This window comes from Mercenaria mercenaria, chromosome 4, assembly GCF_021730395.1.
Source record: "Mercenaria mercenaria strain notata chromosome 4, MADL_Memer_1, whole genome shotgun sequence".
Classification (NCBI taxonomy): domain Eukaryota; kingdom Metazoa; phylum Mollusca; class Bivalvia; order Venerida; family Veneridae; genus Mercenaria; species Mercenaria mercenaria.
The window spans coordinates 46,031,737-46,103,825 of record NC_069364.1 but is presented as its reverse complement, the minus strand read 5'-3'; the positions used below and the strand labels follow the sequence as shown (position 1 = coordinate 46,103,825).

Sequence of the window (72,089 nt, the reverse complement as noted above, 5' to 3'; positions counted from 1 at the left end):
TTCCAATCATGACCTTGGGGTCAATATATGCCACGCCCAGTGGGTCCCTTGTTTTACATTGACTTATATAGGAAAACCCTTAAAAATCTTCTTTTCAAGAACCATAAGGCCCAGACCTTAGATATTTGTTATCTAGTATTGTCTAGTGGTCAACTATCATGTTCAAATAATTACCCTGGGGTTAAAATTGACTGTACCCCGGGGTCAAAAGTTTTTACATTAACTTATCTTATTTTAAAAAGATTTTTTCTGAAACCAGAGCCTACATATTTGGTATGTGGCATGCTCTAGCGGTTCTCTACAAAGATTGTTCAATGCATGACCTGGGGGTCAATATAGGCCACAACCGGGTGTGCCATTGTTTTTCATAGACGTTTTTGTTTTTAAAGCAATAATAAAGACATTTGGACCACAAGTATAATGTTTGATACAGATTTCAATACTCATCTTGAATAGTCTTAATCGTGACCTACTGACATACTTTTTTTTGTTTTTGAAGTTACAGCATAGAAATTTAAACCACACGTATAATTTGTGATACAGATTTCAATACTCATCTTGAATAGCTTTAATTTTAACCTACTGATCTGCTTTCTTGTTTCTGAAGGCACAGCATAAAAATTTTGACCACGTGTATAACTTTTGATAAAGATTTAAATACTCACCTTTAATGTTCTTAGCCCTGACCTACTGACCTACTTTCTTGTTTTTGAAGCTACAGCAAAGAAATTTGGACCACCTGTATAATGTTTGATTCAGATTTCAGTACTCATCTTGAATAGTAGTGTATTCAGAACGGGAATCCTGTGCGATCGGGAAAAAATAATTGCGACATATACTGTTAGACAATGAGTGTAGGTCACAAAAAGACATGTCGCCAGTCCGAGTTCCGCGACTGGACTGGTCAATGACGTCATCAAAATGGCGGCCACATTTGAAACTGTAATTTTGCGCTTTTAGATAACATGTATGACGTATGTGAAATATACATGATACATAGATAACATGTATGACGTATGTGAAATATATGAATCAATAATGAAAACAAATGAGAAAAATATTTCCAATACCATGCAAATTGAATTTCGTCTCCAGCTGTCATGGGGGCCGCAATTTTGAAAGTTTTGATTATTTAAGCGCTTATTGGTGAAAGTTAGATGCAATCGCTCATTGAGTAAGACCGGAAATGTTGACTTTTGGAAAATTTAATTACGACAATATTTACGAAAAACTAAATGTGTGTATATTTATCTTTCAGGGCAACTTCATCAATCTGTCACCGGTCTGATTTTATATGGTGAAATTCTACTTGAAAAATGAGCAAACTACGACTTGAATGCTACAAAAAATGCCGCTATATGATGTCATCGGCGTCAGTGAAAACATTTCTGCGATCCACTATTTATACGACATAATAGACTCGAAGGGTACTGAATTTATTTTGAGTGTTGAACATTCACCTGCTTACTTATCTGCATTCTTTTCACTGACAAACAGTTAGGAAATGCAGATCATACAAATGTCTAAGCAGTACCAAAATGCCAAAAGTTTTATTCTTGATATGCTATTATAAATGTCATAAGAGAATGGCAGTGGTAAAGGGCAATGTTATCTTTATTAAACCTTTAATATCAACAATAAATAATTCAATGTCTACATATCTTGTTTGTATCAAGAAAGGAGCCTTATTTTATTCCATTGATTTTCTGATAGCTGATTTTTGTTTAAATTAATGAAAGTGATACAAATATAATAATCACTTATTCTGAAAAAAATACTTTGTGAGTTAACCCTATTGTATTTCAATTATTTTGCAAAATTACATATGCATGAAAGTTATTTTAATTACAAATTTACTGAATCACAGATTGCACGTTCGGATTTTCTATTTGCACCCAGTTGGTGAAAAAGCATTTGTATGAGGGCTCTTCAAGTTTACTAGTTAAAAAATGAAAAATAAAACGCAAGCGGTAAGAGCAAGTCAGACCTGTAAGGCACACAGACATAATTTATCATATCTAAAAGAAAAGTATTTAAGAAACAAATACTTTACTTTTATAACATTACGTCTGTGTGACTTACAGGTTTGAGTTAGTGTTCTTACAGCTTGCACTTTATTTTTCATCTTTAATTAATAGGAACCCGTACGCCCTAACTGGAAGCTTTTATCAAATTCTTGTTTTTCTCGGGACTGCTGAATTACAATACAGCGTTTTTTCTCTATATCGACGGGTCCCGTAAAGGTCACATTCCCTATCGCCAAACATGGTATTTAATCCAAATTTCAGCAGTTAAATTTTCCAATTTTGAGAAAAAAGACATAAATTTTATGTCAATCCTTGAGTCACAGTTACATGTATAAAATACTTTTCCAATGAGTAAACGGAAGCTGACAAAATGTGTGTTTACAATACGGTACATTTTCCACAAATTTTGAGAATTTGTGAGTCATTTATTCCCAATTTCCAGAATGTCTATTCTATTTGAATTTATTTTTCCCCATTTGAACGGTACCGGACCCATTCCCAAAATAGCGGGGAAAAAATCGCCGAAATAATAAACTTAATATTTTCTTTAGTATTTAAGAGATGGCATGTGCTCATGAATTGATGAACTTGTGTAAATAAATAACGATTACTACCAGAAATTTTATATTCAAGAGTGAGAGCTAATTATAAATAAGATATTTAAAAAAACATAATGACGGCATCTTTATGACAATTAATCATATCTTTTTACCAGCGATTATCTTGTACACTGGTAATACAGTTCATAATAGCATATATATTACCATAGTAACGTCACGTTACATTGTATGTACAGTGATGAGCCGATAGGCGAAACTAGTTTGTATTTCTATAATTAAATACAGTTGGAAAGGCATGTGAAGTCATATTATTTATTTGATTTATAGACTTCCATCTTGTGCCGAGTCTTTTCATTGTCAAGTATATATATATATATATATATATATATGCATATATATGCATAAAAGCCTCATCATGTATATATATAACACCGGACACTTTAACTCCGGGTCTAGAGGTAACATTTGATGAGGCTTTTATGCAGTTGAAGTCAATAGGCCTAGAAAGATGGCCATTGGATATCTTTAAGTATTTCGATTTCCTTGAAAGCTTGAAGTGAATAGCCTCCTGGAAAAACACACTGGTAGCATGAGGAGTGTTGCACGGTCACATTTCATTACCTTCCATGAACGACTATATCAAACTGAGTCTGCTGTCACTGTGGTTGCACCTCATAGTCCAGACTCATTCAATTTATTTTACTATTTTATCCACCAAATATATAGCACGGTTTTTCATGAATTGCATCTTTACTGTAAAGACTTTATTAAGCTTAATTTAACTTGTGACGGGCTTTCCGCGTCATAGGTAGCACCTAATTTCATATTTACTTAAGTTACACAGCAATATTTAATATTATTATCTTTAATTTACAATCCTTGAATATTTGTTGTCACTTTAATAACAATACTGAAATATAAAAACAATTAAATGATGTGAATTAATCAAAATATTTCTTACCCCACCCACTTTACTTGAACAGATTAATTTCTTGTTGAATATATTTGTTTCGTATAAGCTATACCATTAAAATATACGAATATCATCATATTCCAATAGTGTTGTAGCTTTATATGTGTTTTTAGACTATCTGCAAGTAGTTTCGATATATCGATATGTAGCCTGTAACTGAACATATCCCATTCTCTTCTGCACGTGAACAAAGTCCTATACCTATTTGCTGGCCCAGCTTTCGTATAGCGTTGAACTTCACACTGATTTCTAGTACTAATGGGAAGGGTTGTATGCTGATGTTGAAATAACTCGTAGCCCAACCCTTTTGTTTTTTGTTGTGTGTTAAAAATGTATGTAATATTGTGTGTAACATTGAAACAGAGAGCAATAAAATATGATTAAACTAATTTCTAGTACTTAATGAAATGTAATGATTAGCGTTCCTGCAAATAAGTCCCTACCTTTCTTCTACTGTTTCGGACCAGGAAGATATATTTTATCTTGATAGAAGTCTTTCAAAAGTTAGGATTAATAGTTTCTATAGGATCTCAGAACTACATTTAACAATAATGGAGTCTTTGAGCAATATACTTTCCATGGTCCATAGTTTCCATTTTACCATCATTTTAAAAAATGCCGACCATTTTAACCCAGTCTGTGGCAAGCAATATGCCAACAGAATACTTTTCATGATGGGTAACACGGCCGAGTGATGAAACGTTTGCCACCGTCTGGCATTCTGATTTAACTCTGGGAAGTTCTGGGATAATTTTATCAGTGGTCAAGGGATGTCAAAACAACATTTTAAAACATTTTTGGAGAATTTTCATAACACTTCTACAACAGAATTATTGCTATGACAAGTGTCTTCCTTGAAATAAATTTGTCAACCGCAAAGAACGTATGGCGACCGTTCTTAGACAACCTAATTGGAGAATGGTTATTATATATAATTATTAGCTATCTGCTTCTCAGGGCCTAAAGGTAGTCTACTTAAATATATTATCCGTGTAAGAAGTCTTTTAGCTCTATGCTTCTTATTTTTTAATGTTCAATACACCGACTGCAACATGTAAATGCTATTAGTTATTAGCTATGACCACTAATAGCTGCAGTAGAATTGTAGATGTTTGTCCACATGTAAAGGTTGAGCACATATAATTTTATGACGACTTGAGAAAGCGGCTGTCCATGACAAGTTCAAGTTGTCACTCTCGCTTTCTAGGAAAGGACCCAGAATCAACTGACGTAGAAAACATGCAAAGAAATATGTAAGAATTTCACAAGAAGATCTTGATAATCAGCAGTAGCTGTTACTTTAAATGTAAGGGTAGCATTCTGTCGAAAAGAATATACATGTAGCTGTAGAAAATATTATTTGCATTGGCATATTTTGTAATTATTGCCGAATTCAGACATATTTGAAATACTTTCTGGTGCGCATCTTAGTGCACATCGTGTGTTTTTTGGTGAATGTTTTATAAAAGAAATTTTCGGTTGCTGTGCATTTAAAAGGTGTTAAATTAACGATAATGCCGCATAAGTATTTGAAGTTGATGCGTTAGATTCTTTCCTTCAATGTTCTACGCAGCGATCTCCATTACCTATTGGTAGAGATTTCTGAAGTTGAAGGGAAGCAACTCCTGCGTGCAGTTTGACTTTTCTTAAAAAGACTGCCCCGGTCAAAATAAGAAATTTGATATTTGAAAACTTATACAGGGGCATGTTTCTGTTTTACATACTTCTATTTACACTGTCCCGTGACTTTGGAACATGGTGAGGGGTAAGAGTGAGTTAAGGTGGGCACAATAAACCTGTTTAAGCTCCCAGTGGTGTTTTTGCCACAGATCGTTCCAAGGTGGTATCCCACGATGTTCCTTTATTTGTTCGTTTTGTCCTTGTGTGTTTGCTTTGTATGTGAGTGTGTATGTTGGGTGCTGTGAGTTTCATTTTGGGTAGGCTACGTTTTGGGAATGTGGCATTCCCTGTGTGATATTTATCTTTTTTTTTTATAAACATGAATGTGAGAAAAAAGTAGGGTTGATGACAATTTGTTGATTATTTTTCATTCAGCAAGCACTTTGTAGGTAATACTTGATAATTTTCATTCATTTTTTGTAGAACATGATGGTTTTGAAACTCACTGTCCCCAAACAATTCATTAAATATGTCTAAGAGCATACACCTAAAATTATTGTTATAAATATTTTCTGGTCATAAAACACTATACCATGTATTACCCATCTTACTTAAATTTCGCTACACATTTGAATCAAAGGTTGAAATGTTTTCTGACTGATATTTCTCAACAATTTTCTAAAGTTATTTCGTTGAAATAGGAAGTATTTTCTACCATATAAAGTAGGTCACCACCATAAAAAGAAAGTTTAAAGATTCAATCCTTATGTTAAATTTTTGCCTCATTATTTTGAAAACCACCCATCTATAATTTTGATTTGTACGTAAAACTCCTGGTGTCATTTGTCGCAGTATGAGCCTTTCGCACAACAAATTCAATGTGTATTTTAATCTTTGATTCCTACCCAGTCTCTAAACTTCTGACATGTCCTAATAAACTTCTAACATCGCCTTTTAGAAAGAGAATGTAAGATATGAGTTAGAGCTTTTTACGGTGCTCTATATCTCACTATGATGGTCGCTATTATTGTGACAGGAAAGGCCGTACCGGCGACAGTAACCATCAGAACAAATCAACACCCTTTACAATATTTACAAATTTATTTACAAAAGATGATTATTAACAATGAATAGATATGAAAAGAAAAAAAAAACTGATTATAAGAAAGAAAAAAAAAAGAAAGTTCAGTATCTCTAGATACAAAAGTTCTTAAATTCCATTCTAATCTGACGTGACACAGTTCTTTAATTCAATTGTGAACTTTAAGTAGCACAAACAAAACGCAGCTTCTAAATTCAAAATACAGTCCCTTTAAACCGTGAATACGTTGATTCCGTGTTGGCTCCCTATGGTGGTAGGTGATTGCATCCCTGAGCTGACTTCAGAGGATAACAAAAATCATCGTCTTTGCGGCTTACGGCACAACCATGGGACGAAAGCTCTGCGCTGGGAATATCACATCCAGGCGAGTGAAGACAAGTGAACCTCGGGCATTGTACTTCCGGGTTATGACATCACCAGGAAAATCGTCTGGCGGAAGAAGTTAAAATATATAACATATGGTAAGCACCATAGCAAAACAAAAAAGTCAGGGCATAAAACTGCTCCTTTGGGTACACCATACCTCCGTAGGCTCCCATAAATAATACGTGCTACTTATACAAAACATATGTGCTACTAAGTTCATACGTCACATGATTAAAATACGTCACTTATTACTTCCATTATTACAAAGATTACTTACTTAAAAGACTAAAGTTAAAGTATGAAAAAGATATGAAAAGTTTATGATGAAACATTATAGATACGGACATGATAAACTGCAGCTATTATTTACAACTACAAATTAACAAAATTCAATATAAATCAAACGTTATATCATAGTTGGCATCCATATAATATCTAATGCATACATTACAACGGACATTAATTAGATGTGCTATAGACTGGCACACAATTACAAATTACAATAATATATTACATACATGGTGCTAGACTTGCCATATAGATTTATACATAACAATACAATGCAGTAATGGCGTTCCATAATTAACAAAATGTTTGACATAAGTTTTTGAAACAGTGCTTTACAATTATCACGATACAAATTTCAGTATAAATCTAACATCTTATATAAATGAAACATTTTAGATTCCTCTTTCGAAATAATTTACAAAAGTCTGAAAAATTTAATAAATCATCCTGACATACCGAAACTAGCTAAAATCATATGCCGAAAAGTAAATGTTACAGAATTCTGTAGAATGAACAAAAATTTACCAAATAAAAATCGTAATGCAAAAATCATACAAAAATCTAACAAATAAATTTCTTACCTCGATCGAGCATAAATTTCTAGCAAGAAAATAATTCAGACATAGATTCGTCTATAAAGTCGTAAGGTGGTGTGCGCAAGGCATATCTAGTCCAGTCTATTTAAAGGATAATGTCCCGCCAAATACTAAATTTCATGGGATTCACGGCTAAGCCGTGGACTCCGACTATTTGTGTTTCCACGGGATTCACGATATAGCCGGGGAATCTAACTACTTTGGCGCGGATTTAAATTGACAATTTGAGGCCCATTATAGTGGTTTTGGGGATAAAAACATAAATTACTGAAGTTTATAAAATATCAACTTTCTTATTACTGAACAGAATTTAATGAAATTTACATGGAAATTTAAGTTATGAAATACAGAAAAACATGAGAGGTATTTCATGCGTGAAATCTGACATTTACCTCAATAACTCAAAAATTTACAAAAAGATGATGCAATACCTGCATTTACACTACAGATAAAATAAGGCCCGTATGTCAATTTGTGACAATTATGCCTTCAAAAGAGAGGAAATGTGACAGGCGGTCCTAGTTATACCACCAGCTGTTCAAGGTATGTTGTAGCTTCTTAAATATTATGTTAGTAACATTACTGAACACAACAAATCCGTGCTTAGATAACGTCTAATTTGACATCTTCTTTGTAGTTGTATGTATCTAGCACTGCTTGTAAGAGTCTAGCACTGCCCCAGAATTATGTTTTCAGCATGTTGTGTTGCATCAACGGCAGAAAACTAAATACGGCACAATGTCTCATCATTTAATTCTGCAGTCTTAAGGGGCAGTTACAATATGAGTCATCAGTGTTAAAATGTTGAAGCAGTTCAAAACACTGCATATTTCACCTCTGTTTGAGGCTCCTATTTGTAGCTCTAGGAAAATCCTAAGTTCCAATTCCTCATGTACACAGTATTTAATAAGCACAGGCTGCGATAAACTGCAAACAATGCAGGTCTTTTGATAGCGTCACATAGATATGGTGACATCCAGTAATGTTTTTGTTTGTGACTCTAACTTTGTATTAAAGACTGTTACGGTGTAAATGTGTCTGGTATTAAAAGCTTTAGACAGATCAGGTAGCACGAAACCCAAAACAGAGTTTTTGCCAAAAGACCTACATTGGGGTGATAGTTCTATATGCAGACTGAGGTCCTTTTAACCTCGATGACACTTTAACCAGGAATCAACTACCTTTTTTCCTAAATGTCTTGAATGAACAGTACACAACTGCATGTAGTTCTCGGAACAAAGCTTTGTTTTATTAGAAAGGTCTTTTCTGCGAATTTTAAACTCCTTAACGTCCGCACACTTATTCCTGGTATACATTTATCATTCTGGTAATAAATTGAAACAATTACTTTCGACCACTTTTGAATGCAATTTGTAAGACGATTTTTGTAACTGCAGAATTTGTTCATGAGAGGTAACAAAAAGGAACAACACTGCTTATGCCTCTAGCGCCGGCTTAAGTTGAATTCTATTACACCGATATTGAATGGACTCCATGATCACAAATGACAAAAGAAAATATAACAACATCGAATCCAAATACGACGAGAAATTTGACATATACACATCATACTCTTGCTGAAATAAAGACTGCAATGTACAAATAAACATCTGCTTCCTCTGTGAATTTTTTAACAGAATATCAAGGTACGAGTCGCATATAAGAAAAGGAAATCCGTGTATGTTTTCAGAAACAAGTAATTTTGGAACGGTGTATTTTGCGTATTTTTAAAAAATAATATTATTTCAAGATCTAATTGCAGGTACGTATAGCAAGTGATGATTAATCATGCTAGCCAGCCACTGCTGCCAAATGAACTGTTCGCAGAAAAATTGCATCTGTCGCACATATGGATAGGAACATTTTAGCCAAAACACTGCAAAATATTTTTAAAAACTGACACCGGCTATACACTACAACCAATAGAACAGTTATGGTTTCATAAAGTGCACCGTCCAAAAAATTCTTTTCTTTGACATTGCTGCAGTCTATCAGATTTTGAATTTAACATACCCATCTATTTTATAAATTTATTTTCAGGACAGTTGTCAAATGTACTGAAAAAAAAGCCTTACGCAACGGCAAATACAAATCGTTAGCCACTTTTATACCAACATGCGGGGTCCGCTGAAATGAAATTCTTTTTATGGAATAAAGCATCCCAGCAAAAAGATGGAAAGTAAGATATGTATAGCTGTTCAGTAATGTTAAACGCAGACATGACAGGCAATTTCAGATTTAGTTACTTGAGCAACCCCAATTTGTTCTATATACTATTTTTAGAAATCTTCATTTTTATCAAATCAACTTTTTTGATTGATTCTTACTCCAAGACTTTATGTTAGATAATTGAGAATTGTATGTACAATACAAAAATCGAACGGTAAGAGTAAATTTCCAGGAAGCAAGAGAACAGCAAACATTGCCAGAGCCATTTATCGTAAAGTAGGCCCTCAGCAACTATGAACTTTGGAGGAAACTATATCAGCCGGGATACTTTAAAAGCATACAACAACTAATTTTTCCTTATATGCAATTTATAAACGAAGCAAAACAAGACAAGTAGGACAACACAAACAAAAAAGGCGCCGTTCATGGACGGCCTTTTGCAAATGTATTGGTTAAGATCTTCAGACAGCTTATGGTATGTACTTATCCTTACTCAATTGTGTACTTATCCTTACTCAGTAGTAAACAGGAGAGTTGGGTTGGGATGGCAAAAGTTGGGCGGAGTAAGGAAATAAGTAACAGCGCCTGCATACAATAAAATTTACATGACATAACATATCAGTTTATATGGACATAAAGCATGTTTAAAGTAAGGACACAATCTTGGAAAGGTCAGTATCCTATATATAGAAAAAAAAAAAACATATTATTTGAATGAGATTCAAATACATTGTCATGCTGAGTCTGCAAGTGGTCTACCCTCCATAAAAAGTGAACATGTAAGTTTCTACAAATTGGTATGTAACAAGGCAAACTTTCATTGAAAGTCAACTTAAAAGTCGAAGTTAATCTTAAATAATATACCTGTTTGCTTAACTTGAAATAACTTTCTTTGAATCATCTAATAAGTATCTGAAACATTTTATCTTCTGAAACATTTTATCTCAGACAAGTTAACATGTTTGAACACACCAAATTGTACCGTAAAGGTAAATAAACATCAATGCAGATGTGATATTTATCACATTACTCAGTTGTTTAGGTATATTTTACTCTTACTCGACAAACTGATGCTTGTTTTCCATTGCTTGCAAATTTAGTTTTAAGCTCTTTGAATAAGGTTTAATATTTGCAAGAAAATTAATTGTTTTCGATAAATATTGTCTAAAATATTTGCGCCCAACGAATAGCATTTGCATTCAAATAGTGGATACGTAACATCAACGCGACGGCAATTGCAATACTCTTGTAATCAAATTTTAAGTTACTAATATATAATATATATAAACTAATGTAACTCAGATAGGTAGAGAAATTTATACTAACAAATCACCACCACGTTATATCAGACCAATTACGGTAAGGCATCCCAAACACCATTTTTCACAGTAAGTCTACTAACCCAATAGAATTAGTTTCGATGCTGCTTTATCTACACTCCCGAACTTGCACTACACATTCGTACATTTAGTTTATACTAATTTGTTTTAGCTCGATTGTAATGAAAGCTTCAAGATTATTGGAACTACACTCGAGTCCGCTTCCTGAAAATAACTAGTGCTGGTGTGATATGAGAAGTCATCGTCGTGACCCCAGCAGGGCTCGAACCCATGACCCATGGATTGAGCGGCCGTCACCATATCCACTAGACTACCGCTCCCCATTTGCATATATACTCAATGGAATCCCGGTGCGACATACTTTTTGCTAATTGCCTTTTTCTGCTTGCATTTGATGTTTTGCTATTTGTGTTTTGCTTTTCGCGTTTTACTTTTTTTTCGACGGTTGTGTTGATCTGCTCGATTTTTATTTTTAGAAACTGATTTACATAAACGTTATTGTAAACATAGTAATTATAATTGTATTTATTATTATATCTTTTTAGATAAAAAGCAAAATTAATCAGACTGACGTACACAATCTTACTAATGTTCAGTCAGACTGAAGCACAATAAGAAAAGCCATAAACACAAAATACAAATAACAAAGAGCAAAACGCAAGAAACAAATAACAAAACGCAAGAAACAAAGAGCAAAACGCAAGAAAACGCAAGAAACAAAGAACAAAACGCAAGAAACAAAAAGCAAAAAGCAAGAAACAAAGAACAAAACGCAAGAAACAAAGAGCAAAACAAAAGAAGCAAATAGCGAAAACGCAAATAGCAAAGAAACATGTCGCACCAAGATTCCTAAAAAAACCAAACAACAAGAATGGCAAACTGTCACAAAATAGGCCCGGCACCAGCAGGAGTGACAAAGACTCCCTGGCTGTCTATCACACTTGGCAAAGATAATATGCCAATAAACATTCTGACTAAATTTGACAAACATTATAAAAAACTGCTTAAGTTATTAAGCGGACAATGTCAATTTTTCCAATTCTAAGTTATTCAATGGCCATAACTGAAAAGTGAGTATCCGCCTGGCTATCGAACTAGTCTAATATTATGTCCATAAATATTGTCCATAAATATCATGACCATATTTTGAGAACAATGGATAGAAACTGCTCAAGTTAGAGAGCAGACACTGTCAATTTGCACAAAATTTAGGTTAATCAAGGACATTAACTTTCAAAAGACTTGGAGGATACAGCTGATTATCAAACTAGGCCGGGAAATACTGTTAATATTGTGACAAAGTTTGGTGAATTTGGATAAGAACTGCTCATCTTTGAGGGCGGACACTGTCCAGTTTTGCAATTTTGAGTAATTCAGAGCCTCCAGAGTTACTAAGACAAACCATCTGGTTATCGAACTTTGCCGAGACATTATGCCTGTAAACATTGTGACCATGTTAGTGGATATTGGATAAGAACTCCTAAAGTTGTTGAGCAGACAACGATAGTGGACGCTGCCCGCCGCCGTATGTGTTCCAATGGAATAAATACGTCCCGTTTCATTGGCCTATAAAAAGTAGATCGCTAAAGACGCACATGAATTCCATAAAATACAATTGTGTTCACTGCCAAGTTTAAGATCTCATTGATTTCATATTTTGAAAACCCGTGTAGATATCTTTATAGCTTTATTGATGGGTGTGTCATTGCTTTTAAAGAAACAAAAAACAATTTAGCAAAGGCATACAGCAAATGGCAATAAAGAAAGCGCAAAACGCAAAAAGAAAAAAAAGCGAAACGCAATATAGCAAGGGCATATAGAAATGGCAAAAAGGAAGGCGCAAAACGCAAAAAGAAAAAAAAAAAAAAGGGAAACGCAAATAGTAAAAAACATGTCACACCGGGATTCAATAATACTCAAATCTGTGTTATCATGTCTCACAAAAAAATCAGCAGATGATATCAGATGTAAGTATCTGGTAATCGTCTCATATAAGAATTACTTTAAATGCCTATGTATAAGACATCGACTTTAAACGTCAAATAGATAAATAAGAATAATTACACGTTCCGTATCTGCAATGTTTGACCTATATTTTGTAACACTTATTCTACGTTTATGCGTGTTGTTTTCGTATCTGATTGTGCAAATGATAACATTTTATGTTGAAAACACTAAACTATTATTTTCATATTCAACATGGAAACCGTTTTACTTTTCCTACATTCAAGAGAAATTACCGAAATCATATTCCTCAAAGGGACATGCCTCAAGATCTAAATGAAATTTCAATGAATTTAAAACAAGTAGCAATTGAAATTTGATATCAAAAATGTTTGAGAAATTTCTACAAAATGTATTGACTAAAACGATAATGTTGGATATAACAAGTTTATAAAACGTAGATCTACGTAGGGTATTTTAAAGAGAAACTCTCGGGTTTTTCTGTCACACTTCTGTCGTAAAAAGTCGTGAATTACGGACGAAACCGCGACTTTTTCTTTTAAACATCTAAGCCTCAAGTTTTTATGCCGGGAAACGTCTCATATAAAAAGTCGCGGCTTCATTAAAAAAAAAAAAAGTCGCGGATTTCTTACCCGCGCCACTTTATAAAAATGCGAATGCAAAGCGTGATTCACCAGGAAGTAAAACGGGCTTTAAAAGACGTGTGCAAAGTTAGCAGTTGCAGTAGCGGTAGCAAACTTAGAAAATAAGATAGTGGCAGTAGCAGTTATTGATGCGGTTAGCTTTGTAATTTGTAAACAATATCTGCCATTTACAAACTTTTTAGTCCAATCAATTTTCCAGAACATAACTATTGTTAATCAACAATGTACAATGCCCTTGTACATAAGCCTCTCCCCTACCTAAGGTGTCAGAGACAAGTTTACCTAAACCCTAAGATTATGACACAAGACGATTACATCTATGGCTGGACTCTGGCAACTACTAGGTAAGTATTTCTAAGTGTGTTTTGTATCTGTTACTGTTTCTGTTTCTGCGTCAATCTGATCATATTTGTTGCATCCCAGTTTCAAATGCTAATGCCTGTGAGAGAAGCTAGCTGATGTTTTTTTCTTAATCTTTTTTGTGTTTCTTTTTTCTCTCTAAAATGATTTATGTCTCAATTGTAGGCTATTCAGCGGCGTACATTGCTAGGCACTGTAGGCACATGCCTACATTTATTTATTAGATATAGATTTAAAAATGCTCAATTCAGCTTACAAACATGTACAAAACTACATCTTCCAAACTTTACATGATAAAAATAAGAAATGAAGTTTATAAGTAAGGCATGATGTAGATGTGATAGTCTGACTGAAATTTTGTAATGAATCTTTAATTGGAACTGCAAAATTAAGAAATAAAATAGCACTTTTTGCATGTGACGGGTTTGCATCCAAATCCTTATCATTTGTACTAATACATGTCCTTGGTTATTAAAATTCGTTCAAGAAAATTACCTTTAAGTTAGCTTTTATTTTATTTTTAACATCAAACTTACTTCTTTATTTCCTTTTCAAATTTACAGCTTGAGCCAAAGTTGTACAGATGTAACACTATAATAATTTGAAAAAGCTACATGTAAAATGGCCTGGAAAGGTTTGAAAAATATTCAAGTTATAAAGATTAAAGTAACGTTTCTGTATCAAGTCCAACAATAATAAAAGTTCAATTTCTTTTCAAAATTTTGTTTCTAACAAGGGTTATAAAACTAAAAATAAAAGTCACCATGACTTTATCACATTTCCAAAACACTGAATAATCTATGGCATAGTGTTTATAATATTGACCGAATTGTAAACTTCATTTTGTAATATCCGTCCCATTGTTTGTTGATTTTGAATGTTGTATATATTTCAACATTTTATACGTAATCAATTTTCTTTCGTATCTGTCTTACCAACAGTTTTAACTTAAAATACATATAATTCAGTAAATTACCTATCTTTACATATGAACATATACTGTGTAAAATATGTGTCAAAATTTGTGGAGAGCCAGTTTCGCTTTCATACAAAAAATTAATGTGCAAAAATCTAAAATGACACATGAGTATTAGGAAAAACTTGCGAAACATTATCAATAATCATATAAAAATTCAAGTGGACGGAAGTTTTATTATTTTGACTGAAGCTATCAGTTTATTTGTTTTTACTTTACTTTTTAACTTAGATGCTAACCTATTTGGACCATTGACTCTACATCAGGTCAAAACTGCAATAAAAAGTGATGGAGATGTATGATAAAAACTGTTACATTATATGCCAAGTATAGCAAATTTCATTTAGATTTTAGAATGCTCTCGATCAACCGCCAAACTGAATTGAATTAATAAGCTAGTCACTAAAATAATACAAAAATGAAAAAGCAAGGGTACCCCTATCAAAATGTAGGCAGTGTATTTACTGAAAAGTACCTGTAGCCAGGCCAAAGTGCAGGTGTCCTGAATTTTGCTAAGCTACATCCCTGCTACCCCACGGATTTTAGCCCTGAGGCTTGAAACTTATCAAAAATATTAGGCGTTAACATACTAACCTTATCCTCATCATTCATTTATTTTAATGCGCATTGTCTTAAACCAACGGTACATATACATACACTGGGTACATCTCCCAATCAAGGTAAATTACCTAGTTCGGGAGAATGTACCAAGATCGGGATAAAACAAGAACATTAGAAAAATAGACAATATTTGTAAATCTTTGTATGATAGAGTAAGTTAAAGATATGAGGATTTCTGAGAATAATTTCTGTTGTAAAAGTTTCAAATTTTCAACATCTTTAACAACTTCACAACTAAAATAATCATTGTAGATCTATGTAGACATGCATGTTATGAACTTCCCAAATTAAAACTGCTTTTGTAGAAAAACACATGTCACTCCGAAAGCATAGTAGAAATAGGCAACAAGTCATTAGCGGACAGGAGCAAAAGTTAGACACTGATATTTGGTTTAGTGACAGAAAATCAATAGGGATCATTTACTCGGCGTGTCCAGTCATACTATAAAGTTTCAATGGTTTAAGTCAAGTGGTTCTTAAGTTGATTGGAAATGGTTTTCATTGTTCTGGCCCATATGACCTTCACCTCTGAAAGAAAGACCCCAAGATCAATAGCGGTTATCCACGAGGTATGTCCAATCATCCCGTGAAGTTTCAACGTTCAAGTGGGTCTAAAGTTAATGATTGGACATGGTTTTCCATGTTCAGGCCCCTGAGGCCTTGACCTTTGTCGGAGTGACTCCAAATCAACCACGCACGGTCATCTACACTGCGGAAAATGGTTCCGTATATGGGAGTGTACGCATTCCGTATACTCCTAATATACGGGCGTATACGGAAACATTTTTCCCGTATATGGAACATTCCATATACGGGAATCCCGTATTCTTTAATTGGACATTCATGTTTTTCTCACATGGATCCCTTCATTCATACTTAGCATAAATACGTTTCAACAGTTTATGTTAGTATACAAAGTTAGGGATTGTCAAGGTCCAAAAGTATGTTTAAGGCGTAGGTTTTGATCATACTTTCAGGAAAGATACCTTTTATATGACATTCGTATATTAGACATATACGGGACCGTATACTCCCGTATATGCACATATTTTTCACAGTGCTATTTTGCACGTTAAATCATTCTACAATGTATTAAGTGACAATATTTTGGGTCATGTGGTTCTCAAGTTAATGGTCGGAAAAACGTTTCCGATGTTCAGGCCCCAGCGGCCTTGACCTTTGATCGAGTGATCCAAAAAAACGGTAAGAGTCATTAACTCAGTGAGATTAATCTCCCTTTGAGGCTTGTAGGCTCAAAATTACATGATTCTCCCGTTCTTGATCGCTAATTGTTCCTCATGTTCATACCCCCGTGGTCTTTGATTGAGTGACCCCAAGTTCAATAAAGATCTTATTAAAGAAAAACTGGTAGCTTTATTTGAGAAAACATTTGCAAGAGAAAACGTTAATTATCTGGCTTGAAAATGAAACTAGAGCATTCTTTTCTAACAGCGCATTTTAGTAATACAACCTATGGAGTTGTGATCAGGTTTGTGAAGCTCTAAGGTTTCTACTAAATAATATATTTATCAAATTTGGCAATATATCTTACAGAAAAGTAATTGGTATCCCGATGGGTACCAACTCCGCGCCACTCATTGCTGATTTATTCTTATACTATTTTTACCGAGAGTTCATGCTTCGTTTATTTACTGAGACACAACTTGAAGTTATAGAAGCTTTTAATGGAACCTCAAGGTATCTTGATGATATTTTAAATATGAACAACCAATATTTTTCAGAAATGGTAAAACATATTGACCCAAAAGAGTTACAGCTTAACAAGCTTATACTTCAGATTTAGAAGCGTCATTTTTGTATTTAAATTTAAGAATTGTGAATAACAATCTAGAAACGAAAATATATGATAAAAGGGGTGATTTCAATTTGAAAATTGTCAGCTTCCCACACCTTGATGAAGATATCTCTCGAACAACATCATACGGTGTCTATATTTCACAACGTATTTGTTTTGCAAGAGCTTTCTCAAAGATAATGGATTTTAATGACAGAAATCTTCATATCACCAAGAAATTATTACAACAGGGTTACCGTTATCATTAGCTACAGAAAGCTTTCAGTAAATTTTATTACAGATCGTCGGAACTGTTAGAAAAATACAATACTAACCTAAAAACACTTTTAAAACTTGGACTTACACACCCGGAATACTATGGAGATGTGGTTTATAAAATTCGGAAAATTAAACATAGTCCTTATATTGATCAAATATTTGTAAAATGGGTTAAAAGTTTATCGAAAGAGGATACGATGCGAAAATCGTGAAGCACAGTGCATGTTTAGTGATTGACCCCTCTGCAGTTAACCGCTTCGCTTTCTTAATTGATGGTGCGATGACAAATAAAGTATAAGTCTCCATGATGCTTTTTCTCCTAAATCTTTGTAAAATGGGTTAAAAAGTTTATCGAAAGAGGATACGATGCGAAAATCGTGAAGCACAGTGCATGTTTAGTGATTGACCCCTCTGCAGTTAATCGCTTCGCTTTCTTATTTGATGGTGCGATGACAAATAAAGTATAAGTCTCCATGATGCTTTTTCTCCTAAATCCTACATACAATGCACGGAGGAAATTGAATTTTGTCTTGCAGCTTTCTTAGTCGTGCCCTTAAAAGTTAGGCTCTTGGTGCTCAGACTTCAGACAAGTTGTTGAGTACATTGGCGTAATTATTCCTTAGATATACCTTAATTTTATGTTTTTCTAAATTAATCTGGTATTCTGCGCTAATGTTAGAGCCTTTCTCAGCAGGGATTTTATTTGCATTGTGTTATCTAACTTGCTGACAATAGGGTAAATGCAAAGCTGGCATGCCCTAAACGCGTTTAAACCCCCAGTTTCCTTTATATAGGTTACTGACCGTTCCAAGGCGGTGCCCCTATTTTCAACTGGTTTTCTGTCTGTCTTTTTTCCTCCTTCTCACTCCCTCTATTCCCCCGCCCTTTCCCTTTGCATTTGCGCTCCATTTGCATGCCCCCACGTTACCTTTTCAGTACACATATTCAACTATAACAATATATTTAATATATAATATATAATAATTATGCATTTGATTGATACTGTAAGTATAGAACATGCGACGTACTTGACAAGTACGGTGTCCTGTATATAACAAGATTTTCAAATACGTTACCTTTATATTTTGTTTTATTTTGAAAAAATATGTAGGAAATTATTAAATTACAGATATGAATATATTGAGGAATAGCTTAGAGGTAGACGAAATTTGATCGTTAAATAAGTATGTACAAGTGGTGATCCATGATTACATAGCTTTATTTGATAAATGATATTTACAAATACACAACCCTGAAAATTGTACAGTATATACTTCCACATATTATCTATTCTCTGTTTGCAAATAAAATTTAGCAGTTCCGTCAAAGTTATTTATTTATTTTGTTGGGTTTAACGTCGCACTGATACAAGTTCCGTCAAAGAGTGACAAGAAAAACGTTAAGGTGGGGCAACCAAAATATGTGTAGTTTCGTTTGAATTGAAATACACATATATTCTTACAGATCAAAACTTCAGGGAATAAGACCTCAAAGTTTTTTTCAAAACAAAACACATAACATGGCAGAAATTAGAACCACAATATCCCCGTTTTTCCAAATCTTACGCATTTCTGATTCTAATAACGCTGTCAATATATCGTACACGCTTTTAATTTCGAAGATAAATAAAGTACATTTTGCATATTTTAGGAGTGAGGTTTTATTTTAGTACCTTTTCCTGCTTCCGAGTTATGAAGAAAGTCTACGTTATTCTTGATCAACCCTAGATATGTCAAAATATTAGTCAAACACAAATTACTACCATAAATCAATTCATGCAGGTAATAATATTATGTAAAAAGTCATATATGTCATGATCCAAATTGGATGAACAGGGTAATAGCAAAGCCCATTTGTTTGTTTACTGCTATATCTATCCGTCTAGAACACAGAGGACCCTAACCATAAAGCGTAACCCTAAACAGACAATAGCACTATGCGTTGAAGGCACTGAATTCCAGATTTGACTAATAATAATCTTTCTTTCAAATTGAAGCTTGGTCATACAAGTTTGTCAGTAAATAAGTGTTAAAGCCTTCTTAAAAGATATAGCATTTATTTCCAGATATCTTAAAAAAGAAAGATCCGGAGGCAAGTCCCTTTAAATCTTACTGGTGAAAATCTTTTTTTATTAAAATGCCATAGAATTACATCAATCCTTCAAGAAGTGACAGAAAGCATGATTTAAAAAATATATATTTGCTTGATGAAATATTATACAGAAGATATATCAATTATTTTGAAACATCTGATAAACTCTATAAGAAGAACCTCCGCAATTATAGACTTCAACCAAACAAAATAGATGAAAATCAGTAAATTTTAGGTTTTGCTAATATTCACCATGGTCACTAAAATATGTAGATGTATTTGTCTATGATATGCTTTGATACAGAAAATAACATTCAATACTGACATGACTGACATAATTTTATAGTAGTTTAAGCATTTCGGTGTTCAATATATATTTGTATACTTCTATATTATATAATATTGTAGACAAATAAAATATTTAATATGCCAGTTGGATATACTAACAGCTGATATCGCATTACACAGCATACCGATAAAGATATGTGGATATACTTATATCAACACGCTTGTACTATGTAAATCATCTTTGATATTCAGTCTTTATGAATTATATTGTGTTAAATATTAACATTATATTAAGATATGAATATTGTAGTTTAACAATTGTATGTTTACATATTAAATTTGTAGGATATATTGATGGTCATTTTGAATTTACAGAACAAATATCTTGTTGTTAAAAAGTGTAAATTGACATTAAGATACACACTTCGTCATGTAGGAATTTATATCACATCATATTAAGAGGGTTATTTGTCTGAGAAGCTAGAATGTAGCTAGAATGTAGCCCGCTTGGTTTTTTATGTTGGATGAAAGATCAAAATAAACCTCAGTTTGTCTTTCCGACTCTTTTTCTTCATTTCAGTTTATGGAGGAAAATTTCCCCGTTGAATAACCCTATTGGTCACTTTACAATAAGCTAATTGCCAATTATGTTTCACTGTGTTTCGTCGCCGGCTTCAAATTTATAGTAAAAGGAGAATCATGAAGCCACGCACTTCGTTTTTTTCGGGAGTTTCTTAGAGTTTTAGCTAGATATCATAGTAGTATGTAATTATAATACCGTCTCGCCAAGGGAAGTGGGCATAAAATATCAACGAAACAAAGAATTGTTCGAGAAGTATAAAATGTCAGAGAGAATCTTGGCAGTTAAGATACATTTAGTTTTAAAGTTTCGTTACATTTCACATTTATAAAATTTATTCAAAAAGATTTCGACAAAAGATGAAATATTGGGCAAACACTTTATATTACATTTTTGTACATGTATTCTAAATTCTAAAAATATAATGAATAGGCTTAGGAATATAGGCTTTCAAAGTTTTATTTTCAAAAAGAGCATATACATTATTCATTATCGGAACCCATTTTGCCTACTTCCGACATTGAAATTTACTTAGCATAGATAATCATTTTTATAAAGTCTTCGAAAATTGGTGTCTCTCTTGACGGCCATTTTTAATTTCATACTCAATGTTGATTTTGACTCTTGGGTCTTGATCAATTATTTACCGTGTGGTGTCAAACAATTAATATGCCAGAATAACTATCTGAACAATGTTTTTGTAATATCACTCTAACTATATGTGCATATTAAGAAAAAGTCGCGAGAAAACTGATTTACTCTAAATTGCAGTGAGTTGGAAAAAAACCAAGCCACAGACAAATTCCGCTGGTTTAACATAGATAGAAGATACGATTAGTAACCTCAATTGTAGCGAATTCTATTCAGCAGCATATTTACAACGTGGATATTTTCAATTAAAGATGGATGAGACAGATAAACATTAAACTGCGTTTACTGTGCCCGTGAAAGGGTACACTTTCAAACTGTCCGTATGCCAATCGGTTTGTCTCATGCTACAGCTGGACGTTACGCTTTCCTCTTTGATTGTGTTTGACGGAACGGATGGAGGACTCTATAATTAGTAATTCGTAAATCCTGCCAGGACTAAGCTATTGTGATTTCCGTCTTCTGGCACGTTTCGTCGGGCCCTTAAGGGTGTTTCCCTTGTTGCTCTGACTTCTGCAATGGCATTGAGTACAAGAGCTTTTTTGTGTTTTACATTATATGCCTTCGGTTGCCTTTGCGTATGTTAGGGTTTCACCTGGCGGGGATAACTTTTATTTACACTGTCTTTGGAACATGGTGGGGGTAAGAGTGAGGATAGGTGCACCATAAACTGGTTAAAGCTCCCAAGTTGTGGTTTTGCCGTTGACCGTTCCAAAGCAGTGCCCCACTCTGTTTCTTTATGTGTTTGTTTTATCCTTGTGTGATTGCTTTGTGTGTGTGGGGTGTGCGTGTGTTGATCGTGTTTGGGGATTCTGCGATTTTGGGACGTGACTTTCCCTGTTGGATATTCTCCCTTGCTTTTCTTTTACATGAACATGTCATGCATGATATTTTGTTTGAAGTGAGTACTTCAATGACCTTATTACACCAGGTATCGAGTCCGCTTTGGAATATCCGGCGGGAAAATGCCTAGATAGTGTTGATTTTTGTTTGAAATATTAATTGTTCTCTTTTTGTGATGTGGTTAATCTTCAGAAGCGTTTTTATGTGATTCACATCTAGTTGACATTAAGGGCGTCCGGCACGAGTCGGGATTCTAACAGCGTACATCCCGTTACAGTGTTTTGAACGAACGCTTTCATTAATGGTACTAGTGGTCTTGGATTATCAGTCACTAAATATTAAAATTGTACCGGTTATTTAACTGATTGGGTTTTGAAAACTTGTTAACGTTTGTATTTAGCTTACGAATTCCTTGTTATTATAAACGCCTATGAACCATAGAAAAATTGATTAGATTCTGAACTGAAAGAAAAGACGCATTTAATAGGCTAAGACCCTAAATCATAGCTTATTATGATTTTAATTAAAGATAGCCTAGTTCCCGACGTAACTGACGTTGTCGAAGCAAAGAGAAACAGGAAGAGAGTTACAATGATTTATTTGACGGAAATAACTCTTTTATACTAAGAAAATATTTGACATAATTTTACTACTGACATTTATATTTTCCAGCCTAAAGAAAGGAGAAAATATATTAAGTACATATTTGACAGATGCCATATTATTGTATTTTTCTTTTTATAGAAGAGCAATATTTTCTTTTTATAAACTGAGCATCAGACAAACATTTCTGTCAAGCAGCAAAATGCTCCATGCATCCCACGGGACAAAATCTGGACGTTGCACATATATCAGTATCATTGGACACACACATGCACTCACATACATTGTAAGAATAAGAGACGTTTTGAAAACTTCCAGTATTTCAAGACCAGCACACAAAATTTTGAAGTATATGTGTTTACAGCTAAATCATAATATACTGGTGTTAAAGGAAATTTCCCTTTCCTGTTCGAAATATATCCCCCAGGTCCAGATTTCCTAAGGGCGGTGAGCATTTAATGATTTGCCTTTGAAATATTTCATCCGCCGTAAAATACCACACCCCCACAAAAAAAACAACACATTGCATATGAAGTAAAAACGACAGTAGGTATGTATATAAAATCTTGAGCAGGTAAGTTGTTATTGTTAGTGTCTTATTGGTGTTGATCATTTTAATTATAAGTAATTATGTATGAAATTCTTCCTGATCCTTTTTTTGTACATTACTCAGATATCTTAGCACCGCATCTTCTTTTGGATTCTATCATGCTAGCATAAGTAGTGCTGTGTGTGTGTATATATATATATCCTTACTATACCAAATATATAAATATATATCCAAAATGTATTGTAATTCAACAATACGGATATAAATACAGGGAAAAAAAGAAGAAAGTGAAGGAGATCCACTAATATTACATATGCGGTTTATTCAGATTCTGTCCAATAAAAAATATAAAAGAACTCAACCGGTTTAACTGCTTGTGCAGATCTTCAGGAGTGAAAATAACGTCAATAACGTTGCATAGGAACGACGTCGAATGACGTCAAAATAAAGGGACGTTACTCTTGACATATTACTTATTACATATTACATCTTACTTATTTGCATTTGTTAGTTGTGCCTTGAATTAAGCTCTGGTTTAAATATATTGATAAAGAATTGTTCTTTTTCTTTTCTTAAAATCGCGTTTGTAGATTGTAATTTATATAATGGAAAGATCATAAGTGGTGATTGTCTTTGTCCAGCACATGTGTCGATATGTTCACTGACATATAACATTCGTGTATTTTTGTCTCTCATCTGTTGTCGGTGAACAGTTATTCGTTTGGGTAAAAAATCCCCTGTCTCACCAATATATTCTTTCTGGCAGCCACAACATCTAATAACGTATATTAAATTTTGAACATCACAGGATAAAGTGTTTTTGATTGTGAATGATTTTCCGCTTCTGAAATTAAATGCGTTTCCCTCCAAAAGATGTTGACAAAGCCAACAGTTTGATCTACCACATTTCGTTACTTTTGGAACTGATTCGTTTTCATCAAAATTAGCCCTTGTTAGCATTTTCTTCAGATTGGCAGACTGGCGTTTACCTTTATTAATGGTATAATTCTGTACAATATTTGTCATTTTCGGATTTGTCTGTAGAATAGATAAATTATTTTTGATTGCACTGTAAAATTCAAAATATCTAGGGTTGTGCGTGCTTAAAAATGGAATTATTTTAGAATTTGTTTTCTCTTGGACTTGTCGGAGGGTCTGTTTGCCTAATCTCAAGGCTTTATCAATTCCATTTTCTATTATGGTGTTTGGATAGTTTTGCGCTAATAAAAATTATCGCAGTTCTTTCATACGTTCATGCAAAATTATATCATTTGATACGATTGTGCAAATGCATCTAGCCAAACAAAAAGGGATGTTTTCCTTGGTGTGTTTTGGATGGCAAAAATTAAAGAGTAGGTACTGCTTGCTATCGGTAGGTTTGTAAAATATGTCCGTTTCAACTTTACCGTTGATAATTTTAACTAATACCTCTAAGAATGGTAGTTCTCTTTCGTGGTACTGTATAATAAATTTTAAGTCCGAATGTAACTTATCAAGCAAAGAATTTAGTTTGTCTAGGTCTCATCGGGGACGTGTCCATATAATAAAGATATCATCTAGAAATCGTTTCCATTTGGCTTTGAAGTAATCAGCGAAATCCAAACCAAATTCTGTTTCAACATTCTGATACAAAATTTCTTCAAGATACCCAAGAGGAAGTGTTGCATAGATAGGAGCGGACTTTGTTCCCAAAGCTGTTCCCTTCAATTGATGATAATACTTTCCATTGAAGTAGAATGTTTTGTTTTCTAAGATGGATGTTGCTGCCTTTATTATGAATTCTGTTGAGAAACGTGTCGGTATATCATCTCTGTGTTTTTGTATCCAGAATTTTAATGCTATTATTCCCAAGTCGTTTGTGATATTGGAATATAAAGACTCTACGTCAAATGAGGTTAGTAAGTTGCCATCAGGTGTTTGTTGCGGAAGTGGGTTTAAAAAATCTGTGCTATCACGAAGATAACTGGAAACATGTTTTGTCAGTGGACGTAATCAAATGTCAAGTAAATTGCTTAACCTGTGAGTCTGGCAAGAATGTCCGGCAACTACTGGTCGCAGCTTCAAATTAGAAACATTTTTCACTTCGACTACTGGTGTTGTAGATCTGTTACGGGCTGTACTTATTTCTTTACTTTTATGAACTTTATGCAAGCCGTTTCTCTCTCTCTCTCTCTCTCTCTCTCTCTTTATATATATATATATATATATATATATATATATATATATATATATATATATATATATATATATAGTTATATTAAAAATGTCAGTAAAATCGTTGTGCAGGTATAAAATATAAAAAAGTTCAATTTGCCAGGAATTAACAGCAGTAGACTTCTGTGCTTTTTTTTTCGATTATTTTAATTCTTCACTGCAAGCGCTTTCAATTGTACACATATCTTCAGGCAGTTTACATTTTGAAATAATACAATGACGTCACGTCATAACAAAAATTACGGGAAACGTCGTAAACAGACGTTGAAGCAAACTTCAAGAAAAATGTATAATACACTCAAGAATACCCTGTGTACATGCACACAAAACTTGGCAGAAACAGATATTGTACCATTTAAAAAGGGGAGTTAATAACTTTTGTTAAAAATATCTATACTCGATATATAAGTTAAGATATAATATCAAGATGATTACTTAAAAAGTAATAATAGCTGAAAAAACAATTACTAGTATGGATACTGTAGAAAGAAAGAATTACTCAAATTAGCCACTTGTTCTTTATGACAAAAGTTGTATATAGCCAACTATAGAAATTGCATCAAAATTTAAAGGGAGGTAATAAAATTTAAAGATACAACTGTATAACAGGAGGGAAAAGAGATACAAATTTGAAGAACAAAGCAATGGTGGTACGTTAAGTGTACACAGTTGATAATATTAATTTTTAAACAATTATGACCAGTATTATTCTCCGTGTTAAGGTAAATGAACAAGCCTATATATAAGAAGGAGATTCTAGTTACACTGCACATATACAATAAAGTTTTAGGGGCCCGCCATGCACGCGGGCCTGAACTACTGACAGACGCTATTAGGTCCGGTTTCAAAATATTTATTAAATGTAGTTCATTCTCATCTCTGAAACTGTCACTGTTAGTCAGATTTTTGTAAAGAGGGAATATTTTAAACTATTCACCAGAGCATTCATGGATATGTTTATTTACTTTCAGAATACGTAGTTCATCGTTATTTGTTTGTTGTCTATGTAGTGTCATTCGTCGGCACAATTCATTCTTTGTTTGACCGATGTAAAATTGTTTGCAATTCGCGCAGATGATAGAATAAATAACATTTTTTGAAATACAAATCATATTCTGTTTAACAGTAAACGTTTTACCATTTCAAAATTTAATTGAGGCTCCTTCTAGCAAATCTGGGCACGTCTTACATCTGCTTCTGTGGCACTTTGTTACAGTCGCGATATTATCCACCATATCAAATTTCGCTTTCGATAGAATGCGTTTTATGTTTTTAGGTTGCCTTTTACTATTTATTATTCTTTTCTGTTGCAAAACACTTTTCATCCTGTCATTGTTCTGTAGCATTGCTTTGCATGTTTGTATTGCCGGTGATATGTTCTTACCACGTGGGTTAAAATTTGTTACAAATGGAATGACATTATAATCCGATGTTTGATTTTCACGATCATTCGTTGCTGTAAGTCCTGATTTCTCCTTTGAAATTCCGTGCTTGATAATTTCTTCCGGATAGTTTTGTTTCAATATTTGTAACTTTAATTCTGAAAGTCGTGTTTCTTGTAACTGTTTATCTTTCACTATAGTGACTATTCTTGAAGCTAAGTTAAACGGTATATTAACCTTAGTATGTTTTGGGTGGCAGGAATTAAAGTTTAAGTAGTTATGTGTGTCAGTAGATTTACAGTACAAGTCCGTCGTTATACTATTTCCAGACTTTTTAACAAGAATATCTAAAAACGGCATGATAATATCATTCTCGCTGCAAGTGAACTGTATACTTGGATGTAACTTATTAAGTTCTTCTAAGAATTCTAGTTCGTTAATTTTCTTGTTCAGAATTAAGAAACAATCATCCAGAAATCGCTTCCAGTTAAGGCGTAATTAACTGTAAAATTCAGAACTGTATCTATGTTTTATATTGTTGTAAAGTTTTTCTTCTAAGTATCCAAGTATTAATGTTGCGTAAGTTGGACCGACCTTCGTACCCATTGCTGTGCCCTTTTTCTGGACGTAGAATCTACCGTCAAAATAAAAAACCTTCTTCTGTAGTATAATCTGAAGAGATTTAAGAATGAAAGCTATTTTAAAACGTGTCTTTATTTTTTTTCTGGTATTTTATCTATCCAAAACCGAACCGCTTCCAGTCCAAGGTCATGTGGGATATTTGTGTATAAGCTTATTACATCAAAGGTTACGAGTGTTGAATTTTCTTCGACCTGTTCTGGTAAATAGTTAAGAAAGTCTAAGTCGTCTCTGATGAAACTAGGGATCTCTTTACAAAATGGTTTTAGTATAATATCAAGAAAATGGCTGAGTCTCTGGGTAACACTATTAGGTCCACCGACTATTGGTATGAAAGGAATGTCATCTGGGATTGGGACTTTTATGTATTCTGAGTTTTGTTTCATCAGTTTATCTGCTATTATCTTACTTTTATGGATCTTTGGTAAGCCGTAGAAATAACTAGTGTGTATTCAAAATTTAATAAGTAGTCTTTTTCTTCTTTCACTAGACTTTTGCCATACTTAATTATTGTATCGTGTATTAACCGTTGAGTTCTGGAGTCTGCATGTTCATCTATGCTTTCGTAATAACTAGTGTCACTCAACATTTCTAAAATTTTGTCTCTATAATATTTCTTATCCATACATACCACGGCTCCGCCTTTATCTGCTTCTTTGATAATTATTGATTTGTTATCAAGAAGTGTTTGTAATGCTTTTTTTAGATAAATTACCTTTAATTGAAGCATTGGTATCTGTGGGGTATTCTTTCAACGATTGAATGACTTCTTCCAATACCTTGTCTTTGCTTTTAGGAGGATTCTATCCAGTTTTATTTCTGACTAGAGGCATATCTTCTGTTGTCTGTGCTTCCTCGTCTTTGTGAAATAATTCACCCAATCTTAATTTTCGGCAAAATTCTTTGATATCAGTCTGAAGTTCTATTTTATTTCCACTGGGGGTTGGCGTAAATTTAAGACCCTTACTTAATAAATTAACTTCATTATTACTTAAATCTATCGTCGAAAGATTAATTTCCTTAGGGTTAACTTGATTGTCTGTATGATTTATCCGAGTATTTTCCTGTATGTTTCGTCGCTGTTTTCTATCGTCTGATTTGGCTCTTTCCTGTATGTTTCGTCGTTGTTTTCAGCGTTTTCGTTCCCGCCACAATCTTTGTCGAATGGAAATTGTTCTAAAAAAGACTGTCTTACGTTTTTTCCAATGTATGTGATTTCTTGTCTTCTAACGGGTCTGCTTTGTATATATGGGTTATCAATAGGCGAATTTGATCCCTTCTATGTTGTCTTCTTCTGTTATAATTGATACTGTGTTGGTTATTCATTCCTCTTTGGGGATTGTTATTTACACTTCTCCCTGGTACATTTTCTCTGTTCGTATTTACGGACAGGCCTGTAACTTCAGACCTATGATGTTCGTTTTGTGGTGAGCTGTTAGATATTCTTGTACTATTCTCGACTCTCTTTCTTGGTTTTTGAACTCTGTTAGATGGGGTTGTTATATTGCTCTTGGCGAATATTTTAGAACCGAAATTATTCTCGTATTCGTTAAGCCAGTTCAATTTCCCTTGCCATATAGTCCTAGACTTTTCTTCTTGTTTTTGGCATTCATCAAACCACATCGTTTTCAAGTTCTTATATATTTCACCAGTAGCTTTTATTTGGAAGATAGCAAGCATTTCTGTATCTACTTGTTTGAATTCGAAATCGAAATTTGATATGGTGGAAAATTTCGCGACTGTAACAAAGTGCAACAGAAGGAGATGTAAGACGTGCCCAGATTTGCTAGAAGGAGACTCAGTTAAATTTTGAAATGGTAAAACGTTTACTGTTAAACAGAATATGAATTGTATTTCAAAAAATGTTATTTATTCTATCATCTGTGCGAATTGCAAACAATTTTACATCGGTCAAACAAAGAATGAATTGTGCCGACGAATGACACTACATAGACAACAAACTAATAACGATGAACTACGTATTCTGAAAGTAAATAAACATATCCATCAATGCTCTGGTGGGAAGTTTAAAATATTCCCTCTTTACAAAAATCTGACTAACAGTGACAGTTTCAGAGATGAGAAGGAACTACATTTTATAAATATTTTGAAACCGGAACTTAATAGTGTTTGTCAATAGTTCAGGCCCGCGTGCATGGCGAGCCTCTAAAACTTTATTGTATTGTATTTATTGTGCAGTGTAACTAGAATCTCCTTCTTATATATATGCTTGTTCATTTACCTTAACACGGAGAATAATACTGGTCATAATTGTTTAAAAATTAATATTATCAACTGTGTTCACTTACAATAAAATATGCCACAAATAAGAAAAAAATAGACATGGAAAAAGAAAAAGAAGAAAAACTTACAGAAGAAATAGAAGACTTAGAAGACAAAGTAAAGTAGTTAATGTGACTGATGACACAGAAAACAATAAAATTAGTTTAGAAATAAAAAAACAAGAACTTGAAAAACTGAACGATTCAAGAATAAATGGATTTTTAGTTAGAAGCAAAGCAATAAGCATTGAAGGGAATGAAAAATTTCTAGATATTTCGCAAGTTTAGAAAAGAAAAATGCAGAGAGGAAAAACATATTCAAAATAAAAATTGAAGATACTGAAATAAATGATCAAGTCAAAATTCTTAAAACAGAAAAATCATTTTATGAAAATTTGTGTTCAAAACGACCAAAAATAAAAACAGATTATGACTTCTTCAATCAGCATATAAAAAAATTAAATGAAAATGAAAAGGAAACATGTGAAGGGTATTTAACTGAATATGAGTCTTAAGAAGCTTTAAAAGAAATGAAAATCCAAAAGAGTCCTGGTTCAGACGGGATTACTAGTGAATTTTATAAAGTTTTTTGGGAAACAATTGAAACACACTACGTTAAAACAATTAACTATTCCTATAGAACAAAACAACTAACAGACCTATAAAAGCAAGGAAGTATTACATTACTACCAAAAGAGGGAAAAGATACATTATCTTTATCAAATTGGCGCCCTATAAGTCTCTTAAATGTTGATTATAAAATTGCAACTAAAAAAAAAGTTATAAATTCCATAATAGATAAAGCACAAACAGGATTTTTGAAAAACAGATACATAGTTGAAAATATTAGGTTACTATTTGAAACTATGGAATATTTACAAACTAAAAATGAACCCGGCCTACTACTGTTAGCAGATTTTGAAAAAGCTTTTGACAGCATCGATCATACTTTCATGTTTCAGTGCTTACACCACTTAAATTTTGGTGTCTCTTTTATTGATTGGGTAAAATTATTTTACAACGATATAAGTGGCGTAGTTATAAATAACGGAAACTTGTCCGAACCCTTTCCAATAAAGAGGGGTGTAAGACAAGGATGTCCACTGTCATCTCTGCTTTTCATAATATGCATTGAATTTTTAGCAAATTATATCAACACTGATAATTCTATTAAAGGAGTGACGATCAGTGGTAAAAAAATTAAACAAACACTTTTTGCAGATGATGCAACCTTCTTAAACAACGGACAAAGAAACTCATTCGAAAAACTTATTGATATCATCACTAATTTCGGATACGTATCAGGACTAAAACATAATTTCAATAAATCAACAATTTTAAGAGCGGGATCATTAGGAAATACAGATATGAAACTGTGTAATGATAAAAAATCTAATTGGACATCTGAATCGGCAAAACACTTGGTATGACATTCTCGAACAATATTAATAAAAATGTAGACCTTAATCTAGACCCAAAATTAAATAGCTTTAAAAACTGTTTGAAACAATAGGAACACAGAAAACTAACATTACATGGGCAAATTACAGTGATAAAAACCTTTGCGTTACCGAAACTTATATATTCCTTTACAGTTTTACCAAGTCCGTCTGAAGAAAAATTAAAGGAAATAATAAAGATAATGTATAATTTTATATGGAACAATAAACCAGAAAAAATCAAAAGAGATGTACTACAACTTGATTACGAGAGAGGAGGACTAAAAATGATAAATATTAAGTGTTTTTTGAACTCGATAAAAGCCTGTTGGATAAAACGATTTATGTGTAACAGTGAAAGTGTGATTTGGGGTACTTTCTATAATGCAATTCTCAAAACATCGGGGGGAAAGTTAGTATTTAAATGTAATTTAAATGATAAAGACATTGAAAACATATGTAAAAACAACACATTTCTTAAAGATGCATGGCATACCATTAAGAAGGTTGAATTAAATGACATAAGTGGAAAACAGATAATCCGGAACAACTCTGACATAAGGAATGGGAATAAAACATTTTATTACAAAGAATGGTATGAAAAAGGAATAAAATATTTAGAACACTTATTTGATTACAGGAAAAAAGATTTTTATTCTTTTGAACAATTCAAGTACTTATACAGTCTGGAAGATAATGAATTCCTAAAATATTATCAAATTATCACCAGCATTAAGCCGGACCTAAAAGAATCACTTAAAAAAGAAAACATTAAATACACTACTACAGACAACCTGCTTAATAAAATTCAGGCAGCAAATGCACCAAACAAATTACTATACACCAAACAATTAAACGAAAAACTTAAACCAGAAATAAAATCAGAAAAGAAATGGGGATCTACTGTTGAAAACAATAACATAAAATGGAACAAAATTTATGGACAAATTTTTAAAGCAAAGATAGACACAAAAATTAGAAACTTCCAGTATAAATTTTTAATGCGAATAGTTCAACAAATAAGTACTTGTACAAAATGAAATTGTCTAGAACAAACTTATGTGATTTTTGTAACATGCAAGTGGGAAGTATAGAACATCTATTTTGGGAATGTAATCATGTTCAAATTTTGTGGAATAGACTTAGTAACTTTCTTGCAGAAAAGGGAATGTCGTGCCTGTTCAATCTAGAATGTATAAGTTTTGGCATTGTGCAAACGGGGTTAAAAAGCAATATCATAAATTTCATGATTTTGTTTATGGAACATTTTATTTTTCAAATGAAAAATAGACAAAAGGTTCCAGTATTCAACCAGTTTTTACCCTATTTAAATATCAGAATTTGTCTAGAAAAAGAAATAGCAATAATGCAAAATAAAATTGATTATCATTTAAAGAAATGGTCTTTCTTAAATCTTTAGTATGCATCCTTACCACGTACATCACTGAGACACATGAAAAAATATTTGAAATAATCTATTTAAAGGTAATCAAGAGCGCACATGGGTATACTCTATTTTTTTCTACTTATATCTTATATAGTGTTACCTTTCTTCTCAATTTAAGCGTCTTATCATGCAAAGTGGATACATTTATTTATCTTTTTTTGACATACAAAACGATTTTATAAACAAAGCTGAACGGGAAATAATTGCAATTGTTTTATGTATCTCAAAGATAATATTTCTGTTTTATTATTATTTAATAGCTCTGCAGAATTGTACAAAAACAAGTGTAACGTGTTTGTATGATGTATGTCATAAAAGAGAAAAAAATAATTATAAAAAAAAACTAGAATCTCCCATTTTTTGCATATGCTTGCTCATTTACCTTATCACGGAGAATAATACCGGTCATAATTGTTTAAAAATTAATATTATCAACTGTGTACACTTAACGTACTACCATTCCTTTGTTCTTTAAATTTTTATCTCTTTTCCTTCATGTGATACAGTTGTATCTTTAAATTTTATTACCTCCCTTTAAATTTTGCTGTTTCTATAGTTGGCTATATACCACTTTTGTCATAAAGGACAAGTGGGTAATTTGAGTAATTCTTTCTTTCTACAGTATCCATAATTGATTTTTAAGCTATTGTTACGTTTTAAGTAAACATCTTGATATTATATCTTAACTTATATATCGAGCATAAATATGTTTTAACAACAGTTATTAACTCCCCTTTTTAAATGGTACAATATCTGTTTCTGCCAAGTTTTGTGTGCATATACACAGGGTATTCTTGAGTGTATTATACATTTTTCTTGAAGTTTGCTTCAACGTCTGTTTACGACGTTTCCCGTAATTTTTGTTATGACGTGACGTCATTGTTTTATTTCAAAATGTAAACTGCCTGAAGATATATGTACAATTGTAAGCGCTTGCAGTGAAGAATTAAAATAATTGAAATAAAATACAGAAGTCTACTGCTGTTAATTCCTTGCAAATTGAACTTTTATATATATAGTTATATATATATAAATCAGATAAATGAATCTTGTCATGTAATTGAGTGTATATATACATATATATATATATATACCCGATAATTCACTGTTTTACTATGTACACATAAATTAGCTGAATTCAAACTGCTCAATTTTAAATTTCTGGTAAAATATATTCCTTGAACTCATTCAAATTTACAATTTTCATCGTTGATAAAAGGATTTTGTTTACAAATCTCCTCATTTTTTTATTAAACAATTCAGATACACCTTTTTCGGACAACCACTTCTCATATGTTCTCTTTCGTTTTTCAACATAAATGCTCTTTGTGCATAACAAGCTTTCAAGCGTTATATTGACATTTAAAAAATGTGTCAATGAATATACTTCTCTCATTCTCTTGGCCAACATTTTTTTCATAAACCAAGAGGTGCACAGGTTTATTAAATGTTTTAAGCCAGTAAATTGTCATCTTTTTCCATTGTGTTGACATCTTATATACAAATGCCTTCCAAGCTGAAAAATAATGTGTCATAAGTATTAACTGATATGTTTAATAATGGTTTAGTAAAAGTGGTATTTTAGTTTGGTAATAGCATGTTTTGTACTAGAAACTAAAAGACCTGATTGTTATTAAAAGGGATCTTGATAATTGTTTGAAAACGACTGCAATGAAAAAAAATGAATGTTGCAACAAAATAGTAAAATACATAACGGGATCACACATGCCGTTCTGTGTTTACTGAGGGCGCTTTTGTTTGTAACAAACTCAGTTCGGTTTCAAACCGGTTGTCAAGCTTTCGGTTTGTTTTGATCTCGAAAAGGTTTTGTGACATTTGTTTTCAAAAGCCGCTAACCGGTTTGTCAAACCGACCAAACTGCCCCCAGACTGGTTTGTTCAGTTTGTTGTATCCGAAATTTATTGCAGTTCGAGAAAAAATGGCGGACTGCGTGGACCAAAATGGAAACGGGTAAAGATAAAAAAACTAAGAATCACTTGACTTCTGGTGAAAACCCGTGGTAATCTTTATACTCAGCCGAGTTAATTTGTCAATAACTACTTCTAAACACAGTCTCTTTGATTGTCATACATCGTTTTCATCAGTTTATCTAACCGTCGAAGTATTTAAGTCATTTTATTCCAAGATTATTCATCTGAAAATCCCCTCACTGTCACAGAAAATAAAGTTTTAATTGCTGGTAAATGTGTCTGTTTCTGAAGGATTGCATACATATGCAATATTTTGTATTTAAATAAATGTCTATGTTGCTAAGGGACCACTTCTTATAGTGTAAAGAAACACACTTACATGCACTTCGTAAGAATTCTAGGTCCAAGTCCTAGCAAGATACCCTGTGCACATTGACATAACTTTATATGCACATAAACATCTTCAGTATATATAAATATAATTATATGCAAAGCAGTTCCCTAGCCTGACTAAAATATGCAGTTTTAACTTTTTAAGCAAAATGAGTATTTTTTTTTTTTATTTTCATGCATATAGCTATTCACTATTCATATAAATGAACATTTCAGTTTCCTTCTAAATTTTCATTTTTTATCCCAAGATATTAATTGGAAACAAACTGACTGATTGAATTAATACTGACAGAGGACCTGTTTACTTATGCAGAAAAATGGCCGAAAAAAAAAAAAAAAAACACTGCAAAGTCATAAATAATTGTGTGTGGGGGGACAAATTTTCATGGATTTCATAGTTGCTTGTGTAATTAATTTCTAACAAGCGATAAAAATACCATCAATTTTATATCCAAAAGATGAATTCCATGAATCCATGACCCCATGAAATAGCCATTAATATCCAAACTTCACAGAAATGATCCTTGGGTGCACCCTATCAAAATTGCCCAAAGAATTGAAATCCATGCAAAACTCTGGTTGCCATGGCAACCGAAAGGAAAAACTTCAAAAATTATCTTGTCAAAAACCACAGTAGCAAGGGTATATTACATTCGGTATGTGGCATCATCTAATGGTCCTCTACCTTGTTAGTCCAAATTGTCCCCCTAGGGTCAAATATGGCTCCACCCTGGGGGTCACATAGTTTATATAGACTAAGATAGGGAAAAACTTCGAAAATCTTTTTGTCCAAAACCACAGGGCCTAGGGCTTTGATATTTGGTATGTAACATCATCAAATAGTCAATATAGACAAAGTAGTGATCAACAACAAAAGATAATATGTAAGTGTAGATTTCTCGGAAGCACATAGCACCACAAACACAGCCTCAGAGCCACGCATTTGCGAAGTAAGCCCACAACAACATAAAAGAAGAAGCTGTAACGGACAAATATTACAGACGGGTTGCTTCAAAAATCCATACGTTGTCTTTTCTAACTTGTTGAAAATAGGGTAAGTGCGAGTTAGTTCAACAAGTTAGACAAGACAACGTCAATAAAATGCCAAAAATAAACAATACTACATACGCAACACAAAGTACAAGACGGACAGTTAATAAATGCCAGCATCAAACAAAACTACATATGTAAACAAAATACGAGACGGAGAGTTGAAAATAGGGGTAAGTAACCCATATAAAGATAACTGGGGGTTTAAACGTATTCAGGGCATGCCGACCTCGCACTTACCCTATTTTCAACAAGTAAGACAACACAATTTTAATAAAAACCCCGCTGAGAAAGGTTCTAACATTAGCGAAAATAATACCAGATCATATTAAGTAAAATACACTCAACAAAATTCCTAATTGGTCAGTTTATATTGTATTACTATTTTGTTAATAATGCATGTATTCACACGAATTTTCACATACTGATATTTGAATAGGTACTGCAGCTAATTATTGATTTATTTTTGGCCGACTCACGGCTAGCGTAACCGCATTAGGCGTTTTGACCAATATTGCATATTTTGCACGTGCAGGGCATGCGCACCAAGATGCACTTGTTAGTGAATATTTTTGGCATTACTGACGAAAGTCCTACTAGAACAACACATATCATTGTGAAACTGACATAAGAGAAACACGCCCGGGCTGTCGGAATTTTACAACAAAACTCAAAATCAGTCACTTCAATGAATTGTCCTTGGGTTAAATTTTGCCAAAAGAGCGCGGATGATAGATAACCAACGATTGAAGGTTCTTGTAGACGGAAATAAGGTTAAAAATGGAAATAACTATCAAAGTAACAGCTACAAACAAATTATGTCAAAATTCCTGTGAAATTGAAAAAAATAATTACTCACGTGTCGTAAATGTGTCCCGGCTAGCAACATTTCGACAGCCCGATCGCGTTGCTTTTGTGTCAATTTCACCATGATATGTGTTTTTCTAGTAGGACTTTCGTCAGTAATGTCAAAGGTGTAAACGAACACGTGCATGTTGGCGCACATGCCCTGCACGTGCAAAATATGTAATGTTAGTCAAAACGCCTAATGCGGTTAGTCTGGCTTTGAGTCGCCAGAAATATAAATAAATAGAAATATAAAATTAAGGTAAATCTAAGGTATAGTTATACCAATGTACTCAAAAACTTGTCTGAAGTCAGAGAACCAAAATGACTGTAAATTCTGTAAAAGGAGCCGATGTGGTCAAATGTTGTACAATGTATTACAATGCTAACTTAAAATAATTCCCATATGTGACTGCAGCAGTATCATATAGTGACAGATTTTGAAAAAAAGATCTGTTTTTAAGAAAGCTTAATTTAGAACAAAAGTGATAGGTATTCTGGTAGGAGCTACTGTGATCACCATGTATCTGTTGCACAAGTTTCTTTCAATTGATAATGCATGATACTCCAGTTCCATACAAGATTTTTTGTCTCATTTTCAAGTCAAAAATACAAACACTAACCAGTTCCTGATTCAAATAATTTTTCAGACTTTTGATAATTGAATTGACTGATGTTTTCATGGTAGGTATTATTATATACACATACCACAATACCTGAAAGTGAGTGCTTTACCAGATTAAATTTTTTTACAAAATGCATTATTTCCATTTCATTAATCAAATGCAAATTGCTGGAGGCAGAGGTATAGTTAAGGTATTTAACATGTAATTACTGCCTTAGCAAAGTGGCATGCACATCTAACAAATCCTTAGGTCAAATATGATACCTACTAACTACACCCGCTCATATTACTCTAAATAGTACAATTGAAGACATGAAGACATTTCAATGCACTGAATCACATATAATTATATTCATAATTATCAGTTATGTTTAATAATGTATATACATGGTTTCTTGTCCCCCTTAATACAGTGACACAAAGTTCAAAATATTAAGTATTATCTATTCAGGTCAAGGGTGTCACTGGATGCCATCCAACTCATTGTTTGCAGATTTCGGATATATACAGTGTGCCATCAGGAAAAATGTCAGGGATTAAAACTGGCAACCAGTTTTTGAAGAATCTTATTTAATATTTATTTAATCAAGTTTTTATGAGATAGACACACTCGATGGCTTGAAATACGACTGGTTACCTAAATCAGCCCAGCACCAAATTCTGAGTATATGTACTTCGCTTGAACCTTAAGTAGTATGACATTTAATATCTATTTTTGCACATTAACTACATCATAACTGTCAAACTTTGCTAAATGTGTCTAAAACAAGGAACAGCAATGATTTCAAATACCTTTGTGAATTTAAGGAGTTACTCCTGTTACAAAACACTTATTCTCCAATTTTCAGCAAATTGAAATAAAAGAATAATGATACAATTTCAAAGTCAACTGGATAGTGGAAACAGTTAAATGATTACATCTCAGTTTAAGTCTTTGTGGCCGGGTGGTTAGGTTAGTTTACTTTAAATTATTTGTCCTTCACTGTCGGCACAAAATCTGTCATTAATCTCCGTTTAGAGCAATTTAATCACCAGTGTTTCTAGCTTCGCCATTTTGTTCATACAAAACCGCCTGTTTGTTCAAGAACTCCTTTTAAAAGAAACCAGTTTAAGTTTATTATTATTTTTTATCCAAACCCAAACCAGATTTTTGCAAACAAAAGCGCCCTGAATATTATGTACCCGGTAACCATTTCATTATTTTGTGTGGTTTATGGTCAGTTTTAACCTTGCTTACAGGCTCATAGGTATACATTGTTTTACTTTGATGTTAGGTAAAAAATTCCAATGTTTTTAATAAGATATGCTATCTTTAACTGGTGATAAAATATGAGTCGCAACCGTATATATTTATTGTTTATCACATTTTATGTGTCGTTGAATAGAATGTTTATTTCAGTAAGAATGTGTCTATACTGACTGTTGTCATATATGTCCAGGCTTTGCATAGTAGGTTAGTGTATTATACCTTTATCTCATTACTGAATTATTGAATCAAGCATTTCCCCTCTTAATGTCCAACCATTAAATTATATAAAAATATTTGTTCTGTTTAATATCCACTGATTCTTGGGAACAATTTTCAGTATTTTTTAAAAACTTTTTCCTATTCCAATGCTGTTTGCAAGGGTATTTGCCCGTTTGTCAAAACACAAATAAATACATGCTCGGTGAATGTTGATCTTTCCTATATGTTATAAATAAATAACAAAATCTTAAATACTGTTGAAAATGGCGTTAAACCAAATCACATTCACATATGTTCTAAATAAATAACAAAATCTTAAATACTGTTGAAAATGGCGTTAAACCAAAAACCATGAAAGGTTTGTTTCTTGTTTAGAAAGGGATTGGTCTCGTAATGTAATTTAACGTTGAACATAATTTATGAATGATCTTGTTTTAATTACAATTCATTTTAATCTTTTACCAATATATTTTCATGTATGTATGTGTTCTTTATGTTTTTTTAAAGTACTTTTGAACGTACATATTTTTATATGAAAAGAGTGGTATATAAGTTAGGTATATTGATATTAATATGTGTGCTATTTCTATTTTGATTTCCATGATCTGTTTAATGGTGTTGTCATTAAAAACAACAACAACGCAAACCTCGAACTAATTTGAACTGACAAAAACTTCCTGATTTTCAGAAACGAACATGTTTTCGCATTTTTCGATTCATCAAAATATCCTCTTCATAATTTAACATCATACGTTGATTTTAATTAAAAATGAAAAATATTGAAATACTCTCGGTTTTTTTTTGCCCCCCCCCCCCCCCCCCCCATGAGTGGTGGGGGCATATAGATTTGGTCTTGTCCGTGCGTCCGTCCGTCCGAAGTTCGTGACGCGCCTAGCACAAAAAGTATTTGATATAAATGGATGAAGCCTTGCATGAGTCTTTATCATGATATGAACTTGCGCACCTTCTATCTTTCGTCTGGCTCCGCCCCCTAATTTTAGAGTTATGGCTCCTGAAAGAGTCAAAAATCCGTATTTTCACCTTGTGACACGCCCATCTCAAAACGTATTTGATATAGATTCATAAAACCTTGTATGAGTCTATATCATGATATGAACTTGTGCAACTGTTACTTTTCGTCTTGACTCCGCCCCCTATTTTTTTAGTTATGCCACCTGAAATAGTCAAAAATGCACATTTTCGCCTTGTGACACGCCTAGCTCAAAAAGTATTTGATATAGATTCATGAAACCTTGCATGAGTCTTTATCATGATTTGAACTTGCACACCTCTTATTTTTCATTTTGGTCTACCCCCTTTTTCAGAGTTACGGCCCCTGAAATAGTCAAAAATGCACATTTTCACATTGTGACGCACCTAGCTCAAAAATTGTTTGATATAAATTGATTAAACCTTGTATGAGTCGTAATCATGATATGAACCTGCGCACCTCCTATTTTTTCTCTGGCTCCGCCCCCTATTTTCAGAGTTATGACCCCTGAAATAGTCAAAAATGCACATTTTCACCTTGTGACGCGCCTGGCTCAAAAAGTATATCATATAAATTATTAAAACTAATGTATGAGTCTTTATCATGATATGAACCTGCGCACATCCTATTTTTTGTCTGGCTCCGCCCCCTTTTTAAGAGTTATGACCCCTGAAATAGTCAAAAATGCACATTTTCACATTTTGACGAACCTAGCACAAAAGTTATTTCATATAAATTAATTAAACCTTGTGTGAGTTTTTATCATGATATGATTATGTGCACCTCCTAATGTTTGTCTGGCTCCACCCCCTATAATCAGAGTTATGGCCCCTGAAATAGAAAGAAATGCACATTTTCACCTTTTGACGCACCTAGCTCAAAAAGTACTTAATATAGATAGTTGAAAACTTGCATAAGTCTTTATCATGATATAAACTTGCACACCTTTTATTTTTGGCTGGCTCCACCCCCCCCCCCCCCCCCATTTTTAAAGTTATGGCCCTGAAATAGTAAAAAAATGCACCTTCTTACCTAATTATGTGCTTAGTTCAAAAACTGTTTAATGTAAATTCATGAAACCTTGCTTGAGTCTTTATCATTATGTGATCTTGCACACTTGGCATTCTTCTTGAGAATGTTTGCGCTTATTACAGAGTTATTGCCCTTGAAATAGCCAAAATAGTGGATTTTTGGTTTGTGATGCTCATAGCTCAAAAATATATGGCCTAGAATAATGAATCCTTTTCATAAAAGGGGGCCTCCGTTGCCGAGTGGTTAAGATCGCTGACTTCAAATCACTTGCCCCTTATCGATGTGGGTTCGAGCGTCACTCGGGGCGTTGAATTCTTCATGTGAGGAAGCCATCCAGCTGGCTTACGGAAGGTCAGTGGTTCTACCCAGGTGCCCGCTCGTGATGAAATATTGCACGCAGGAGCACCTGGGGTCTTCCTCCACCATTAAAGCTAGAAAGTTGCCATATGACCTATCATGTGTCGGTGCGACGTTAAATCCAACAAAAACAAAATTTTCATAAAATGTTTGTTTAGGCTAAACCCCATTAACATTGCAAACATTTGAATTATTGCCCTTTATTTGTGACAAATGTACCAGTGGGGGCCCACCCTGTGTCCTACAGACACATTCTAGTTTTAATATTATTTTTATCAATATTGTTTGCTATCTTATCTGTCTTAAATCACTAAATATTATCATTACGGATAAAAGAGAGTAACGTCGTACCTCTCAAAATGTTATATTTTCAGCATTTCCAAAATAGGTTATGATCCAAATATTCACCACTGCTTTAGGTAACCTCTGTCATCAATGTAAGTCTGGGAGTCAATCATACCGTACTCACTAAAAGATTATTTTTTCTTATTTTAATATTTATAAAAGTTAATTGCTGAAAATATTATAATGTGAAAAGTGATGATGCACTTTAGACAGAAAATGATGTCATTATTGTATGACACATGCTTCCCCCCTCCCACTCCACCAACAAAAAAACATCCAGTGTAGAATAATAATTAAAGACAATGGCAGGGCCATACAGGAAAAAAATAGGACATTAATATCCCGATAACATCAACATGTTCACTTCGTATATATAATGTATTCAAAGTCCTATTAAAATTAAATGAAATCTGTAAGAGATACTGAATGTAGAATCATTGTAAAAATTTGATATTTAAACGTCCAATAATGAGTTATAACTAAAGAGAATATGAACACGCATGGAAGTTCTGACACTAAACACAAGACCACTGTATATATGGCGAATACCTACTTTCATTCTATGTTGATTGAACCTCCAGGAGGAGTTTTTAAAGCAGTTGTGTAATACATCTGTAACATGCTGAAGTCCAAGTTTAGTTTCCTCGGTCCTAAACCACTGACTAGCATGCCAGTCTCGAAAATATGCACATGATTACTTTAGTTAGATGGTGTATATAAAATGTCATCATAATTGGAAAGAAACAGTAGAAGTTCAGTACACATTATTCTTATATATTTTCGGACATCTCAAAGTCCAAAACAGGACAGTGACTGCTATAAATGAAAACTGGACAATATAAACCAGAAAGCATTGCATATACATTATAATGATGATGTATCCCCAATGTTCATATAAAATTGTCGTAAACTGTATTAAGAATTTACAAGGCTATGTGTAGACTGAATTGATGTATTTTAAAGTACAGGACTGTAATCAAGAAAATGTACTCGGACATAAAAGTCTCAAATATATGTGCTTGTCTACTGTTTGTTGGTGATGGACACCATGTTTAATTTCAACTGGTTTGCTACTCTAGAAAAAGTACAAAATGTACTGATGCTCAGACATGAAGGTTCTTACAATAATTACATGTCCATTTCATATTGAGAAGTTAAACCAAATAGAGAAAAGCGGAAACTTCACAGGTCGCTCAACACGACAAAAACGAAAATGTTGCAGGCTCGGTTTGATTGAACCTGTTAATGGACGGTAGTGGAAATGCATGCTACCGTCCACGCCCTCTAGCCCCAGTTGAGCAGAACTCAACATTTACACATGCTAAAAGTACAAAAAGCAATTAAGAGACATCAGCAGATGTATTCAAACGGCGTTGAACATGGAACATTCAATGATACACGTGTTGAGGCGTGTAATTCCACGAAGAGCGACGTTTGGTCCCCAGATAAAGTAAAGGATTTGCCCCAAACGAGAAAACAATGAGCAGAACTAAACAAACTGGAATTTGGAAAGGGGATCTGAGGTTATGGAGCCTGCGTATCACAGGAAATGTCAAAAGACAAAATTTAAAAGCAGGCACCATATCCAAGGGGTGATTATACAATACCCAAGGCAATGAAAGCGGGAGTATTGGAAAAAGCCAGGCCGAAATGGTCATGTTGAGAAATTAAACAGTAGCAATAACACGACATAAAAGTCGTGCTGAACGATCTAAGAAGATCAAAATTTAACAGCCCTGATTGAATGTACAGGGAGACTTTGTACGGCCGCCACACGGCACAAACAACGCTGCTGTGATAATAAAATAGAGAAAAGTGAAAAATTACAGGTCGCTCAACACGACAAAAACGAAAATGTTGCAGGCTCGGTTTGATAGAGCCTGTTCATAGACGGTAGTGGAAATGCATGCTACCGTCCACGCCCTCTAGCCCCAGGTTGAGCAGAACTCAACATTTACACGTGCTAAAAGTACAAAAAGCAATTTAGAGACATCCGCAGATGTATTCAAACGGCGGTGAACATGGAATCTTCGAATATACACGTGTAATTTCATGAAGTGCGACGTTTGGTCCCCAGATAAAGTAAAGGGTTTGCCCCAAACGAGAAAACAATGGGCAGAACTAAACAAACTGGAATTTAGGAAGGGGATCTGAGGTTATGGAGCCTGCGTATCACAGGAACTGTCAAAAGACAAAATTAAAAAGCAGGCACCATATCCAAGGGGTGATTATAAAATACCAAAGGCTATGAAAGCGGAAGTATTGGAACAAGACAGGCCGAAATGGTCATGTTGAGAAACTAAACAGTACCAATAACACGACATAAAAGTCGTGCTGAACGATCTGAGAAGATCAAAATTTAAAGCCCTGATTGAATGTACGGGGAGACTTTTAAAGGCCGCCACACGGCACAAACAACGCTGCTGTGATAATAAAACAGAGAAAAGTGGAAAATTTACAGGTTGCTCAACACGACAAAAACGAAAATGTTGCAGGGTTATATATTTAAGTGTAAAAGGAAAGTCGATAAACATAGGTTTCATTCACTTTCAGGAAGCCTATGATTCGGTTGATGGGTCACTATTTTATGATATTTTGAGAAACAATGGTGTTCAAGGCCATTTATACAAGGCTATACATTCCATTTATATATCTGTTAAAGTATGTTAGAACACAACAAGGTTATACTAGTATATTTTCATGCTCTGTTGTACCACGTCAGGGATGTAACTTTAGTCCCATTTTGTTTCAAATTGCCATGTTTATAAACGAATTATATTCTTTCTTATATCAGAATAATACTAGAGGTATCCAGTTACTTCCTGATACTATGGAAATATTTCTGCTCATGTTCGAATATGATATTGCTCTTCTAGCATATACTGTGGTAGGGCAACAAGGGTAATTAAATACTTAAGAAACCTTTTGTGATACAAGTAAACTTACAGTAAATATTTCTAAGACAAAAGTACTGGTCTTTAAGCGAGATGGACGATTTGCGAGGAGAGAACGACAAAAAATATGATCTAAGGTCAAGAAAGTGATACAATTATTAGAAACCTAGCAATGTATGTATGTCATGTTTTTAAGGAAAGAAGTCGGCTATTATCAGACTTTACTTGAGCATGTATTTGGTAACAGGCACAAAAATATATTAACTTGTGTTTACTATATATAATGCATAATTGATAAGTACCTTATAACATTATAATGTAAATATTATTATGTAAATTTAAATGACCTTTGCTTTGTTATTAGATGTTATATGTTCTGTATTTCTCTTGTATATGGACCGGATGCCTTATTATTCAATAAAGAATGAAGTGAAAAAAAAGAATTGAATTTCATTTGTCCTTCAAAAATAATTAATTTGCTGCAAATTTGCCATATGTAAATAGAAATTTGTGGCATGGAGAACTGTATATCGAATGATGGATGGATAGATGGATTGATGGATGAACGGACATATAACGATTACCTGCGCTTCATTACAGACACATATATCATAAATGATTGTCATAATAGTACTTACGTGCACCGAAATAATTTCCTTGCAGTGATTTAACTTTAATTTCTCGCCTGTATTCGGCCAGCATAGCATTATAAGGGTTCCGAAGGATATAAATAGCCTTAGTGTAGTTGAGTCGATGTGTGTTAACGTTCAAACAGTCTTGGCTCTGTGCATGGTCGTCCGTTCTGTGTGTCTTTATGATAAAGGCATAACCCCTAGATGGACATAGTTCTCTTCGATTATTTGGGACGGTTAAAATACCTGAATTATAAATGCCGTTTTAGACGCTATGTGTTTAATGAATCCACAAATATCCATTAAATGATATACAAGGTATATCTGCTCTTATTTGTGTATTTTAATATTTTATATTGGATTTTCAGAAAGACAGAAATGGCCCAATGTATTGTGAGTAACCCGATTAATTACAGCCGTTTATAAGATGCTTTTCAATATAAAAAAAAAAACAAGCAAAAAAACACACCTCATTTGGGATTCTACGAACGCTCATGGCATTAATAAGCAACATCTATCATGTCTATGTATTCATAGTCCTTTACATAACGAAATCTAATTTCATTTGCGTAAGGACAAACATTTTCCAGTTGCATGGACACGTTTTATCCAAACTGTCTATTCATGTTGCAGGAAATTTCTCTATTTCATTGTAATAATTAGACAAAGTATGATAGAAGTGTGTGGTAAGTCGCCAAGCTTTTTTGTTTAAATATATGACACTGATCTTCAAAAAAAATATTCACGTGTACTCTGCGATGTTAAGAAAAAAATAATGTGATCATAAGATAAGCAGAACAAACACTTATTTCCATCTCCAATTATGCATTCAATTTACTTACGCTTATTAGGCACAATGCTCTGCACTTAAATGTAAAATTGAAGCATTTGAATGCTGGATATGTATAACTTCTGTATGTGACAAATAAAAGTAGAAATTTCACTGATACAACATGTACAAGGAATTAAAGATTATTTTATTTTTAGAAAACTCATTTGAATTCTTAGAAAATGAAGCGTTGGGATTCTGGAATCAGTAAATTATATTGGTATTTATAAAGAAAAAATACATATACAAAAAAAGTATATTTTACAATTATATGATTTTATCATCACCACAATATAGCAAGTAAACTACCCAAAACAAGATTAGTTTCGATGCTGCTTTATATCAGCACTCAGAAAGAAAATCAAATTAGCTCTTTAAAATATAGATTTTTTCAGCTTTTTGTTTTGATACTCTTTGTTTACAGATAATTCTACCATGAACAACATCATACAGCTTATCAGATAAAGTCGCCTGTTTCCGGCTGTGACTGACTGTCATTACCCGCCGCCAGGAGGCGGTGGGTTTATTGGTATGCTAAAAAATTTTCGCATGTGGGACATGGAGCAAGTCACGTGACAGGTTTCCGATCCTGTACAGGTTATTTTTTGTTCGTAGATGTGTGATACACTAATACTTTACTTAAATGATGAAATATTATCTTTTTAAAAAATAAGAAAAGAACTTGGGTCACGTGACACGTTACGACTCTCTTCGTAACACACTGTAAGTTACAGCCATCTCGGATGACCGTGACCTAATTCACACGATCCTTTTGTTTACATTTTTATTTCTACAATTTTCGCCTTTCATGTGGTACATTTGACTTAGATACAAGAAATTTATAATTTGGTGGTGATGTAGGATTACCATGATTATCGGAGATTTGTGGAATTATGCTTTTTCCTAATATTAATTTAAATTGTAAAAACATGTTGTGTAATGGCGTCATCAATATCCGCGTACATAACATGTAAACAAATAATCAGCTGTTCAGTGAGCTGATAACCTTTGATAGAGATGAGTAAATGGAAATGTGTTTGCATTACTTCTGTTAGGATTCTGTTCAGGAAAGTGTGGTTAGTTTGCATAAACTATAGATATTAGATTTTTTAGAATGTAATTTAATAAATTTAGATTGCCATGACCTGCAGATGACCCCGATTTTTATTTTCGGGCGCCCTCGAAAGGGGTTACCCCATTTATTTTCCCCGTCGATGGCGTGATAGGGGTCGGGGAGCCGCCTATCAGCCTTACAATAAATAAATCATTATCAATATACATACATAATAATGCAAGTAGAAAAATACATCATAAATAAAATGGAACACATATAATTTCATATTATTATTGATTATTTTTGAGATCATTAGAAGGACATTCATTATGACTGATCTGAATATACATTTCTGGCGGCGGAAAAACTTTTGACTTGTAACATAAATATTATAAGCCAAAAAAACATAAATAAGAAAGAAATATGCCGATTACAATATTGGTCAAGCGTACTTGACGTTATTAAATGATTCATCGACAGTTCACCGATTGGCGGTAAACAGTGAAACAGTCACCTTAACTGAAGACCTGCTTGATGCCCGACAAAATCATCCTCTACCACAATCATTACCTCAGTTATAAACCCTTTTGCATATTCAACATGACTGAATTAGTAACCAGATATTATCAATGAATATGTCTGCTCGTTGAGAAATAATATATTACCCGTGACGGTTTCCAAAATCCCCCGTGTCATTGTATTTCCTGAACCCGGAAAACTAGCAAGAGCGACCAGTGGCTTTGTGCTTTTGAAAAACTTCTTCGGCTTGGAAAGACATTTCAAATTATTCAAAATTTCATTCAAAACTGGCATATCAAATTCTTCAAGATCATTTAAATAGCCGTCTGCTTTGCATATATCTATCAGCCTTTTTAAATGTGCTTCAGTTATTTGCTCCTTCAAATTTTTCCGAAGAAAGGAGTTGCAAGTATCGTTGTTTTGACGTATATGACTGATGCGAAAAATAGCGCTTTTATTCAAAAGCACCAGTACAAGCAGACACAGAATTGTTATACTGCACAAAACAGAACGCACCTTACTATCCATATTAAATGCTACAAGTATGGCGATCCTTTACACGTTATGTATCGCAAACACTTGCGGTTGTTACCAAAGTTCATTAGTAAAACTTGTTTTCTTGTGTATAGTTTATATTACCTATTCAATTCGTATCATAAATAGATATATACATGTAGCTGATTTAAAACATTCCTCAAGTTTGTATATCCCTGTGTTAATTCGTATTTGTGATTTATTCAACACATCTATAAAAGGAGTTAAAATAATTCGTTCCAGTTAAGTAAACAGCTGTATAAGTTTACAGAGATGTAAAAGACAACAGGAAGCGTGCATTCAATTCGCTGAAATACTACCAATTTTGGGTTGTGATGTTATCTAAGTTGAGATGAATTTAAGGCATTAAACGAAAGCAACGCATACTTTTGTTGTAGGAAATGGCATTTTACACTGGCCAGTTTTATTCTTTACAACAAATATATATCGCAATATAATTATAATTAGAAGTTTTGTTTGTTTTTTTCATTATAGTAGTTGAATTGGATATTGCACAAAAAGTAATTCAACGTTACTGTGTTTTCGCTTGGCAGGTCGGAACGACCAACACATACCAAATGAAAATGCAAAAAGTCGCATTTAGAAAAATAAAAAGGCGGTGTCACAGGCGCGGGGCAAAAAAAAACCACAAACATTCATCAGCTAGAAAATGTAAACCTTACATCGATGTATGAAAAAATTCTAAAACATTTAGTATTGCAAGTGATAAAATTAAGTTGTATCTTGATACAACGCCATAATTGTCTTATGCTGGTGGGACGCCCTGTCCATGCAGTCAAGAGGCTATAATCTCATTTAATAAACTTTTGGAAATCTGTAAATCACTATTTTGAAGAAACACAATCAAAGGTCCTTTACAGACAAACTCTACTGATACATATATAGGACGATATAGGAATCTCACAAAATGTATGTAGAAAGAAATTTTCAAATACATATATTTCCGGCTAACAAAGCTCAGCTAGTTTTGAAGAGACTGTCTGGTTCTTTATTGCAATCGTTTTAGAGCACCATTGTGGAGCGTCCAACATGTACGTCAATTTGTCTACAAATAATAAATTTCTCCTTGTCTATAGAACTGCTCAATGTGTCTTGTTTGTATTGTTTAGTCGAAGAGTAATATGATGTTATCAGTATAATATCTTAACAAGACCAATATGTGGAAAATATATTTACTCTTTGAATGGTGTTGTCTTGTACAAAGCAATATGTCTTTATGACATGCAATTGTCATGTCTTTTTGTCGAAGTCAGAACTTGCGCATAAAGTGTTTTATTATGTCCTGCTAGCAGAGCCTACCTCTTTTTAAATAGACAACCTTGAGTCTTTAAATTTAGACTAGCTCTTGGTGAATGGACAGACTGGTTCGTTAACGTATCCGGTGTATAGAACCGGTACACGCAATGTATAAACATATTTCATATTGGTATTTATTTACTAGATCCTTTTGTTGCCATGTCGTCTTGTTAACTACAATTCATCCTAATATTTTTGTACCTATGCTTTCGTCCCTTAAAATCTTTTCCATTCCGTAACATTTCTACAGCTGTATTTTTCTTTGCTCCTGTGCTTTTTTACACCTGTATCTGTTTTGCATGACTGAAACAGTTTTACTGTCGCTTTATAATTGAAAATTTGAAATATACAACTGTAATATCAGATTTTATAACTTTAATCTACAGATGAAAAATTGACATAATCATGACTTTCATATTGAACAAGAATACAGGTCGTTATTTTTTAAGTTTTAAGCTTGTTTTTTTATAGTAACCTCTTTTTTTCTGTCAAATGGTTGTTACTTTTGCTTAAATTATACTGTAAGTTCACATTTACATCGCCAAGCATGAAAACAAAGTATGTACAGGAGCTGGACACAATATACCCAGGGTCAAGGTCACAAAGTTGTTATGCTTGGAATTATTTTTATATAATTTTTCGAAAGTTTTGTTTATGGAGATATATTTCGTACTTTAAAATACAATGACTTAAAATTTAAATTATTTCTTTATAATCACCATCTGCATGTATGGTAACAATCTCCATTACTCTAATTTTATTTTTGACAGAACTTTGCCATTTTCATACTTCAAGTTTTTTGGTAATCTTCACTTTCTGGATAATACTTAATCATCATCATCATTAGTCTGCATATGTGAAAACAACCCCAATAACTCTGATTTGTATTTTGACCTTTCCTTACTTAAAGTGACTGAACTCCAGGTAAAAATGAAAATTTTCATTTTCAAGAAAATATGTGTCATAACTGTATCCGAGTTATTGAAATATCATCACAGACATATTTTCTAACAAATGAAATGCTGAAAATGTTTGGTTTTTGCTATTTTTTTCTGTCGAAAATGTTATCCCGTGACTAACGTGGTAAACTCACCAGTATGAAATTTTAAGCCGTCTAGTAAACATAGCTCTGTAGCTCAGCAGATAAAGCGTCTGGCAAAAATTGTGTTACTGCGAGGTCCCCGGTTCGAAACCTCGCTCGGGTAAAACTATTTTTTTCTTATTTATATAAATAATTTAGACGCAAAACATATGCTTTTTTGTTCATAGAATGACTAAACATTGATTTTGTCAAAAGAAACAATTTACTCTAAACCTGGAGTTCAGCTGCTTTAAATAGTTAAAAAATAGAGGTGCTGTTGAGACATATTTCTATTTTACTGTCAAATCGATGAATAGTGGAGTACGCTGTCTTACAGACAACTCTTATTAATTATCTCCCGTTAACCTTGTCAAAACATCTTTTTAGAGGCATTACTCCACTGGTGTTAAGGTAGTTCTGCGCGTTTGGATCAAAATGTTTTCTACAATGTAGAATTTGATTAATCTCTGATTTTTCAAAACTTCAGAATATACCTAGAAAATTAAGCAAGTAAAAAAGATAGGGTCATATGCTTGATTTTTTGCTAGACTGATTTGAAAGAATTGGACCTCACGCAATTTTTCATAATGGAAGTCTATGGGAAAAACATAACTTTCATAACATTTTCGTGAATAGAATTATCTCTACAATGTAGAATTTAATGAAACATACCACAGTTGTAAATAAACATATGGCCTATAATGTGGTGAAATAAAATGTATAGGTCCATGTGCTTAATTTTGAGATATTTGACCATGATTAAAGTGAACCGCACTCTTCACGCTAATTTTAAGAAATTATTTTGAAACTTTAACGTGTCAGATGTTTTAATATCATATTCTGACTTTAGAAAGACAGTAACAGTGCCATTGTAATAAATTTACTCATAGGCTACTATTAATTCATAAAATGATTTTCATTTCCGTATGCCGATTCCAGGCTTTATTCCACGTTTTCTGGATAAGTGACGTTACGCCATCACTTCCGGTTTATCAAACGTGCAGAACTACCTTAAAGATACAATGTTGAAACATATACAGTGAAAGAACTCCTGAAACTAACTTCTTGGATTATAAGTCTTGCCCCACATTATTTTTGTAGCGGTTTTGACTTTTATTCATCGTATGATAACTCTTGTAACAAAACTAAATCTATACTACTTGAATTACATACCTTGTTTCTCTCAAGAACAGTATAATGCATTTATTTTTATGTATTAGACTATGAAATGTTCATCACTTTAAAATTTTATGTCTTTTTATAAGTTGTTTTATTAGATACAAACTGTCAACTTTGTGTAGACATTTGCCGAACCATTTAGATTGTCGTTTATCAGCTTATTTATAATCTCTTTTTCAGCTCTAATCTGGGAGAAAAATTTAAATCCCGTCCTATATACGGTACCAATTCACGGTCCCAGACGGCCATATTCCGTTCTGGAGCCTACATTATAAGTCTCACACTGCATTTAAGGGTGTTTCACAGTTCTAGCAGCATTATTCTGTGCAGCGCATTGCATTTGTGAAACTTTCACTTTATTCTATAATTTATAAGTCAATTTAGGTTTTTCTGTATTCACGCTCATTTGCATGTACAAAGAGGTAAACAGATGGCCAAATTGCGATCTGTGCCACTAGGGAATGTTCCGATAGTGGATTCCCGAACTTTTTGATAGATGGTCTTCTTAATTGTAGTCGGCTGATAATATTTAAGTGCAATCGCTTATCTAAAGGTGTTTTATTATTGCTTTTGTAGGTTCTGATTTCCTACTTAGGTGTTACTATTATAGGGTCACATTTGTTACTTGTCTTTAAGGGAATATTCTGTTTGATTACGTATTTTGTGTATTAAGAGATAAGCCTTCTGTTCTTGAATTATTAAGATCACTATATGGTTAATTAGGGTTAATCTGTCAAATTTTACGGATAACACTTTAGGTTCACTACAAGTGAAATTAGTATAAATTTATACGTTAATAGCTGGAGTTTTTCTTTAATTGAATAAAGTCATAAACTGTTTATCAGCTTGGTTCTTTCTTTGTTGGCCGGATTTTAGAGTCAATGGATATACCCAGAGTCGAACCTAGGGGGCAGTAACCTACCTGATATATCACAGCAAATCTTATTGCCAGGGTCGGACAAAGTTCGAATCCCAGTAGGATAAGGTCCACATACCGAACACAGGTTGAACTCGAGAGACAGAGTCATTCTGCCTCACGGGATCGGCTGGTGCGAGGTCATATATCTATTTGGCCTTGACCGGTGTGTCCTACCGGCCATAAAAGCATTTGCTTGACCTTTGGCGGTACAACAACTACAACCATCCTACTCAAAACGGTTACATTTTAAACATGCTATATTATACATATAAAAACGATGTATATGCCATTATATATGAACTAAATAAAACAACGTAACATGCCTTTCAAACAGCATTTCATTACAAAAAAAAACGCACAAGCTAGTTTCGCTTATCGGATCATCAGTGTATACAAAAGTGACGTGACGTTACTATGGAAATGACGCGAAAGGGATGTAATTCTGACGTTGTTTGTTTCAAAGGGGCGTAATTTATATTGCTATTTGATTCTTCAGCATTTTATGCATTTTAATGTCAATGTAGTCTGTTTAGTTGTAGTTTTAAGCATTTTATAAAATAATTTTCTTTCGATAACCTAGCTAAAGTACTATCCATTTCATTTTAAGAAATGTGAGCATTTGAAATGTTAGATTTTTATTACTGCAAACATCAGTATGATAACTTAGTGGAATTTGCTTAGTTGAAGGGTTTCTTATTTGTTGTGCGTGAATAGTTCTTCTTGTTTTTAATTTATCGTCAGTTTGGCCCATATAAAATTTTCCACATCCGTTGCAGGTGATTACATAAAATACATTTCTTACATCACAACACATATTTTCATTTACATAAAATTGGAAAAAAAACCTAGTACTAAGACTAGCCAATACACCAATTAATAGCTCACCTCCCCTCTAAAGAAAAAACAAACAAACATATTTTGCGAACATTTTACTCTTCGGTAAAGGTCTTTAACGCAAATATCTTTATCAAATTTACTTCTTACACTCACGTTTATAATTTAGTTATTAATAAATACAAGATAAAACCAATTATTTGATATAAACTATAACTAAATATAATTATACATTTTGTATATTTTATCAGTCTGAAAGTACATCTTTTGTTGTGATACATTTTGATTAAAATGAAGACTAGTTAACCCAAAAGCAAGACGTACTAAAATGAAAGTATTTATGGATTTATGATAATGATTATCGACCGTTCTTATCACTGCATCGCATGTACTAGCATTTGAAATATAAGAAAAAAAAAACAACAACACCAGATTATACGCCATTGTAGTAACTATAGTTTATAAACAAAACAGTGCCATTTGAGAATAATTTGAGTAAAGCCATAATTAAGAAATTTATCTATAGCAAAATTGAGTTAAGACAAATGATCCGAATAATCACTGTTTAAAACAGGATGTCGTTTAATGTCCTTTCGAGTTCGTTGACGACTTTCTCTGCACAGTCAACGTTAAAAGTATAAATATGTTGAAAAAAAATCCTTTGTTGCAAGAATTGTAATCAGTACTATTCATCGTTTACCTTGCGGTACACGTATTATTGTCACAGAGTCGTCCACGAATCATTCCACAGTGTGGTACACGTGCCTTTCCACAGTATGATACACATGTTTTCCCGTGGTTTCTTCTCTATCCAGTTGCTGGTAATTATATTCTGCACGTTCAGCGTTATGTGCAGTTGTAAACATGTTCAAGTTTACACTTTGAGCAGTAACATCTTTGTCTCTGCTATCAGCACTGCTCTCTTGTTTTTTGTTTAAATATTCTGCATTTCCAGGACGTCTGTCAAAAATGCTCGCGACTGGTGTTATGTAGTTGCTATTGCCTTGATTAGATGCCTCTTGTGGAGCAAGACATTGGTCGTAAATGCGCACACTGACGTGTGATAGTTCCACCTCGTTATCGGCATCTTTTCTTGATGTGTTTTTGTGTATTCGGCCTGCACGCCTGCAACACATAAAAAGAATGCGCCTGCTGTAACCTTTAACATATGTGAAAGTTTTCAAAAGTAAACTAACTTCTACCTTCGTTGTTAAAGCAATGCAATAAGATCTTGATATTTAGACACGTATGCTATACAGCTTTGGTACGATGTACTACACAAACATATTTGACCTCAAAGCTCAGTCTATTGAAATTGTTTGGTATCAGATTAGACTAAACTGTCCAAATGCAGGGTGTTCTTAGATATTTCAATTAAAAAATAGGACCGTGTGCATGAATTTTATAGATTTATTTGAAATATTCGGACACCATAATGGGAGTCTTCTGAAAAATCATAGGAATAACTTATAGCGTCGTCTTTAACTTAAAGGAAATTTCACACACTCTTGAAAAATAATACATTATCTTAAAACTCAACAGGTCTGTTTTGCTTGATTTGAAGCTTTTTGTTCATGGTCAAAGGTGGACAATCGTACTCATAGTAGCATTTGTGTCCTTTTCACTTTTCATATATTATATTTAAGATTTACTGAAGGAACAAAAAAGTTAGTTAAGTAGAGCCAGGTCTCTTGAAGCAGTCATTGTTTTATTGTCTTGTACATTTTATTTCATTACCTTCTGTCATGGTCAAAACACAGAAAATACTAAGAAGAATTGTGGACTTATTTTCAATTCTGATCAGTAAAAGTTCTCGTTTTAAAGCTAATGGAATATTTCAACAAGCTAAACTGTTGTCTGCAAAACCAAGATAAGCAAAAGGGCAATGTAAATAAAGTAGGCATATACAATTAATTATTATGTTAATATCTTCTATCTTAGTTTGGCAGCCAGGTTTGAAAATAATAGAAAAATAATGACATTATATGGATTTATTTCACCTACAGTGATTGCCACTTAAATCTATCATACCGTTTATAGGTTGTCTGAACATAACATTAAGGAATCAACCCGGTTGATCAAACATAAATAGCTGCCTTAAGCAGAACTTACTCACTTCCATACGAAGAGAATGACAACTGCGATAATTCCAACGATGCCAACAGTAACAGGTATGGATACATACATCACAACATTACACTTGCACGTGTCTCCTGTTATATTAAAAAAAGATATATGTATAGATTCTTTTAAATCCTAATCTAGCTGTAAATATTAAAGACTTTTGCTGTTACTTATAATTAGTTACATATATTTTGTTAAACGCTATACTTGTGCATTGGTATTCAGTTAGACTGTTTAAACAAACCATTAGGTGAATGTAAATAAGCAATTTGAAGCTTTACGGTATTATGATTGTATGATTAACTGTACTAAATGGACAGCTATTTTTAAAGTGTTCAGTAGTGAAATATATCTTACTTAGATATAATAAGTGTAAAGTGGTTTCTATTTCTGTCAAATGGCTACTTAGGAAACAATGTTACAACACGGGGTCAGCCAGAACAACTTCATTTGAAGTAAATTGACAACGGTCAAACAATGACTATGAATGTGACCCGTGGTTTTCCACTTTTTTATTTTATTAATGTCTTCCAGTAATTTCAGAGATAAAAGCCTGACTACATATATTTCTATTTTTCGTTTTCTTGTTTTCTTTCTGCGAACTAACGTATAAAAAACTTAATCAAGCCAAACAGCACTTATTGGCGCAAACAGCATGCATATTGAAATGGTGTGGGTTTATTTTTGACAGAATAAAATATCAGTTGCTTCCATAGCCATCAGACAATGTGGTTGGAATGCAAATAAAAGTCAAAGCTTCAGACTAGGCCCTAAATATCATTGAAAAAAGACATAGAGGGAACTGTATAAAGAATGGACAATGGACTCAGACTGACAACGATACGTCATCTTGACACATATTTGAATCATTTAACATGAAAGGAAAGACATGTTACCCGAAAGCAGGTCTGATGTGGTTTCAATGGTTATTTCTTTCGTTGTTTCTGTCATCGTCTTTATTGTTGCTGATGATGATGTTGTTTTTGTCCTCCATGTTATTCTTGTAAACGCAATTGCAACAGCTTCAATCATCGGTTTTGTTGTTTGAGTAATTGTTGATGCAGATGTTATTTTTGTCGTTGTGATTTCTGAGAGAGTAATAATGGATATTTACTAATTATGTACGTCTTGCCAGGGCATAAATATTTCACACTAAAGTCTTTTTGTCACATTTAACAAAATATATTTGTCTGTTTGATTCAGAACATCTATGACTATATGAACCATACCTTTTCAAACAATATCAAAATACTTAACTTTCATAAGTAAATGTGAATGAATCATGAGCGGTTGCACTGTTAAGCTAATTAGAAGTACCAATGAAAATGTATTATTATGGTTAAACAATATACTGTAAAATCTGGTAAATAAGCGTATACGCTTATAATAATTTTAGCGACACTTTTATGCGCCTATTTTTGATATGCGCTTATACTTAAGCCAACACTATGCGCCTGTATATTTTGTATTTGATATGCGCGTAAAGACAAGCCGCGTGCGCCTACTTTTGATATTTGGAAAATTGACAATGCTTACCCCCGGTTGAAAAAACGAAAGTAAAACATGGACATGGATATGGACAGGTGCAGTGAACTGCTCCTTTTACTGCATACAGTATTTATACTTGTACATAAGAAAATCATAATGATCACATTGCAAATAATGTCCAATCTCTCGGACTGTTCAGCATTAAGATTGCAGCGTTCAACTACCATATCAAATATTTAATATTTTCATTGATATTTTATTGTTACAATTGTACTCTTTGCATGTGCAGTACTGATTCCAACATCTTTTATAAAAGTCAACAATTTCAGATTTCTTTCCCCTAGAATAGGAAATACGTTATAAGAGGCATTTTATCCATATTGATTTCACAGATTTACACAAGAATAACAACGCAAACAACCTTTTTGGTATTCAAACTTTTATTTTCATTTACTGAGAACATTTTCTATTTTAAAGTCATTGATCGTCGTAAACAATAATAACGTTTTATCAGACAATAGGCGTTAAAATCTTTTAACACCCATCGACTATAGACTGTTCCAGTTTTTGTCGATAAATTTCATTTAACTCTTCATCTATTGTTATTCTATTCATACCGAGGTCAAGTGCTCACAAGCGGTATCACAAACAAAACGCACGTAGTCTAATGTGTAAACTAGGTCAACCTTATTTGACCGCCTATCTTATGTAAACATTAATGATTGACGGTTTTGGCAGCTTACAGCATGGATTGATCTGCAGAGGGCGTTTGACAAAGTCTGGACTGATGGACTCCTCGTCAGGCTGATGAGGACTGGAGTAGGAGGTCACATGCTGAGGTGGATTAAGTCATACCTCCAAGATTCAGTTTAGAACATGCCAGCAGTAGGAAGTTCCTGTTGCGTCATGGTGTCCCGCAAGGCGGAGTCTTATCCCCTACACTCTTTTTGCTTTTCATCAATGATCTGGTGTCTGAACTACCGAAAGGAGTTAAGGCTGCTCTCTACGCTGACGATCTGGTGTTATGGTGTAAGGAAGAACATGCCACTACAGCCACATACAGGATGCAAGAAGCCATCAACAAGCTTTCAGCTTGGGCTGAAGATTGGTGTGTATCGATCAATACAGAGAAATCGTCCACCACACTATTCTTCCTGTCGTCAAAGCAGAGGGCGGGTAAAACCAAGATGGGAAATACTTCGCTGATTGAAGCAGACGAGGCAAATTACCTCGGAGTGACCTTTGACAAACGGCTAACTTGGAAGCCCCACATTAGTCAAGCAGAAGGGAAGGCCCGTAGGAAGCTTGCCATGATGCGCAAACTTGCTGGAACAACGTGGGGAGCAAATGAGCAAATACTCAAGACAGTATATCAGGGAACAGTGAGACCCCATTTAGAGTATAGCTCAACTGCCTGGTCCACTACTGCCAAAACTAACCAACAGGCTTTAGGCAAGGTTCAGAACCAAACATTGCGGATCATGATAGGTGCTACAAAGTCTACACCAATCTCCTTCATGGAGAAGCTAACAGGCACACAGTCGTTACAAGACAGAAGACATGCAAAGGTTCTGCCTCAAGCAGAGAAGTTCAGGTCTTTTCAAGACCATCCCATGAAAGCCAAGCTAGATGGCTACACAAAGAATCGGCTCAAACGTAGCAGCTTCGTACATGAGGCAAAGAAACTCAACCGAGAGTTCACAACTGAGCTGACCATACCAACCCCTAGGTAGTGAAGACATTATTAACCAACTAGCGAATGATCTGTCCTCGGTGACTGTGAGACTTGCTGTTCCTCGTCTTGACCGCGGGAAGCAAGAGGATGAAGGCATACGGAAGAGCCTCACACTTGCTATGATCAATGAAGACTATCCTCCGGAATCACGGACTCATGTCTATACAGACGGATCAGCCAAATGCGCCGTCAAAGATGGAGGAGCAGGAGTTTTCATTCAATACCCATCTGGCAAGAGAGAAACACTACATGCAGCCACAGGAAAACACCGCAGCAATTACAAGGCAGAGACTGAAGCACTCCTGAAAGCCGTCTCAATGGTTGAAGACTCGGCAGAAGAAAGCTCCTCAGTCGTCTTTCTCACAGATGCACTTTCTGTCATGGAAGCTCTGATCAACAATAAAGCTCCGCAGCTAGCCAGGAGAATGCAGAACCTGAGTATAACCTGCAAAGTAGCACTTCAGTGGATTCCATCCCATTGTGGACTTGCAGGCAATGAAGAGGCAGACTAACTGGCTAAGCTAGGAGCTCAGTCAGAACAACCAACAGAACCTTTGAGTTACAAGGAGAAAGTCACCATCATCAAGGCACTAACGAGACCAAGGATGGAGGAAGATGCCTTTCATCTCCTTGATCGGTCTGAACAAGTGATGATGGTCAGGCTCCGCTCAGGGCACAACAAGCTCAATGCTCACATGTTCAAGAAATACAGACTGACATCATCGCCAACTTGTCCATGTGGCGAAGAAGATCAGACTGCGGAGCATATACTTCAGAGATGTAAAAGGCATGACCAGGAGCGAGCTGCGACTTGGCCGATAGATACCTCAATCCACCAGAAACTGTATGGAGGCATTGAGGATCTGCGGCAAACCACAAGTTTCATCGAGGCTACTGGTCTGACAGTGTAGTCGCGAACGAAAATAAGAAGAATACAGTTTTGGATCCGTCCATGCAACAGGTAAGAACATTTGTCACATGTATTCATGAATATGGAAAACAAAACAACAACAAAAAACATGCACACGGTCTTTCAAATAAATATTGAGTATATATCGCAGACGATTGAAAGATTTTAGAAGAAAATAAGTTTAAAACAACATGATTTGGAACGGCTTGATACATGTATCAATCGGTAAACCGGGGCGTGCAAGTATCCGGTGAATTCTACTCTCAGTAATCTTTCCACACTTAAACAACTCTATATTTGTTGTATAAGAAGAAACTGTTTTCCTGATGCTTAGAGTTGTATATACACATTAAAAGAAAAGATGATACTTTTGATACAGTGGATGAAAACTGTATACAGGCTAACGTTACAAACATTAGTATGCTCTCTGGTTTCTGAATTTTTATAAATCCTTGAATTGACCAGTAAAACTATAAAAGCTCAAACGTATCTGTTGTAACATGATCACAGTATAATATTTGCCCTTTAACAGTATTTCCTTCCTTTGTATAAAATTATCGTCATAAACGTGTATTATGTAGGGATAATAACCTTCGGTCTCGGTCACAAACATTCCCGCGGGCTTAAGCAGACGTTAAAACACAAAAAGGTGTATTGTCGCTATTCTTGCATAAAAATATTACAGGATGACTAAATGTATTGTTTTCATATGTGAGCATTTTACGATTTCGGTACATCTTTTAATTACCATTCTGCTGTTCTTGGAAACGGTAAACATGTTTTATATATCCATAACTCGGGCATAGAAATCAATAAAACTACCAAATGCATTTAACAAGAGGCAGCAGTAAAAAGTTTGGCATTGTGCTTACTGCTACAAGTAGACACCATCGGTTTATGACTGAAAAATGGTTGAAAAAGATTCCACATACGCACACGCACGCACGCACGCACGCACGCACACACACACACATCCACAGAGAAAGAGAGAGAGAGAGAGAGAGATACAGAGAGAGAGAGAGAGAGAGAGTCTCATGTGCATACTTTTAATTTCACAAATGTATAGTAGATCTATTCGTTCAGTAATGCAATCTGCCCTGGATATTATTCCCTGGTAGTCCAAAAGTCCACACTTGTTAACTGCGCCAGTATTTGGCCACATACTACAAAGTATAATAATTTTCAATACAATGCTAATATTTCCCTCCTTAACATAAATATTTTAATTAAGTTTTGAAAAGTTAGGAACTTTGCCAATCACAACTCAACTTGAAAAGTTTTCAGAAGAAATGCGTTATCGCAAAATTGACATGCAAATTTATTTCATTTCTTTATTACGTCTACATTTATCAAAATAGCGAATAATCTATATCATATCCTTAATTTCCATAGTTACTGTATAAATAAAATATCAAAAGACCTGTATTTTATCTTATCTTTACAAGATCTTATCTTTACAAGCTCATTTACCTAAAAATCTCGTTATTATCTACCCATCGCCAAGTATCGCGAACAGCTCGCAAACCGATCCACCATTTCAATGGTTCAGTACTCTCCGTATGGTTTGTAAGCCAAAGATCTATTTCTATCTGTAATATAACAGTGATATAACGCTAAAACATGTATATACATAGTCGGTTGTTTTCGTATTATTCATTATAGTATGCAAGTTTAACAATGGTCCATGGACAAAATCTCGACATCAGGCTAACATTAGACATTTTTTTGTATTTGGAACAATTGACAGGAATTATTTCCTGAAATATTAGATTACAAATACATTAAACACATTTAATCATACTGTTGCAGAAAGGTGAACGATTATCTGACTGGCCAAGCCAAACTACAGTACAACCTCTCTAGAGCAGCCCTTCTTAAGCAAAAACCTCTCTGTAACATCATCATCAAAATTTCCCTAAGCCGAAATATACTACCAAATTTACCTCTCCAGAACAACAACCTCTACATAACAGTCAATATGTGTATCTCCCAAAGGGTGTTGCTCTAAAGAGGTGGCACTGTATAGTTAAATCCTTTTTCATGTTTCAAAGCAATAATGCTTATAGGAAAGTAATATGATAAACTGATACGATTCCAAATCTTTTACGAACCAGACGTCATTTTTTTCTGGAATAGAAACGAAACTAAACTGTTATTTTTTCCTACTTGTACTGAAACTGTCAGATAGATAAGCGACCGTGTTCTCTTGGAATAATGTTTGAAACCATGGAAGATTTAGTTGCCTAAATGTGTTGTAAGCGTTGCGATTGGGTTGGTTGAAATTTTGTTGTGAATTTAATGAATAGAAAGCAGCGTAAAGCACATTTTTTTCACATGCTGTACGTCTTTGGAGTGAAATAAAGCCATTACATACTTTTGGTATTACACTTGTGTAATAAAGCTTCGACGTTGACGTCGTTTCAGTAATAGGAGACGTTTGACCGAATTTACTTCGTTTATAATAATTAAAGAAATAAGACATTTATATATTTCAGCAGGAAAGGATAACATGTGATAAAAAGAACATTACAGTTGCGCCTTTCCGCATTAAATTTTTAAACGAGTTGAATCATGAAAATAATAAAATGTGAAGCTCTGAATATCAAGAGACATTATTATAATTTGGGTTTACATATACTTGTAGACAAAATAGAAAACTATATCGTGATTTTAATTTTTATACAGATAATTCGCAAATGTTTTATTCCACGGTGTATATGCATATCGGATCCCTCTCTGTTGAAAATGAGAATGTTCGTACACAGGATACTCTTTGTGGTAAACAATGAACTCCAACGTCAGTGAGCTGGGAAAATCGAAATTTTCGTCCTTAACACATTTTTGTGCATAAAAACATATGAACCACGGGAAGACGTAGCTATATACCATTCGTTACATTTGTTTTATCAGTTGACACAAGTCCAAAGGAAGATGGAATGTAAACGGAGGGTACTGGCTTGGATGAACATCGTGCGATGTTTATGAAACTTAAATACAACTTTTCGTTAGTAAAGCAAATATCTAATACTTTAGATGTGAAGTCGTTTACCCAATCTTAGTGTAAATACACTTTATGTGGTTATTTTCATCGTGTTTTCTTAAAAAGACCCTACTTTCTATTTCGTTCATGCATGGGATCTCTCTAGTCTGTGCAATTTTGCCTCACAGGATCCCTCTTGACTCTCTGCACATGGCACTGGAACCCTCTCGGACACAATTAATTTTCTAGCGGCACCGGCGCCCTTTCAATTTATCTGAACAGTTTTAGATTTTTGAGATGGTGTTCGTATTTAAAAGCAGTTTGGTGAAGATCGGATGAGAAATGTTCGACTTAGAGTGCGGACAAGATTTGTGACAGACTGACTGACAGACTCTCGCCACAAACACAGACAAAAGTAAATCAAGATATCTCCCACCACCACAGTGGTTTGGGAGACATAAATACTAACATCAAGATATTCTATTCATTTTCACAATTTGCAAATATCTAAATGTATGATCAAATATATAGATGAAAAGTTAAGATCATACTATTCGGTCTATAACGCCGTCATACATATTTCATGGTAATTTTTTCCGGTGTAAAAATTTCTTGGCTTTGCGCCTCATACGGATGACAAGACATATTGGACAAAAAAAACCCCAAAACATTCAGTCTTACACTTTTTTGCTCGTCAGTGATGCTTAATAAGTCGGCATTTATACTTCTACACGAACTGCGAGCCTCATGCCAGTTATGGTACGGTTTCGATTTCATAAAGCGTACACATGATTGGTACACCTGCTCCCACGGAGGACTGCAACCAATGTCACTACTATCTGAAAAAGTAGTGTTTTTTAGCTAAAGGTATCACAATATAAATGATGCGCTGGAGCGATTTTGAAACAGTATACATTCATATGAACTGACTGAGGACAGACCCTGTCTCTCTGTATGCTGAAACATACATATCACAATCAGCCTCTTTTTCCATTTCAATAAATAATAGTTCAGAAACCATAATGAAATTTAGTTTGCTAGATGAGATACAGTAACTTTATAAAAACATGATGTCAATTGAAACAGATCACGCTCACAATAATAGCAATTAGTTCGTGTTTCTAAACACTTCCTTGAAGTAAAAAAAATCTGTTTTGTCCATAAATACTGTTATGTCAAAACAATGTTTAAAATAATTACTACATATTTTGAGGACTTGAAATAGCATGTAGAGCAATGGTCTTAATCTCAAAGAACTGACAACATGTTCTCTTCTCAAATCTAACAATTCTTAGGGGACTAACCCATACATTTTAGGCGAAATATAATTTCTCCGTGCCGTGTCACTAAGTACTCTGAATCTGATTAGTGGTGCAAACTTATTGACATGAGATGTTTGCAAGATATTCTTACAGATAATCAAAAATATTATGCAGAAGATAGTATACCGTCGCAACGTTAACGCGTTTGAAATAACGCATAAAATTTACATTTTTCTTGCCAATATCTTACTTTTATTTTCACCCACTTTATCTTTTTTTTTCAGTGTTCTGTATGCATTCTATGCCAAACTCGGTGGAAATGAACATGATGAAAAACGTTGTGTTTGTACTGATATCTTAAAAACATACATGTCGAGCGCTAACACTGTATGTAGTGTAATCAGTTCAAAAAGACCCATCTCGATCACCACCTTTTGCGTCCCTGTAATTTAAAATAACAAGAAGTTTTAACGTAGACTGAAGTCATCGTTCCAGATTTATAATTTATATGTACTTATCACGTCGGTTTACGTGCTGGTCGGCACGAATGTAAAACAAAAATGCTACATACCTGATAATCTCATCAACGAAAGAAACATAACAATATTCAAATTAATCGCTTGTTTAATACTTTTTTCCATTTTATTTGATACATTATGCCGATCTTGTGGGTGATTACAAGCCATTTTAGTGCATGTTTAAATTATTTACATACGTGCCTTTATAAGTACCGCGCCTACGTATGCCCTTCTCTGGGTCAAATATAAGTATTATGGTCAAACATCTTGACAATATATTAAATAATGACTGCTTCTGGACGAATCATTGTTTTACAATGAACCACTTGTAGATATATGATAAACACTTCGACTTTCCGTTGTATAAATTAACTGAGAAACTACATGGTATAGTGCATGGTTGTACGAGAAAACACTTTTATTTCAAATTGATATTCCGGCTCACTTATACTTCTTTTGTACACGTGCAGAAGCATGTTTTGAATTTATCTTCCGCAGTTACAGTATTATTATCATGATAAGTATACCTAATTATAGAATAAACATATGTGTAAGTTATAGACAGGTTTAAATCAAAAGACTGTTGATATTTTTATGCTGCTTCCCGTTTTTTGTACCTCTCATGTGCTTTATTTATTCATACCCATATGATAAAGTTTTCTAATGGTTTGAATGATTCAGTCTGATTACTAATAACCACTCGCTTTAAACTAATCTACTATCCAAAGCATCTGTCGAATATGACAACACATTTTCATGTCTGTGAAGTCACGGTATAGTATATTCTCAGTGATGATAAAGGACTATGGCTTTAATCATTTCCTTGCCCACTTTAATTGTGACTGAAAAAAAAACTCATGATGCACGAGCAGGGATGGCTAGCTAGCATACGTTTCGCAGTTTGGAATAGCAATTTAACAGTGCGATTTGTTATTTATTAATATACTGAAATAAAAACAGATCAACAACCATTTTTCTGTTACTTTACTAACCAGAAATTAGGGTTGTGCTTTTACAATGTCTAAATATTTGTGTGATAACATGTCCAGAACCTCTAGACACTTGCAAAGTGCAAATATTTCATTTTATGAAACATGTCAAAACAAGGGTCGCTTACAAAGGGCATTCATTTTTGTGTTTCAGGATATAGGGTCGTTTTCAAAGGGCAAATAGTCATGAGCTTCAAAAATATGTCCAAAAATTATGATTGCTTTCAAAAGTCAAACATTTATGTATTTCAGGAGATTTTTTACATAAAATAGGGCCGCTGACAAATGGTAATCATTTGTGTGTTATGACTATAAAATAGGATTACTTACAATGGTCAATCATTTGCGCATTTTAGGAAAAATATCTATACCATGTGACATGTCAAAAATCAAGGGTCACTGCAAAATGCGAAATATTTGTTCCTTTCAAGAAATATATCCACAAAATAGGATCCCTAATGTGTTTTTTTTTTTGGTAACCAAAGCCTAGGGTAGGAGGGATTTCATTGTTCATTTGTATACGGTAAGATGATGTTATTGAAACACGACTTTGGATTGTTTGAAAAATGTCTAGGGAAGCCCGTAAGAGTCAATGATGCATAAGCTGATTCGTTAAAAGGGTAATGTTTACAATTATAAAATTTGTGCCATAATCAAGTAATAAAATGGCTTCTGTGAAATTTGGAATATTTTACAAATGTCTGACAGAATGCCTGACTTTTTAATTGTCACTTTAGAGTAGGCCTTTATATGCCTTTAACTGAAGTGGGTAGGTGTGTTTGAAATAAAAAAATCTATACAGAATTACCATTTTTTGGTGCCTGACATGTTACTTTATTAAAAGAAACACATTTTTATTATCATCTCTAAATTTTAGGGTATGTGACAGAATCATTTTTTACAATGGAAGCCTGTGGAAAATCAATAGCAGTGCCTGACCATGAGGTACTTTCATTTCGTTGGTTTAGCATTACAAACTATCAGTCCTGCTTATACAATGTATTACTCATACATATCTAATAATATTAGAGCTAATAAAATCTATAAAATGATCCTTTGGAAGCACAGAATGCAGCCTAGAAAAATAATAGCAGATTCAGTTTGACTGAGTCTGAACATGAGAGGTAAAAAATGTGCAATACTCCTCGCGCCCTCTTTTTCGTGATGTTTAACGTTTCTTTTCTACAATCAGAGGTCAAGTTTTCTAAATTCAATACCAAGATTTGCCCGCACGAATCAGAGCTACGTTCTAATAATATGTATGCTTTATGCAAATGTCAAAATGACAGAAATAGTTTATGGCCTATCTGTATAAATATTCATGATTATACAATAGTACACGTAATATGATTTCAACAAACATGGATGATAGTAATAACATCAAGTCAATACTAGAATAAAACTTTAATATATATGCGGTAATAATAAACGTTAATATATGAAACCAAAACTCTGCCAATATTAACTTCGGGTCTTGATTGGCTGACAAACTCGCCTATCATGGAATCTGTACCTTTTGAAACAAGGCTGTTTACAATAGCAATTCAATCCTGCACGTGCATTTGTCCGTATTGTCCTCTATCAAAACTTAACCCGTTGAATAGATTTTAGTATATGTAAAGAGGATATTCAAGTTTTTTTTGCATGAATATAGGTTTTATTTTCATCGAATGATATGAAAATAAATTATTTCACGAGTAACGTAGAGTTTCTTTAGTTAAAGTACATTGATTAATTTTACATTTATGCTTAGATAAAGTACAAGAGATCAATTTGTCAATGGCTTGATAGGTAGGACTATTTTGCAAGAGTAACTATATGGAGATTGAATAAGAAGTTACAGAAAAGCTTAAACGACATGCTCAAAATACTCTAATAGTACACTCCGTCTTCGATATTAAATATAAGCACTCAACATTAGTGATTCGATTGATTTTCGCATTTTAAAAATAGTAACTATCTCAAAAAGGCTTAAAACTGCTATCTTGCTTCAGCAACCGGCTAAGAAAATATGCTTCCTATATATATATATCAGTTCTGAAGTGCTCTCGGCGTTAAAAAATGTAGTTTCACACCACTGAACAACTAAATTTATAATGGAAGACAATTAAAAAGGTATGAAAGGCAGAATTACGCTTTCATGGATATTACACTTCCTTTTGAATCCTTTGTTGTTAAGAGTAATGCAATAAAATCAGTCTGACAGTTATAAACAAAAGTAACTTGACGGATGTTGGGATTGAAAAAGTAAGCAATGTTGGATTTTGGTTATGGAACATTGCACATTCTCATAATTTTCTCTATCTTAGCATATTTAATAAAGATTTTCTTTTCTGATACTTGTTTTACTGTTTTGTAAAACAAAGTTCTCAATATCATCCTTTTTATTAACACTCTTTATTTCTCCTCTAAGTTTAATTAGTTCTTGAGTCATGGTATCTAACTGCATTTGAATGGCAGCAATGTCCCCTATACAGTCATTGCTTACTTCTGAACGTGTTCGTTTACTAGGATTTTTACTCTTTGTTTGTTAACTAGGGTTCTCTCTCTTTGTTTATTTAATTTGATTGGGATTTGATTTGGGCTGACCTTAACCCCTTCCTGTTATGATGGTTGCAATAGTTACACAATAAAGAAAGGTGTTTTAAAATAACTTTACCTTTAGCTATGCACAGTAACCCAATAACTCTTGATACAATTAATATCACCAAATTATCCAATATTTTGAAATGTTGTGAATGCAAAGAAGAATCGTTTTTCAAGTCAATTGTCTGCTTTTCCATAAACTCATTTAATATGACCATTCCAGATGATGATAGATCTCTATTAGAACTTTAATTAGATGTAAATTTGTCACTTTTCTATCACTTTAAACTGTATTGAAATGCCAAAAAAAATGGAAAAGCAAAATTTATCTGACCATTAAGAAAAATTCACTCAGGCAAAACAAAGCAAGAAGATTTGTTTCTTCATCCGAACACGCTTAGTTGTGTCCAAGGCAACAGAGCAATTAACCTGTAAAATCATGTCCTTTATTATAAAAATACGAAGTGTGACTGATGATCTACTCAATTTTGTACAAAACAGTCTCCGGATTTAGTTTGCAAATCCGGAATTTTCGCAAACTCAGCTACCTTTTATCTTTGACTTTAATGTGATCTTTTGACACCTAACAATAGTTCGGGTCTCATAGACAAATAACTGGCCATTTCCTTTCAAATATCTCAAACAACGAACTCTTGGGACGGCTTCAAAATTGATCCTCCCATGGGAGTATTTTTTTCTCCCGCGGGGTTTTCGCTATCCCATGGGAGGTCCAATCGGAGGTTTTCTCCCACTTTAAGAATTGCGGGAGAAATACCCCATTGGGCTTTAACAAAATTTCTGAAATTCATTATTTATCGCTGGTAAGTATTTCTTAGTCTTTACTGTCGTGTTGTTTCTATATTAGACCTGAAAATAAGCGTTCTAAAAATCTCCCACTGGAGGTTTCCTCCCACATATGATACTGGCGAACTCCAGCGGGAGAGTTCACCTGCGGGAGAATTTCTCCTGTTTTGAAAATGGGGTTATTCTCCTGTTTTGAAAATGGGGTTATTCTCCTGTTTTGAAAATGGGGTTAATCCCCCATTCATTCTTACTTTCATATATAGAATCTGTTCTTGGTAGTTTACGCAACAATTTGTAATTACAACTGATTCTTTAAATAATAATAATAACAACAACAACAAGTTAATAAGTAATAATAATAATAATAATAATAATAATAATAAATAAATAATAATAACAACAACAATGATAATAATAATAATAACAAGAACTCTAAATGCTTATTTTCGTGTAAAGTTATTTATGCTTATAAGAGATCTTACCTCAATTAAATGTATGCTAGCTATCTTCTATTAGAGGTAATAAATATGTTAACGCGCACCGAAATAGCCTGCGGGCGGGTTTTACAGCTTCTACAGGAATTCACCCGTGACGTTTTTCTCTTGTTACCTGTATGGTCAAAATTAAGATTTGCATTAGTGGTTCTTTATGTCAGATTGTTTCAACGCTTTTGCTGAATACTTTGTGCAGCCGCATCGTTTTATCTGACTGAATTTAGCGGGGTTTTTGTGGCAGTCAGCTCTTAATTTTCCGTCTGCTTTTCAAGTTTAAATCTTGTTTCATTCAGGCCTGCTGTTTTTTTTTCTTTGCTTTTCCTTTTTTAAAATAGATTAGCTTTGATTTCTATTTTTATATTTTAACGTTTCATTTTTACATCAGTATATTGTACTGTTAATGAAAAATACTTTTGTAGTTTGTTAAGTTAGCTTTACATGTTCATTTCCAAAGAAACCTTAACTCCTTGAGGCCGAAATGCGACTAAAGGCGCTATATTTTCTACCCCTGTAGCGTCGATATCCGACTATACGCGCGTTATCAGGACTCCCCAGGACGGCGATTGACGAGTATAGTCGCGGCACCGAGATCATGCTGATTGCGTCATATACTTGTTAATTTTTGATAACCCTGATAAAAGCAAAATTATTTTGCATACCGGCTATTATTTCTTAGATGTTATAATTATTAATTATGCTAATAATTAGTTTCCTTGTTAAAATAAATGTTTGTAAATATTCGGTAAAGGAAATAAAAAAGACGAACTCCGCTGTGTTTCGTTCATACTGTATTTCAAAAGATTAAAATAATGTCGGATGCCCGAGATTTTTCTTACATTGAAGAAAATATTCATTATCATGCTGATTTTGACGTATCAGTCCGTCGGATGATGATTCCGACGATGACATTTCATTATCAGAGAAATGAATGGTCAGAAAATGTTAACTTTTAGAAAGCTGAAATATTCGTACACTTACATCGCATTAAATTCAGATGGATAAAAATAACACAGCAAAACATGTTTCATACATAAAAATGTGTGTAAATAAACGCCTTTTGTAAATTTAATAATTCTTCAAAGATAGGTATAAATATTACAACTTAACTGTCTCAGTGCGCGTCACACTACGTTTGTGTACATGTTTAGAAATAAATTATACATCAAAATAAACCATCGATATTCACTCAAAAATGGGTGTTAATTTTGAGTAATGCTGATGTAAATAATGTATTTCTATTTATTGGAATTTAATGTGTTTTCATGTGAAAAAGTAATAAAATCGGAAATGTTCAAATATTTATTAAACGCAATAGGTGTGTAAAAATGATGAATGTTTCGAACTGAAATTGTAATTCTATTTGGATATAACTTACGGACGAAAGTGGATAGATATAAATATTTGTTCAAACTTGGAAGATTTTAGAAGTATAGTTTAATTTACACCCATGTTAATAATATTTCCATGCATGATGACTGCCTGCGTGATTATGAGAAAATCAGATAATTTTCTTCGACGTCAGGTGGTAATTCTTATCTCGCCGCAGCATGTATATTATGATATCGGCCTCAGGGAGTTAATTAAACAGAACTAACATTAACAATTATAGTGTAAAACCAATACTGTACCATAAACATTAATCATTAAATGATTTTCAATGAGCAAATAAGTTACGTTTACGGTATTATTATTCTTTGCTGACTTAATTTTGATTTCGTACAAATGCGCAGCTGATAAATTAGCTTATTGTGCTTTTTCTTTCACCATGTTATAAATATTCGCAATTACATGATATTGCACTTTTAAACGATAACAAAATTTAAAACAGGCAATGTCCTTGACACATCCTTGAATTTTAATCAATATAAAAATCAGCACGCGACCAAAATACTGTAACTGAATATATGAAAGATCAATGTTTTCGAAAAATACTTTTTCTTTGATATTCTTTTACTTCGGTGACCTTACAAACTATAAGATAAAAACAGTGAAATAAATATAAATGTCTATTTTTCAAAATTTATTTGTCCGTTTCCGTTTCTAGGTCTACGAGAGGTATATGTCGCAATTAAACTGATTGCTAGTTTTCTTTGTATTATTTTCGGTTTAATCCCGTTTTTCAACATTATTTGATATAAGTAAAGACAGGCATAATATTGTCAATAGGTCAGTGCTCATCAGAGATGGTGCACTGTGACACATTTACGGTATCATTTTAATCACAACAGGAAGCAAACGGCTAACCCATTGATCGAATTACTGACACCTTATCGGAGCGGCTAAATATGAGGGGTGAGCAGCTACATCTACGAAGATACAAATCACACATTAAGGTATTGGACCCGTAATAGAGTACCTCCTTTTTGAAGAGTATTCAATTCCTACTATAAACCTACTTTGACTGCAATTTTCAGGGGTGCGTAGGTTCAGACCCACTGGGACCAAATTTTTTTCTTCTGATTTTCCTTTTTTTAGCAGTTTTTACTTTTCAAGACTTATTATTGATGTATTGTACAAAAGTGGAAACTTTTTTCATTTAATAAGCGATTTCTTGCTATTCAAAGTGAATTTACCTCTGAAACAGAAGGGGTAGAGTTAGAAATCTTTAAAAATAACGAGTTACATACGGTAAAAGTTCTCTATTTTGCCTTCATTCTTTAGATAACATATTGTGAAAGAAAT

The 72,089-nt window shown here is 33.6% G+C and overlaps 2 protein-coding genes across 6 annotated transcripts; both read right to left on the bottom strand.

Annotated features, from left to right (window-relative positions):
• Positions 1-33,087: 33,087 nt before the first annotated feature.
• LOC123551597 (WSC domain-containing protein 2-like) lies at positions 33,088-48,539 on the bottom strand. Its single transcript, XM_045340642.2, has 3 exons — positions 47,800-48,539; positions 45,258-45,497; positions 33,088-34,203 (listed from the first exon to the last, which is right to left on the bottom strand). The coding sequence occupies exons 1-3, from the start codon at positions 48,179-48,181 to the stop codon at positions 34,031-34,033; spliced, it is 795 nt and encodes a 264-aa protein (XP_045196577.2). The 5' UTR covers positions 48,182-48,539; the 3' UTR covers positions 33,088-34,030.
• A 5,411-nt stretch (positions 48,540-53,950) lies between these two features.
• LOC128556342 (uncharacterized) lies at positions 53,951-64,725 on the bottom strand. Of its 5 annotated transcripts, XM_053541076.1 has the most exons (8): positions 64,588-64,711; positions 64,386-64,458; positions 63,436-63,589; positions 61,245-61,363; positions 60,819-60,937; positions 56,538-56,729; positions 55,634-55,730; positions 53,951-54,642 (listed from the first exon to the last, which is right to left on the bottom strand). In XM_053541076.1, exons 1-8 carry the CDS (start codon positions 64,700-64,702, stop codon positions 54,258-54,260), a joined length of 1,254 nt encoding a protein of 417 aa, XP_053397051.1. In that variant the 5' UTR covers positions 64,703-64,711; the 3' UTR covers positions 53,951-54,257. The 5 variants fall into 5 exon arrangements, with proteins under 5 accessions (XP_053397051.1, XP_053397052.1, XP_053397056.1 ...); XM_053541077.1 differs by lacking the exon at positions 64,386-64,458 and having other exon boundaries at positions 63,436-63,593; positions 64,588-64,725; XM_053541081.1 differs by lacking the exon at positions 64,386-64,458 and having other exon boundaries at positions 64,588-64,712.
• Positions 64,726-72,089: the final 7,364 nt, after the last annotated feature.

Excerpts from the sequence above, each read along its gene's own strand:
- LOC123551597 (XM_045340642.2), bottom strand. The coding sequence starts at position 48,181 with ATGGATAGTAAGGTGCGTTCTGTTTTGTGCAGTATAACAATTCTGTGT. Across the intron at positions 45,498-47,799 it reads GATTTTGGAAACCGTCACGG|GTATTTTAACCGTCCCAAAT; the intron begins GTAATATATTAT and ends TTTATAATTCAG. Across the intron at positions 34,204-45,257 it reads AGGAAATTATTTCGGTGCAC|CTTGGAAGGCATTTGTATAT; the intron begins GTAAGTACTATT and ends ATTATTTTTCAG.
- LOC128556342 (XM_053541076.1), bottom strand. The coding sequence starts at position 64,702 with ATGGCTTGTAATCACCCACAAGATCGGCATAATGTATCAAATAAAATG. Across the intron at positions 64,459-64,587 it reads TTCGTTGATGAGATTATCAG|GGACGCAAAAGGTGGTGATC; the intron begins GTATGTAGCATT and ends TTTAAATTACAG. Across the intron at positions 60,938-61,244 it reads GATAATAACGAGATTTTTAG|TATGTGGCCAAATACTGGCG; the intron begins GTAAATGAGCTT and ends TATACTTTGTAG.